At 37.3% G+C, this 72089-nt stretch overlaps 3 protein-coding genes across 3 annotated transcripts; 1 reads left to right on the forward strand and 2 right to left on the reverse strand.

The window, feature by feature from the left end:
- Positions 1-11418: 11418 nt before the first annotated feature.
- On the reverse strand, positions 11419-29761 carry LOC129281301 (uncharacterized). The gene is made up of 10 exons (XM_054917240.2): positions 29708-29761; positions 29017-29278; positions 27276-27390; positions 26614-26781; positions 25217-25315; positions 24059-24257; positions 22752-22963; positions 21967-22133; positions 14345-14434; positions 11419-13887 (listed from the first exon to the last, which is right to left on the reverse strand). The coding sequence occupies exons 2-10, from the start codon at positions 29047-29049 to the stop codon at positions 13717-13719; spliced, it is 1254 nt and encodes a 417-aa protein (XP_054773215.2). The 5' UTR covers positions 29050-29278; positions 29708-29761; the 3' UTR covers positions 11419-13716.
- Positions 29511-40773, forward strand: LOC129282002 (uncharacterized). The gene is made up of 8 exons (XM_064112986.1): positions 29511-29688; positions 32008-32165; positions 32778-33047; positions 34201-34591; positions 35842-36156; positions 36748-37010; positions 38534-38709; positions 39664-40773. The coding sequence occupies exons 1-8, from the start codon at positions 29565-29567 to the stop codon at positions 40679-40681; spliced, it is 2715 nt and encodes a 904-aa protein (XP_063969056.1). The 5' UTR covers positions 29511-29564; the 3' UTR covers positions 40682-40773.
- A 17775-nt stretch (positions 40774-58548) lies between these two features.
- On the reverse strand, positions 58549-62079 carry LOC129281373 (rhodopsin, GQ-coupled-like). The gene has a single exon (XM_054917316.2). The coding sequence runs from the start codon at positions 61341-61343 to the stop codon at positions 60252-60254; it is 1092 nt and encodes a 363-aa protein (XP_054773291.2). The 5' UTR covers positions 61344-62079; the 3' UTR covers positions 58549-60251.
- Between the last annotated feature and the right edge of the window lie 10010 nt (positions 62080-72089).

Here is a 72089-nt window from a genome sequence, read left to right on the forward strand (position 1 = left end):
AGTAATCAGAATATATATTTCTTAATTTCATGTGTTTTTCTCCTTTTTTTCTCTGTTGCGATTTCTGCGCCCCCTGAAATTGCCGCCGTCAGCTAGAGATTGCATTAATTACAAACTATATAGAATAAATTCTGCAAAATCTGCACTCCTAACTCTCCGTAAAAATAAATTTCAGAACAATATGCGATTTTTAGAGAAATCAAGTAAGTGAAGCAAAGTGACAGACCTCTACAAAATGGTCTTTATAGAGCTATACAGACGAGATTGGATGCATTGAATCAACCTATAAATAAATGGACAGGGGGGGGTATTTAAATTAATTATTTCTTTTTGGTGTGTTTTGTTTTGTTATTTCATTCACGTCCTTGCCCTGTTTGAGTTTTTCGTGCCCCTGACAGTGCCGCCTGGGACAATAGTTTTTCCTCCGATTTTTTTATTTTTTGCCTTGGGTCACGCACCCCTGCCCCCCCCCCCCCCCCATTGTAGCAAAACACGAATTGTCTAACATCACCATGGCTCAACCCACTTTGTCTACTACCAGATGGTCTATAATTCTCAGATCGTCTAAAACCATCATGGCTAACCCCACTTGGTATTAGTCTGCTGTGCAAACCCTTCACTCGAGTAAAGGGTCTGAATTGCAGCCTATTCTTGCCTTGTGTACTGAAGGCCCTCGAAACAGCAAGTTTTGTACGTGCTAGTCTTTGCGTGGAGACACACTTGTTGATCAAAGTTTCAATCAGGGTCTGTGCCTGCAGACTAACTTGGTATAGTCTCAATTGGTCAAAGTATATCATTAATTACTCTAACAATCACTCGCTGTCATTCATGACATTCGGGGAATATACAGATATACTCTATATTTTACTTGTTTTTTTTATTATTATTTTACTCTACCATACGTATTAAGGATCGTAAACCAAGTGGATATCAAACGATATGTGTATAGCCTAACTGGAAATTAGACAAAATGGGTTTAATGCAATTGAACGAATAGAAGAAGATGCATCGATGTGATAAGAGACTAAATGGAAATTTTAAGAAGACCAAGTGACAATTTACCACGTTACCTCGCCCTGATCGCCCATGGGGTGGGGAGAACGCGACAAAAAAAGCGTTATACTTCATATTTATTTATATATACCCTTAGGGTAACGTAAAGGCCAAGGGCAGTCGATCGAGCGTGACTGATACCGTTATTGTCACGAGTGGCTATACAACCATGATGGAAAGATGATATCTTTAACTTAATGCCAGGTCAAAGGTCAATAAAATGTATAATGTTGACGATTTTAAATCACTGTTGTTTGATTGATTGATCAGGTTTTGATTAGTCTACAAATGTAGACCCACATCTGCAGTGTGTGTACCACAGCTGATTCAACGAGTCTGCTTAGCAGACTAGGTCTACTATGGCTGCAGATGTGAAATTTTGGGTGGGTGGGACTTATTGAGACCGTGGGAACAAGATTTCCAAAGAAGAAGCAGACTCTGAAATGGCTCGCTTCGCTCGCCCTTTCAGGCTGGTTTGCTTCAGCGCGCTGAGATCCCACCATACGAGCCATTCAGAGTCTGCATAGCAGACTAGGTGTTGATTGATGCTGGAGACAGGGTGTGAAATGGACTGGCTCTTTGTAAAGCCTAATCGGATTTATGATAGATTTATAGATCACCTCAGTTCTGCATTGTAATTATTGTTAATTCATTCTTCATTGATGACATGTATTATGTTTTGTAGAATTGAAAATAAACTTTAAACTTGAACTTGATAAAGTAAATCCTGATCGGCTGGGAATAATGACCAGCTCTAAGTCAGATTCACATTCAAACCTTGTGGATTGAAATATGAATCTAGAACATTTGGATTTAAATCATTTAGGTTTAAAAGCTAATCTTTAAGATTTAAAATAAACCCGATGTTTGACTGGTCACTATTGACAGCAGATCTGGATTTATTTAAATCCTTGACATTTAGAGTGAAATAAGGACATATAGAGGAATTGAGGTGAATTTACATTTCCACTCCCTCAGGATTTTCGTGAGAAAGCGAACAAAGTAAAAACTATATGGTGTTGTGCAGGGGCCGCGGAACCGGGGGAAGGGGGGGGGGGGGCACCCCCCTTTTTTTCAAATCCGTATACAAAAACGTAAAACTGATTATGATTTTTTGCATGGTCAGTCCCCAATTTTGGCTCAGCCCCCCCCCCCCCCCCACTTTCAAAACAATTCCGCGGCCCATGTTCGCCCCCGTTCTTTCAAAAACACACAGGTCAATGTGCAGACGACACCCTTATGCAGGTGTTACGAAAACGCCATAAGGTGTTGAGTTAGCACCGTGAATTCAACACTTGTGTAAATTCCACTAAATACATTGACTTGTGTAGTTTTGACATCACTGTTTTCGTAGTGTAAGGCCTATGATACCACTGGAACGTTACTAGTCAAGGGATTCTGTGGAAGTAACACATCAGTCGACTTAAGATTGAGCCATAAAATTAAAGATCAAGTCCACCCCAACAAAAAGTTGAATTGAATAAAAAGAGAAAAATCAAACAAGCATAGCACTGAATATTTCATCAAAATTGGGTGTAATTATTTTTCACAAAACAGTTTATGTATATGCACAACTCAGTGATATGCAAATGAGAGAGTCGATGATGTCCCAAACTCACTATTTCTTTTTTTTTTATTGTTGGAATTATACGATATTTCAGTTTTTACAGATTTGACGACTCTCTTGTTTAAACCACAAAATGTTAAAACAATAATAATTACACATGTTCACGGAGGAATAACACTTCGTTTCATATATATGACAATGAGGATAAATTTATAATATTTCATATTCCATGTAATGAAATAAAAAAGAAATAGTGATTTGCATACAGACCAGGATGTAAATATAAATATTTTGTGAAATTAAACGAAACTTTAAGGTCATAACTTTCTTATTTTTATCCGATTTTGATGAAATTTTCAGTTATGCTTGTTAGATTTTTCTCTTTTTATTCAAACCAACTTTTCGTTGGGGTGGACTTGTCCTTTGATGAATTGTACGGTTCGGTGTAAAAATTGCAGAGGTAATCATGGCAGAGGTAAAATGGCAGAGGTAAAAGTGGCAGGTGTACAAATGGCAGAGGTAAAACTGACAGAGGGGAAAATGGCAGAGGTAAAAAGGCCAAAGGTAAAATTGGCAAAGGTAAATAAGACAGAGGAAAAAGTGGCAAAGGTGCAAAATAATGGCCGGTCTTAAATTCCCATGCAATAAAAATGTCAGAGTAAATCCCCGGCATGTATAAAGATTAAATAATAAAGGTAAACAGTAAAGCATTTAAATTGCAATGTTGGACTAATTGGAAAGGGTAATATATTTTAATTCCAAGATAGAACGTCTAGCTACATGAAATTGATAACCCTTTGGTTGCCAGGGTTGTATCTTATTTTTTCCTCGATTAACGGTTTTCTCATGTCAAAATCGTACACATTTGAAGCAATGACTTTGGATCCCAAGTATTGTAGGCCTATTTAATTAATTAAAGGGGAAGTTTACCCTAAAGTTTATTGTAAAAATAGCATAAAAATAATTTTAAAAATATTGATGAAGGTTTGAGGAAATCAATCAAAGATTTTGTCATCGGTGACGTCATAATTATGCGAGCAGCTTTCCCATATATCGCGTATAATAAAAAAAAAATGAAATGTCATTTAAAAAAAAAAATAATAGTTCTCATACCGTCAGTATCACATCATTTCATATCCACCCCTGAAAGAACATTTTTTATAACCATCATGAAATATTAAAAAATTGGAAAGTTCACATCTTATAGTGCATAAAATATTGGACAGCTGCTCGCATGTGACGTCACAGATCAAAAACCTTAAATTTTAGTAATTTTCTTTACCTTTGTTGGATTTTCCTCGAATTTTCACAAATATATTTTTCTGTTATTTTTCACAACAAAATTTTCGTCTGGGTGAACCTCCCCATTAGAACAGGTTGATAGAATGGTATATCTAAGAAAGAAACACCCATATATTTGAATCCCTGATTCGCTACACATTTCCAAATTAATGTGGTAACCATTACCATAGAAACTAGCTTGGGAACCTGAAATCCACTTGGACTAGCTGCAATGAGCTTGCTAAAAAAAAGAACCCAGTAATTGCTGTAATTGCATCATTTACATAAAACGATATGTGTCATATAATCAAGTCCATAATGATGTGAAATTAAAGAAAATTAGTTTTATTTCATAATTTTTCTTATTTTTCTGTTATCCATGATCATGCATTTTACCTCTGCCATTTTTATCTCTGTCATTTTTACCTCTGACATCATTACCTCTGCCATTATTACCTCTGCCATTTTTACCTCTGCCATCATTACCTCTGCCATTTTTACCTCTGCCATTTTCACCTCTGCCATCATTACTTCTGCCATTTTTACCTCTGCCATCATTACCTCTGCCACCATTACCTCTGCCATCTTTACCTCTGCCATCATTACCTCTGCCATTTTTACCTCTGCCATCATTACCTCTGCCATTTTTACCTCTGCCATCATTACCTCTGCCATCATTACCTCTGCCATCATTACCTCTGCCATCATTACCTCTGCCATCATTACCTCTGCCATCATAACCTCTGCCATCATTCCCTCTGCCATTTTTACCTCTGCCATTTTTACCTCTGCCATCTTTACCTCTGCCATCTTTACCTCTGCCATCATTACCTCGGCCATCATTACCTCTGCCATTTTTACCTCTGCCATCATTACCTCTGCCATTTTTACCTCTGCCATCATTACCTCTGCCATCATTACCTCTGCCATCATTACCTCTGCCATCATTACCTCTGCCATCATAACCTCTGCCATCATTCCCTCTGCCATTTTTACCTCTGCCATTTTTACCTCTGCCATCTTTACCTCTGCCATCTTTACCTCTGCCATCATTACCTCTGCCATCATTACCTCGGCCATCATTACCTCTGCCATTTTTACCTCTGCCATCATTACCTCTGCCATTTTTACCTATACCATCATTACCTCTGCCATTTTTACCTCTGCCATCATTACTTCTGCCATCATTACCTCTGCCACCATTACCTCTGCCATCATTACCTCTGCCATTTTTACCTCTGCCATCATTACCTCTGCCATTTTTACCTATACCATCATTACCTCTGCCATTTTTACCTCTGCCATCTTTACCTCTGCCATCATTACCTCTGCCATTTTTACCTCTGCCATCAATTACCTCTGCCGTTTTTACCTCTGCCACCATTACCTCTGCCATCATTACCTCTGCCATCATTACCTCTGCCATCATAACCTCTGCCATTTTTACCTCTGCCATTTTTACCTCTGCCGTTTTAACCTCTGCCATCTTTACCTCTGCCATCATTACCTCTGCCATCATTACCTCTGCCATCATAACCTCTGCCATTTTTACCTCTGCCCTTTTTACCTCTGCCATTTTTACCTCTGCCATTTTACCTCTGCCATCATTACCTCTGCCATCATTACCTCTGCCATCATAACCTCTGCCATTTTTACCTCTGCCATTTTTACCTCTGCCATTTTTACCTCTGCCATCTTTACCCCTGCCGTCATTACCTCTGCCATCATTACCTCGGCCATCATTACCTCTGCCATTTTTACCTATGCCATCATTACCTCTGCCATCATTACCTCTGCCATCATAACCTCTGCCATTTTTACCTCTGCCATTTTTACCTCTGCCACCATTACCTCTGCCATCATTACCTCTGCCATCATTACCTCGGCCATCATTACCTCTGCCATTTTTACCTCTGCCATCATTACCTCTGCCATTTTTACCTATACCATCATTACCTCTGCCATTTTTACCTCTGCCATCATTACCTCTGCCATTTTTACCTCTGCCATTTTTACCTCTGCCATCATTACCTCTGCCATTTTTACCTCTGCCATCATTACCTCTGCCATCATTACCTCTGCCATTTTTACCTATACCATCATTACTTCTGCCATCATTACCTCTGCCACCATTACCTCTGCCATCATTACCTCTGCCATCATTACCTCTGCCATTTTTACCTCTGCCATCATTACCTCTGCCATTTTTACCTCTGCCATCATTACCTCTGCCATCTTTACCTCTGCCATCATTACCTCTGCCACCATTACCTCTGCCATTTTTACCTCTGCCATCAATTACCTCTGCCGTTTTTACCTCTGCCATCTTTACCTCTGCCATCATTACCTCTGCCATCATTACCTCTGCCATCATAACCTCTGCCATTTTTACCTCTGCCATTTTTACCTCTGCCGTTTTTACCTCTGCCATCTTTACCTCTGCCATCATTACCTCTGCCATCATTACTTCTGCCATCATAACCTCTGCCATTTTTACCTCTGCCCTTTTTACCTCTGCCATTTTTACCTCTGCCATTTTACCTCTGCCATCATTACCTCTGCCATCATTACCTCTGCCATCATAACCTCTGCCATTTTTACCTCTGCCATTTTTACCTCTGCCATTTTTACCTCTGCCATCTTTACCCCTGCCGTCATTACCTCTGCCATCATTACCTCGGCCATCATTACCTCTGCCATTTTTACCTATGCCATCATTACCTCTGCCATCATTACCTCTGCCATCATAACCTCTGCCATTTTTACCTCTGCCATTTTTACCTCTGCCATCTTTACCCCTGCCATCATTACCTCGGCCTTCATTACCTCGCCATCTTTACCTCTGCCATTTTTACCTGGCACCAAATTTACTACAGGTCCATCATATTCCGCAACATGGTCAGATGGTGTCAATTTTGAAAATCCATTTTTTTAGTGCCATGATTGTGGGCTGCATTAAAAACCAAAGCTGCAACTATTATGATTAAAAAAAAAAAGAAAGCCAATATCAAAATAAACTCCTACGTGCAGTATTAATTAAGAGCCTCCGTTGTCAAATTAATATAAAGAGTATTGGCCAAAAACACGAAAATATTTTTTTTCTCAAATTTTCCCATTTATTTGCACATAAAATCTATTAAAGAAAACACTTTTTTATATAAAGAATCATAACGTACAAAGTATAAAAAACAACGAAATAAATACAACTAAACAGTTTGATTGAATATTAGTGAGACAGCAAGAAAGGAACAAGCCTTGTGGTTAGTGGAAGCAATAGAACAATAATTATACAATTACTTCTTAACAATAACAACGATATGAATAAAATCAATAAACTACAACGAAGGGGTGCCCATAGTGTCTAAATAAAGTATATACAAACAAACTTGATGAATAAAAATAGTTACGTCATCATTTTTACAGTATAACTCTTGTTATTTCAATATAATTTACTAAACAAACCTTTTCATGGATGAATATAATTTTGAAATCTTAGCATAATTTTCTACTATTAAGATTTCGATTTAGATTCACTATTTATTGTCCATCATGAAGTATTTGCCACATGATAAGATATGGTAAAATCAACAAAATAGGCATATTATACAAGAACGGATGTGAAACAGATCTGATAAAGTATTCATTCCTATTATTTATCTGTCAGACAGTTTTATTTACAGAAAAGCACTTCGGTAGCGGCCCTGTCCACATAACATGCAATTATAATTAAGTCATTAAAGATTTTGAAGCATTGTAGATTTGGATTATTCTGCAAGCGTTGTGGAATCTTTTAACGAGGACGGAAGGGGAAGAAAAGGAATTCTAACAGTTTTGGAGATTATCGCCATAATTATATGGGCATATTTATAAAATCGTTTTGAAATGATCGTTGAATGAATTCAAATCGCTGAAAAATACAGAAATTTAGTTCTTAAATGCAAATGGACATTCGCATCCCATCACCTAAACCCATAAAGATATAAAAAGGAGGGAGAGAGAGAGGGGGGATTATAACCATAATTATGAGCATGCTAAAACACCTTGAAATATATAAGCAGCACTTGAGTGTTTCACCCACATATAGATATTATTAAAATATAAAAATGGTGTCAGTTTAAAGTATCCATATTTACATTATTGCATGATTTATGATTAAGAATTCAATCTTTTTACAAAAAGCTTCACATTATCACAGCTTCAAAGGCAGACTTAAGCTCGATTTTTGTTTACACTCCCGGTGCCTTTTCACTTTGGGTAAATTAAGAAGTGATAATAACAAGTCACTGAAAATCCGGAGATGATACCTCATGATAAAAAGCCAAAGAAAATCCAAACGAGATTTCTCTTTTTCTTTTCTCTCTTTTTCTAAAGATAAAAGAGCTTTGCTGTATGGCTTGGTTGGGTGGGGTCGGCCAAAGAGACGCCATGCATGAATACACGCATTCCATAGTATTAATGGCGCCTTTGTGCGTCTCCCCTTGACTCCCATTCATATACTTCTATCTCCCTTGCTGAGATTCGATGAGGTTTCCAGCGAATGGGAGTTTTCAAAGAGGTGTTATTCGCCGAGGATTATAGCGTTAACAATAGAATAATAGTCGCTGTTCATCCCTTTTCTTACTGCGAATAATGTACTTGACCTTAATGGTCTGGTGTATGAGATTTAGGCTTCAACGACGTAATTCCCTTTTTATGCTTTTGGAAGGATTGTATATGATAGACCTATACTCCCTCATGAATCCATCGAGTTCAGTTTATTACTTCTCAGTTTAGAAAGGACAAGATGAAACATGAATCCTATAGGTATATGCAAAATAGACATGGGTGTTTTTTTTAAGAGCCAGTTAAAATCACAGTTAGGAATAGGGTAGGAGAAAATAACAAACTAAGTACTAAGAGGTACAATAGAAAGTAACTTTATATATGCCAGTACCACAAATACGCATAAAATCTGAACTAAAATGAAGATACAAATAGGCTTAACTTAAAAATGATATATCCGCGGTAGACATGGTAGACATTAATTTTCTGCAGTAACCATCGAACAATATATTGGGAAAACGCAGTCACTCAATGTGGGTCAAACTTTGCGGACTGTCTACATGAATATCTAACCTACTTCTTCGCGAGCAAAGTTCAATTTGGTCGCATTGAAATAATAAGTAACCTACTTCAATATTTGTAAAATATTAACCCTAAACTTGGTTTCACTTAGGTTTACAAAAATACAAAGAAATTTGGTGTTACCCTAATAGATATACTCATTAAAGTTAGAATGGATGTGTTGTTATAAATGTTGCATATTATTATTATTATCATTATTGTTATTATTATTACTATTATCAGGGGCCGCGGAAAGGTTTTCAAAGTGGGGGGGGGGGGGTGGGGGCTGAGCCAAATGTAGGGGGACCATGCAAAAAAATACAATCATATTGTCATTTTTTTTCGTTTTTGTACACGGTTTTGGACAAATGTGGGCGCTTCCGCGGCCCCTGTTTATTGTTATAAATACTATTATATCATCATCATCATCATTATTATTAGTAGAAGTAGTATTATTAATAAGAGGACAATTTATTTGGATGAGTTAGAGAATAAAAACAAAATTAAAACATTTGTTCAACAAGTAATGTGCTCAGTGTCAATACTATCCACTTACTTTCTTTTCCCATCTCTTAAGTTGTACTTAAAAGTTGTTTCTTATGCACATAGAGAAATGCTCAGCGACAGTAGACCAATACGTTAGGCGCTAGTAAAGAACTGAACATTGCTTTCATTATTATATCCAATGGATGTGAATAATATATCGTTACATTCCTATGTCCATTGAGCGACATATAGTTTATAAATGTTGCTTTTTTTAAAGATACTTGGAATTCAAATCCCTTCTGGGACCAAATCTTCTTCAAGCGCGTTATTTTTTTTTATATAATCTTCTCATCGAGCAGACTGATCTGTGCTCTGTGCGGACATGGCTTGCTGCCTCAGTCACACCAACAAACTTTACTCTAAACCGATAGATAATTTGCCATTCCACATAACGTAATAACTCTGATCGATATTAGCTCGGTATGGCTGTTGTGACTGCAGGCAATACTGTTGTTAAGTTCGTTCTAATCTCTTCAGAGGTCGTGAGACTGGCTATTCATCTCATCTTGGTTTCATCCGCTTTGATACTTCCATCAATCTCCAGAGAAAAAGCCTTATTAAAAAAAAAAAGATTTTATCCTGTAAATATCCCATTTTTTTTTTATTCTACTTTTGATAAATTGATTGATTGATATTTATTGATGAATAGACCTAATTCATTCATCCTGCAATTTATTCATGGCAGTGATTCAAATGAGGATTGGTAGCAGGTAGCATGACGAGTCAACAATTTGAGGGGCCCAGTCATTGCATATGGGGCAAATTATACATATAAAAATAATTAAAAAAAATCCTGCGATAACAACCAAATTTGTTTACCTTTTTAATACAAAAATCTGATTTAGTGATGGATTTAATATTCAGAAAATCTTTACTATTTTCTCCTTCTTTTTTTGGGGGGGGGGGGTGGAGAGTCCCAAGCCCCCCTTCCCATCTGTACGCCAGTGTTGGTACCATTTTTCATTATTTCCGACCCATCCATGAACCCAAATAAAGGCGATTCTAAGAAATAGGCCACCAGCTTGTAGCCCAAGTGAATCATACTTGGGCGCCACTGCCTACCATTATTCATTATTGCTGCCAACTGTAAATTTTAAGTGATTGGCGCCATCTATAGCTATAACTTTGTACAAGAAATACATGTATCATCCATTAATGTTTTTACAGATCAGTAGAATAATCCAACAAAATGTAGCATTAGGGTGATCTTTGTCACTAAATTTTAGGTTTCTAGGTATAAGGTAAGTAAAAGGTAAGCTAAAATAGCCAAGGAAAAATTGCAGGGGTATAAGTGGCAGAGGTAAATTGGATGGGTAAATAAGCAGGGATAAAAGTGACAAGGTAGGAATGGCAGAGGTAAAAACAGCAGGGGTAGAAATGACAGAGATAAATATAGCAGGAGTGAAGTTAAAATGAAAGTGTTAGAAATGCCTAGTTTAGTTCACTTCATAGGTTGCACACTGTTTATTATTCACCCTTTCAATTCTTCTCAGTTTCTATCTCCCAACCTCCCCTCCCCTCTCATTCTCACAACACATATACATTAAATCAATTTCTAAGGTAAAAATAATTTCAGAAAATCATATAGGATTTGTACAGCGCAAGTATCCACCTTGTTAAGTGTTCAAGGTATTCATATATTTTCAATACTTTTTTTCTTTTCTGTTGTTTCTCACACTCTCTGGAAGTAGGTTTTCTCTTCAATGCAACAATAATACAAAACTATATGAATACTAAGGTGAAAGTGACAGAACTGCAATAAATTTGGGTCTGAATCAAAACAATTTAGCACCCATTGATTAATTGCAATATCAAAATCAGTGTGTACAGGATTATACCTCTTCATAAACACAACAAACAACTGGTGGTATGGTCATTAAAAAGCACATGATCACGTTTAATCATATCAATACTGTATCAAGTGCACTTGATTGTAAAATCAATAAAACATAATTGTTAACATTGCACAAACAATGATACCCTTGAATTGCATAAAAGTGTTTAACACATTCTACTCTTAGTAGATGATAAAATAATCAGGTACATGTAGTCACATAAACATCATTGGCACATTGGAATACAAAATAGAGTTTAGGGTCACTGTCTTATCTACCTCGTGATCAACTTCCAAGTTTGTTAAATTGTACTGTTATAATAGCTCATAAAACACACACAGTATTAAACATATAAAAATAATGAAAAATACCATATAGTTTTTCTTTTTATATTTGTTCAGGTAAAATTCTGTATCATCTCCCTTTCTGTATTATTTACTTCATAATGCAAGTTTGTTATACCTCATGATCTTTCTTTACCTCATTATTTTTTCTTGTTTTCCTTGGACCTTGAGTACTTTGGTGGAAGAGTTTATATATACCATGTATCAATAAATTGAAAAGAGAACACAGAATTACAATTTTTACATTGAAAATTAAGTACTTTTGTCCACTACAACTAAAAATACAACAGATTTCTTAATGTATTAACAGTACACCGGTAACTCTTTTTCCAGTCATTCACATGAAATTCTTGTTAATTGTAATAATATTGTGACTCATCTTACATTAAGGCTTGTTTTGCTTTCTCATTATATTTTCATTTTAGATCACCATGTCATAGTCCTTCACTTCTATGTCGCAAATCAATTACATTATTTGATAACATTTAATGTTACACTGAGATTGATTTTTACACATACATACAGACTTTAACTTATCGCCAGTGAGATATTCACACAAAAAAAAACATTTGGCACACAAATATAATGTCCTCCTTTCCCTTATAAAAATAATTATATTCTGATTAAAATCAATCTATTATCAAGGAGCGAACTATTCATGACCTTGCATCTAAGTGAAGAGCTGAAAATAAAACTCTTCCAACAGAATAATACTGATGTTATGGAATTAGAAAAAAAAAAATCACATGGAGATGTGCCATAATTTACCATTAAAAATGTGAAAATGATAAAAGACGAGTTTGGAATGGTCAAAGTTCATATTACTTCCTAAAACAAAATCATTGGGGATCTGTGTTACAACCCCCCCCCCCCCCCCATAGAAGAGGTTTACAGATCACTATGTACTGATTCCTGATAAAGACTTTGGATGGTGGAATACAAGAGAAAACTGTTGCAAAATAAAAATTAGAGAGATTGAGAATAGAATAGAGGAAAGAGATAGATGAAATAGGAGAATATTCTTATTTGGGATTAGGTGAAGTCCCTCAATGGACTTTAGACAAGACAAGATTTGGAACTGTGATGACTTGTCTTGGGAGTAGAGGAGATGAAGTGAAGAGTATTGGCAGCAAAAAGTAGGTGAGATGAGATAAGACCTCTATTAATCATTTTAATGTCTCATCAGCTTCTTTTAAATTCCACAATCCAAAACACACACTCCTTTTCAGGATTAACCACATGGTGATCCCGAAGACTCTTCTACATTAGCTGTACCACCATGCAAACCTTCAAAGATCATCCACCGTCCAAATTCGCTATCATCTACTTTTATCTGAGTTTATGTCAAGTTGCTATCTTTCCCAGATTTTGCTAGCATCTGATAGTAGACAATAAGAATTAAGATGACATGGGTTGTGGTTGAGGAGAAAGATGAGAAGAAGAAGAGGAGTAGGAGACAAAGGAGAAGAAGAGGAAGATTTAAAAGAGAGAGACAGGGAGACAGAATCCCTCTTAATCTGCTATGATTTACTTCTGCTTACAAGTGTTTATGATGGGTTGATATTTTAGCCAGACCTTGCTAGCATCTTATAGTAGACGATTAGACCAAAGATGACATGGGTCATGGGGGAGGAGGAGAAGAAGAAGAAGAAAGAGGAGCAGGAGACATAGAAGGAGAGGGAGAAGTAGGAAGAGAAGAGGAAGAAGAACGAAAAGAGGAGAAAGGAGAGAGAGACATAGGAAGACAGAATCCCTCTTAATCTGCTATGATTTACTTCTGCTTACAAGTGTTTATGATGGGTTGATATTTTAGCCAGACCTTGCTAGCATCTTATAGTAGACGATTAGACCAAAGATGACATGTGTTGAGGAGAAGAAAGAAGAGAAGGAGACAAAGAAGAAAGAAGAGGACCAAGAAGGAAGAGAAGAGGAAGAAGAAGAGGAATAAGTAGAGATGGAGACAGAATAACTTTTGAGCTGCAATGATTTACTTTTGCTTGTGTTTATACATCTTTGATGGGTTGATATCTTTGCCAGACCTTGCGAGCATCTGATAGTAGACGATGAGACCAAAGATGACATGGGTCGTGACCACCATGCAGTATTCAAAGTGGTTTGGATAGTCCATTCCACAGATGGTGTACCATCGCTCGTTATCCTGTAGGGTGAGAATGGAGAAAGGAGATGGGGAAGGGAAGGATGAAGAGGAGGGGAGCAGGAGGAGCAGGAGGGGAGGAGGAGCAGCAGGAGGGGAGCAGGAGAGAAGGAAGAAGAAAAAGGTGAAGGTGGAGGGGAAGGAGAAGAAGAATAAGAATTTATTTGATAATTACTTTGAATCTGTACAAATATCCAACTCAAGTGAAAGACACATCTAATATTATTATTATTTTTTTACTGAGTGTAATAATATATTACTTGAATCAAGTGAAATAAACATCTAAAATTATTTTTTTCACTGAGTGAAATAATATATGAACTTGTATCAATTCATGAAGTTATAAACATTCTACTGGTTGCAGATGAATCAAGTACTAACAAACCAAAGGTATTCCTTCTTTTCTACTCATGAACTTGCATGAGATGTCTTATAGTTCACAGTAAGAAAATGTGATTACCTTAGGAGGCTGTTCACCTGGAAGGCAGTGCCAGTCAAAGTAGTTCTCATCATAGTTTGAAGTACATAGGTATTTCTGCTTGTAAGCAAGCTGTCGGAAGAACAAAAACATATATCCTAGGATTATTACATTTTTATCTTAATAGAAGAGTCTTAGAGGGATGCCACATAGAAATGAATTTAAAAGTCCATAGGGACTCCGACATGAAAAAGAGGTTTCAATGGCCGAAGATAAGTTGAAAAAGTCTGAAATCAGACTTTCGTCAGAAAAGTCATATCCTTGCTAAGAGAACAATGATTCTGGTAGACTGTTGCATGGAGTTTATTTGCAATCATTGCACATTGCTCTTTTTTGTAGAACCAACAACAATTTCTCTCCATTCCTACAGTGCCGGCCGCGGGAAACGTCACAGTGCCCCCTAGGGCGAACGCGGTAGCCCGTAGCGGACATTTGAGGGGGGCGGACGAGGGAAGACGCCCGCGTCTGCTCCCCAACCAAAAAATTACTTTTTTTCTTTCCAGGGCTCTTTTTGGAGAAACTTAAAAATTTTCCAGGGCTACTTTTTCATTTTCCAGGGCTCTTTTTCCACTTTCCAGGGCTACAATTTCTGGAGCTATTTCGCGGCTTTTTTGCGTTTGTGTGTGTGTGTATATACACGGTAGCTAGCATATACCAGGGAAGTATAACACTTCTCTGGTTTGACCTTCGCATTGTTTCTTCGAAGTGATTGTTTATGATTTTAGTGTTGTGATGATAGATTGATTTTGATGCTTGAACGATATCTGAGTTGATTCATGGACCTAATACAGACCTATTCAGATTAAATCATGGAGGTAGAACCTCCATGAATTAATCCAAGTTTGAATGTTTGATACTGTTGACGTGAGCTTTGCGTGTTTACTATTTAGTGTTATAGCCCATTTGCTAAATTAATCTAGAAAGATCTGTATTCGTGTCTAAAGACAATGTAAATGAAAAAGAAAGTTCTGAATTTGTACAATTCTGAGGTAATTTATTTTATCATACAATATAGGTACCTGCAAATGTTATGAAGTTGAACAAATATCCTTCGTACATATTTGACTGAAAGTTATTTAAATGACACTTTTTAAAAAAGACTTAAAATTATTCATACAAAATAATGATATAAGTCATAAAGGTCATTGAATTGTTAAGCGTTCGTATCAGTTACACAGATTCATGACAAAAAGGCCTACCAGAACCAAAACTGGCAATTTCCATCATCCATCATGAATGCCTAGCCTTGCACGGCCTCTAATTGAAATGAACTTATCCACGTCTTTGCAAATTTTACCTGACCTAATTTCTCCACACAGTGAGAGAGGCCATGTGGCAGCCAAACCAAAACAGAATGAAAAGGGCGGCAATCTCGTACCCCCCCCCCCACCACCACAAGAATATCAGATTTCCAAACATGTGCTTCTCAAGATTGTGCAATACATGACGGAGACAAAGAAAGTTATGTAAACAAATTGCCGAGGGTTGATGTCCCTGAATTAAGGGGCTAGTCTACGTTTTCAGTCACTTAAGAAAATGGCGAACTGGCCAAAGGTGAAATACATCATTGAAAAAAAAATGAATGTTTGGATTAAAATAACGAAGATTAAATGAAATATGACTGAAAAATATCCATAGTTGAATCTCTACTTTTATTACTGACAGAACAATAACGTCATTTTTTTTATTAACTTCTTGCCAATATTCCAATAAGGCAAGACTCCCATTTAAGACTAGCAAGCAAACGTTATCAATGGGATTTTTGAATGAAAGAAAAAAAAATCAAAGCGTGATTTTTTTTAAAGGGATAGACGAGACTCTTGTTTTGAACAGAGATATAAAAATATTTAAAAACAAACAAGAGGTGATAAACACTTCATTAAAATTATAATGAAGTTCGTAGTGAATTACAACTTGTAAAAGGAGAAATTAACAAGAATAATAGGGAAATAAAGTTTGGAAGAAAAGAAGGAATGAGGAGAGACAAGCTTTGGGGGGAAGGATCAAGATGGGTGGCTGCAGCTCGACATGGGGCTAGAGAGTGTACATATAAATGGGAGGGGGGGGAGCAATCATCTATCAAGTCGCCCAAAATCTTACACCTTCAAACTTCTCACACAATCCACACACAAATCCCAGTTCATGATACAATCACCGCTCAACACATGCGCACGTGGTCTCTACTGGCATTTTACAGTCACACACACAGAAATACACACTACACACAATGCACACGATGCATCCCCATACCACATGCAGTCACACTGAGCCTAAAGCACACAAGCAGAGAAACGTTCTGCTCGAAGTGTATGACTCCTCGGCTCCTTAGATCAGTGCTTGGAGTCGGCGCTGGGGCCGATTTTCGTCCATGAATGAGATAGCATGGCAAAGACTCGAGTCCCTTTATCTCAGAACCGCCGCCGCTTGGTACTCGAGTCTCCAGAGATCAGGGTACGGTCGACTCCCCGACTCTGGCATTGAGAATCGGGTAGACTCGATTACCCGGCGCTGGCTCCCAAGCCTAGTTGACGGGGGCGATTATGAGTTTTGCAGTCGCCCTCGTGTGAATGTTTTTAGCCCTTTTCCGGGGCTCTTTTTGGACTTTCCGGGGCGAATTCGCCCGCCGCCCCCGTGTAATTTTTTGGTTGCTGCTCCCCTAGGACATGAGTGCCCTAGGGGAGCGCCCGCGTCTATCCTAGGGTGTTTCCCTAGGATGTTCGGCCGTGCATTCTTGGTCGAAAGAGGAGGTCTGATTTGACACATTCGTTCAAGACTGCATGTGATTTTTATCTCATATCAAGCATAAGTTTTCGATCATTTATCGTGGATAAAATCTGTTATGAAAATTACAAAGTTTTGGGTTGATAACTGGGATTTTAGGCTTTTTCACCGAATGACTTATTGTGTTCGATTACACACTGGCACCAGCGTAGGGTCCTTTCCTATGAATATTCTTCCCGTGGTGTCCGTTATTTCATTCACTGACATGGTTAGTCGTGATCGTAAATGAGTTTCTGACAAAGGAGCAGGTATTTCTCGATGTTGACCATACATTCTGGAGGTCGTCCTACAACTATTTACTTCTTTCCCTGCATGGTCATCCTTTTTTATATACCCTGACATGCCTTTCAGGCGCGGATCTACGAGATGCAGATAAAAGGGAGAAGAAGTAAGCAAAAATGAAAGAAAATGCGAAAAGGAAGGGATGGATTGAAGACGAGAATGAAAGAGATAAGAGAACTAGAAAAAGTGAGAGAAGGGGAAAGGGGAGAAAGAGAAAATAGAGGGGGGGGGGCGAAGAGGAGAAAGAGGGAGAGGGGGTAAAGAAAAGAAATAAGGAAAATGTGAAATGGAGAAGAAAACAGAGGGGATGAAAAAAGGGAAGGTGAGACAGAAAGAAAATAGGGAAAAGGAGAAAAGGAAATAGATTGAAAATCAAAGGGGAGAAGAAGAGACAAAGGAAGAAAAGGAAGAAGGACAGAATGAGAAAGAGAGAAGGATAAGGAGGGGAAAATTAAATAAAGTGAAGAAGGGAGACATAATAAAATGGAGTAAAAAAGCGGAGGAGGGAAGAGAAGGAAGGGTGCAGAAAAAGGTAAGAAGTACAGGGGACAAAAGAAGTGGGACTTAAGAAAAAGTAGAGGAAAAGAGAGAAAGCGGGAAGAAAAATTTGGGAAATTGTCCAGTTTTTCATGTCGGAAAATACTTTAGTAACTCGCATCTGCCCATTTTTACGCTGATGACAAGTATTGAACATTCTTGCGCTCAATCTTGTAATTATTTTCTCTCACCATGCTCACAATTTCCTGCTCTCGTTGCATCAATTAAAAACTTGTCCCGAATTAACATCCGCTTATTCAAGAAAGAAGAAAGAAAAATGAAAGAAAAAGGCAAAAAGGAAGGGATGGAAGGAAAATGAGAAGGAAAATAGAAAAAGTGAGAGAAGGAGAAGGGAGCGAAGAAAAGAAGGGGAAAGGGGAGAAAGAGAAAATAGAGGGGGCTTATTGTTTCATGGTAATATGGATACCCTATAGTTCTGCAGTACTTAATTATGAAACTTGTTTTACTCAGTAATGCTCACGCGTGATGATTAAAAGGATTTTCGACTATATAGAGGTGAACCGGGACGGGGCTTTCATTCTTTAACTTGGCTTGACTAACTCCTTTGTTCCCCGAAAATAATTGTTAGGTTTGATAGTTAGCGTTTGCGTGAGCACCCACCAAAACTCTTAACAAAAGAAAAGAATGGTTTGTATAGCTCCATTCTTGCTTTGTCGGCAAGTGATAATTAACTCGTTAAGTACCCATTCCACACACTACGTCATAGTAGCTTTAGAAAACATACTTTTACTTGGGTATGTGTTTAAACATTGAAGCTAAATGTGCTAAAAAATTAAATAGTTACATTATGTAAATAGCTTTTGTTGCTTTGCTCTGAAGCGCATTGAGCATCCAATCAAGATGGAAAGTGCGCTTTACAAATATCATGTATTATTATTTTTAGCTGCCATATAACACTGAATTCTGTATTATACCAAGTTGTGACTTGGTTTTATCATTTCCAATTCATATAACAAAATATATTTCGAAGGAAAATCTTGCTTGTTTATAACTTTAATTGATGTCCGACTAATCTATCAATATAAAACTGCAGTTCGTAAATATGATAGTTTAATATTTACTTCGACGTCAATTATTCGTGTTATTATCATCATGTAGGTGTATCAGGGATATTAATATTCGTTTTAATCCCATCTATAATTTTGTATAAAATTGCGCGAAATATATGCGTTGTTCTCATCATGAAGCTGGAACCCCTCTTCATGCTTCTCCTTTATTATTTCCACCACTTTCATCTCTTCCCAATTCGAATATCTACCAATGTAACTTAAAAACCGCAATAGAGAGCAGGTAATGTGATCAGATGTTTTAGCAAAAAGATAAATCTGTTCCATCTGTTACATTGAGGTAAGTTTATACTTTTATAGGGTGAGGGTTTTAGAGACCCTATTTGAACCAAAATGAAAAGAATATCCTCATTTATTGTTGCTAACGCATCAACAAATTAATCCCCCCCCCATTTCTATGAACATCCTGTCATAAATTGGGAAGCGGGTGTGATCAAAGGAGATCAAAGGTGTGGGTGGGGAGCAAGACTTACCAGACTGTTGACAATAACAAAAGAACCAAATAACAAATCGATGAGCACAACCAGTTTTGCTGGTGTTCGCTTTTTGCACGTCTACTTTGTATGATCTTGGTCATACTAGTATTCGTTTTCAACGTAACTTTCATTCCCTTTATTAGGGTTTTATCAACCATGTCAACGAATTGACGATCCCAATATTGACCGCACGTTTGTTTTAACATAATGATAATTCGCAAATACCCTTGATATTCATAATTCTGTTTTATGTTAAGTTTGTCATTAATGTTTGTTAACATTCACTCTGTTAATAACTTGTCAATTTTGATTTACCAAAAAAATCAAGTCTGCTTATTAAATTAAATTTATTTTATTTAATTCTTTTTTTGTTGTTGATATGCCTTTCTTTCTTCTTTCCTAATTCCACCCTGTGCACCCCGTTAAATCTCAATGAAGAATGTTTCAAATGTTTTCTACTTCTTACACTGTTCATAAGGAGATGGGATTATGTGTATAGTTCACGCTGAAGGGAGAGGAATGGGTACGTATGGAAAAAAAACTTATCCCAAAAGATAGAGAATTGATCTCCATGACATTAAATCACAATTGTGTCCTATTTTTTTTAAACAAGTTTGTATGATACATGTATGTCTCCCACGTAAGGCGTAAGGAAAAAAGTTTACCTAATGCATCAAATGCGATTAATTGATTAGATTCATTGCGGTAAATGAATAATAATAAATTCGATGTTCCAGCCAGGGTGACCAGATTTCACAAAATTAAATACGGGACAATCGACAAAGCACTATGTACCATCGGATCGACCGAGCCAGGCCAAAAAATCAACAAAAAGGCTACACAATGTTAGACTTGTTAACGTAATATATTAAGAAAGGGGAAGGGAGGGTGAGCGGAAGAAAGAAAAGAGAAAAAAATGAGGAAACAAGAAATGAATTGAGAGGAAAGAAAAAATAAGGAAAAATTAAAAGGAAAAAAAGTTTGAATAAAAGGATGAAAGAAAGAATAAAAGACAGATAACGGTTTCCGTCATTACTTGAAATGAATAAAGAAAGAAAGAATTAAAATAAAGGAAGGGAAGATGAATAAATGTGTGAAAGAAAAAAACATAAGGAGAGAATAGAGAAAAGTAAGAAAAATGGAGGAAAAGAGAAAGAAAGAAAAAGAATTCCTTCATTATTTGAAAGAAACAGACAGAAGAAAACAGGAAGGAAGCAAAGAAGGAAGAAAGGGAAAGAAGGAATAAGGGAAAAGAATTAAAAAGGGAAAACGTAACTTAAAAAATGAAAGAAAAGAAAACAAATAACATCTAAAATAAAAAAAATTATTCTACAATAGATTCCGATCACGCTAGTTTAAAAACATAATGGTCTATCACAAGATAACCAAAGTACATGCACCTGTAAACATAATGCATGGTACGTATCCTAGGGTTCCCTAGGATAAGTGCGGGCACGGCCAATATTATAGAGCACGCAGGAAACTGCGGGCGCGGCTAAACGCCCTAGTCTGCTCCCCTTGAATACCCTCGGTTAGGCGCGAAAGCCCCCTAGGGTGTTTGCGTGCTCGGGCGTGACGTTTCCTGCGGCCGGCACTGTACTTCACTTTAGGAACTGCTCAAACCATGATACTTTTGAAAGCATTTCAACTTTTCATATGAATTAGAAAATATAGACCAATCATTTCAGGAAGGCCCAGGTATTAGGGGCCGAACAGCGCAGATACATACTTTATGGAACTGACAAATTTCATATGATTTGCAATTGACATTAAATTTAATCTATAGGCCTACATACATCTGGGATCCGTTTCATAAAGAGTTACAACTGTTGTAACTTTGCCATTATGGCAACTACCATGGCAACAGAACTCAGCAGCCAATAAAAATCAAAGTCACTATGGTAGTTGCCATAATGGCAAAGTTACAAAAGTTGCAACTCTTATGAAACGAGCCCCTGGTTTCAAGGAGATGACCGGAGATCAATAACAAATCTGATATAAATTACAAAACTTATAATTGGTTTTAAGACCTAAATTAAATTACAAATACAGATGTTAAATGGTATGTGACATGTGCTTTACAAAACTGATTACTATTATAATACTTATCATAATAATAATATCAATATAATAGGCATTTATATAGCGCCATCTATCTAGAAATATTCTATTCCAAGGCGCGTTATTATTATTATTATTATTACCCCGGCTTAGCTCGAGCTGCCTTTCAGCGCTCATGCATTCAAGGAATTAATCCTTCCGGGTATCCATTCACCTCACCTGGGTTGAGTGCAGCACAATGTGGATACATTTCTTGCTGAAGGAAATTACGCCATGGCTGGAATTCGAACCCACGACCCTCTGTTTCAAAGTCACTGTTTCACTGGGCCACAACGCTCCACACAATCATAATTATTATCATTACCAACCACAGACTTACCTGTCCTAAAGCAGTGTACATTGTAACCTGGTCTTTGCAGTTACCGGTCTCTTCATGGATTCCAGTAGACTGGTAGGTTTCAGGGTTCATGAAGTATACCATGAACAGATAGAGAAGATAATGGGCAAATACTACAATACCAACACTGTCAAAGAATGGTGTTCCACCTGGAACAAATACAAGGGGAAAAGAGAAAGATAGTGGAAGGTGAGAAAGAGATTAGAAAGATAGATAGGGGAAAGAGAGCAGGAGAATTAGAGAGAGAAAAATAAATAGAACATAGAGAGAGGGAAAGAGAAAGACATACAAAAATTAGTGACTTCTTGACATCAAGCATCATACAGTATATAAGAAGTTATGAGAAGAGAGACAGGAACACCTGTAAATGGGGCCTTTTCCTCAAATTATCGTCTGTTAAACTTTTCTTAGATTACTTATACCCCACCCCCCAAAAAAATATGTTTCTTTATCACACTTACACGATTACACCCGATCCCAGCTCAAGATTAGACAACATCTACTGGTTTCTAATAGTCTGGAATTTAAAATCTCTGAGAAAACAGAGAACCTACTAAAAGATATGAAATAACTGGCATTATTATACATTAATGAACAGTGAACATGGCACTCTGCAGAGTGGAAATGTGGACTATATATGTTGCACTATTATAGCACCGTCGTCATTATCGTGATCATGATCACCATTATCATCATCATCATTATCAACATTGTCATCATCATCTCCATCATCATCATCATCCTCCTCCTCATCATCGTCATCTTACCATGTTTTCCGAATGGTCTGGCATCATCCGCTGGCTTCCTATCCCCCACCCATACCATCAGCAGGTAGATTGCAAACAGTACACCCAGACAGAATCCTGTAGGAACGCCATACACGTCATGAGGAATGTGATAGATGATGATGAATTGGATGGTTGCTACGGGAAACGCAAACACCCCTGCCACAGTCGCACTGATGATCTCCATCGACATTCTGGAGCAAAATAATAGAAAAATAGAATGACGTTAAAAAATGATGAGAAAAGTAAGACCAAAGATTACATGGAAAGATATGGTGAAGAAGAAAAGTGTGGAGCGTTGTGGCCCAGTGGATTAGTCTTCTGACTTTGAAACAGAGGGTCGTGGGTTCGAATCCCAGCCATGGCATAATTTCCTTCAGCAAGAAATTTATCCACATTGTGCTGCACTCAACCCAGGTGAGGTGAATGGGTACCCGGCAGGATTAATTCCTTGAAGGCATGAGTGCAGAAAGGCAGCTCGAGCTAAAGCCGGGGTAATAATAATAACATCGCGCGTAAGAATATAATATTTCTAGATAGATGGCGCTACATATATGCCTATTATTATTACTATTAAAGTGGTAAGGTTGGTCTGAATGATGATCAAGACAGAAAGTGGGAGGGAGTGGCACCATGACGTGAGAGTAATAACCCTTCATAAGGACGAGGATGCTGACTGAAATACATGATAATGAAGGGAATATAGACCAAACTATGTTATGTAAAGATCTGTATCACAACTGCATTTGAAACTGACATCTTCCGATTATCAGTTTCAAATTTTTTCTTCTTGTCCTGTAATCCCTTGAAGGATTTATCAATTTGATTTATGTCAATTAATGTACAATCTAGACAGAAACTATACATGACTTGCTTTGAGAAGTTGTTTGCTACAGTACAGCTTTCGCCACAAAGACAATATTTTCCAATGATCCTTATTTTGGGAATGATTTAGAACCCAACTTAAAACTAACACCTCACTTCAAAGATTCAAAATGCTACAAGGAAATTCTTGTTTTATTCATACTTATCTAAAATATATAATTCAGTCATCTTATCAAAATACCAAAAGCTTCTGGTAAATGTTTAATTCCTAAGTAATTTTTGTACAGCAAGCAATACAAGTTGTTGGTAAGCTAGCAGGCTGCTGGAATTGCCAATCAGAATTAAAGTATATATTGCCTGGCCTGCAAAAATAAACCCTGAATTACTTCTTCACAATATCACTGGATAAAAAATATTATTGAAATGAGAACGTACAATATCAGTTCTAATGAACCATGACTCACGAATTGCTCTCATATTTTCCGGCTTTGCTCCCCAGCCAACGCGGAGTGGCGAAGAAGAGGAAATTATGGCTGCACATGAACGTTGCCCAGAAGAAGAAGCTGGTGATTGGTACCCAGTAGTAACGATCATAGATGTTTGGATCGGTGTCATGCCACGTCCACCATAGATGCTTAATGCCCATTATATCATACGGAATGTCTGTAACAATAAGTTTACATTTATATAACACACACAGTAGACGACTTAAAGATAAATGAAAGTAGTTGCAGTAAACACTGATTTCACAAGAAAGTGTAAAACCAAGCTTAATTGTCACTATAGAAGCGCTCGTGGGACAGTGTATTATTATTGCTTTGAATGTCTGCCCGACGCTTGACCCGAATCCCGTGCTTATTTGCTAATTTCTCAGCAATGACACAATTTCTTCCAGAATCCTTTGGCACATATTTTTTATTTATACAAACAGACAATTTGGTGGTCATTTCATTGGATTATGTACGAACTCATTTTGAAATCGTTACCACAACTGGCATTTATCTTTAACTCAACATCACAAGAATTTGCTTCGACTTTTGTTAGCAAATAAATACTGAGTTGCCGAAAGGTTTTGCATCCTAGTGTAACTCTACTTCATTCATGACTATTCATTGCAACAGATCTGGGACCGACCTTTAACATCACCATTCGAAAGACATGATCCGGGCTTGAACAAACCACTGCATCTATTCATAACTTTGATTAAAGGCACGATGTTCATTGCTTATAAAGTTTGGCCATTCCTGCCTGACCCAAAAGGATAACATTTATGATTGATTTAGTAGCTGAATGAGTGATTTATAAATTTTGAATTTTGGACATTAGTTTTGCAAAGAGCTGGTTTAAACCAAGATGAAATATGTGCAAGATTACATGTATTGGACTATAAAACCATGAAAAGAACCATTTATTGAAACCATGATTTTATGATTCCACGTTTTCAAGAGCACATATAGTGAATGTGATGAAATTAGATGGTGTTTCCCGTCAATTTATATTTCACTTTTTGAAGCTTTTTGAAGCACTAAATAGTAAAATCAATGTTATCCAATGCCTTTAATTGATGTAATGTAGTTATGTAATGATGAAAACATTTATGCAGTGATATCCATTATACTCACCAAGAAGAACTGTCACCAGTGCATGAGCGAATGGCTCCGCCCAGAATGGTAGACGTAATCGAGAAACAGCAACGAAGGAGGGATACATGAACATATAATCTGTGAAGAAAAAAAATTCAAAAAATTTCACTCTTAAAACTTTACTATGAAAGAAGTAACTGCCTTAATATGGTAATATAATGAAATGCAGCTATTCAAACAATTGTTAATCAGATACCAGAAGGGCAAAACATGAAAAATATTAGCTAAAGTGCATTACATCATCATTCATGATGTAATAAAATATAAATAGATAGACATCTCAGTTACACTTTTGTGTATCACATCACCTGATATACAAATAAGATTTATTTTCTACATTGATATGATACACCTTTTTTTATTGATATTATAAATTCTTTTGATCTTTCAGATAGTTGATGGAAATTCCCCCCATTATAATAAGTCTTTGATAAATAGCTACCAACCCTCAAGACCCTTACGATCCTCATCATCTAATCTCTTACAAATTCCAGTTTGTAAAAAATCATAAGGGGAACAAGCCTTCACTCATGCAGGGCCAGCCCCATGGAATTCTCTTCCACAGAGTTTTGAAAACCCAGACTTCAGTGACAAAAGAGCTTTTTGACAGACATCGACTTATTGTTTGAACGTGTGTTATATGTCATTTGTTTTTGTTCTGCTCTGAAGCGCCTTGAGCATATCAAGATGGAAAGTGTGCTATACTAGTCTTATATTATTATTATCATTCCAAAAGAAATACCAGTGTGTATAGATCAGTGTGTACCTCACATATAGGCAAATACTGCATACACCATGTTCAGATTATCACCTGCTTACTGGGATATTGCCCAAGGATCTGTGTGTGGCTGTTTGATTGTTCCAGTCATTTAAAATTTATGTTAACCTTTTGTAGCTTCTTTGTGGTTGAGCCTGTCACTTAAACATGCCTGTGATGTGTAATAAACTGGGAAGTTTGTTTAAATCCAATCTTATTTCCATTGGTCTTTCTTTTTCCATTTTGTGACTTTGAATTCAGAATCTAACTGATGCGAGGGCTATATAGACTCTCTATGATTGAACCAATCTGCTCAGTAAAGATTATTAAAGCTAGCCTGTGTAAAAATACTATTCATTTTGACAGAGTGAAATTAGCCCAGTGCTCTTGTAAAAGGTTGATCAGTGTCTTTTGGAACCCAGTTTATATCAAATTCAATACAGCTTTATAATGCAGGTCAAGACCAAGCAGATCCCCTCACGATTTTCCAGGTTTCCAATGTTTGTAAAGAATAATTTTCTCTATTTTTGAAAAATTAAGAAAAATTTAATCACAACCTCAAATTTTGATCTGAAAGAGGAAACATGTTATATTTCCTATTTGGCCTACTAGCACTTACACACGCATAGAATATATGTTGGTAGTCTCTTTGCCAGCAGCATCACAGTAGCTTGGGCATGCCAGAAGTTGTCAATATCAGGTAGAATGTAACTGACAGATTCAACCACGAATGCATGGATGAGAATGGCAAGCAGGTACCACGCAAATCGACCACCACGCTTTAACGCTAGGAGGGGAGAAAACATTGAAAATAACGGATGAGGATATAAAAGGGGTACTCATGTAAAATTGTTGAACAATTAATGACAAAAACAGGTATAAAGTGGTTAAGAGGATAAGTGAAATTCAAACTGTCAAGCAAGATTGCAATGAAGTATTGGACATTTGTGGACTTTGTCACTTTGATAGTATCAGAGTTGTAGGACCCCCAATTAAAAACAAAATCGTTTTTTCATGAGTGTGTATCTTAATTCCTCCACCATGATCACCATCAATGAGCTTTCCTACATTTATTTCACGAACTTTGCAAAATAAAATTTCACTTGCTTTCAAAGATATATAAAAAAAGTTAGACAATACAATTCAATGTAATACAATTTCCGTGATCAGTGACATCATATGCTCACATGATTTGGGAAAATAAAAAAGCAAATAGGTGCTATTTTTTCTATTTTTTTTTAGGAGTGGGGGCACATACAATATTCAAACATATATACCAACCATGTCTAATAAGCAAGAAGGCCAGTATGTGGTAAAGAACCTCAGCAATCAAGAAACTTCTGTGATTGGTCCATATATCACGAGGATCACGGAAGGCAATCAACCAGTCCAAGAACTAATGAGGTGGATTGAGTGGGATAAACATAACATTCATTGTCAATGACAGTTAGATGTTTGATTTTGTTAGATACCAGGCAGTATTGCTCATATTCGCTAGTAATTCAAGGAAGTCTTGCTTGCAATGTATGATAATTCCTATTGAGACACTTCCCATTTGTATATGAATTGCACTTAAATGTGATAATAATCTACAACTCATAAAGGACATACAATTATTGTAAATTTGCCATTATTGACTGTAAGTTACCATCATTGATAGCTAAAACTGGGCTCAACAGACAGCACCCAATCGAAATCAAGAATTCCACAGTAGTTACTATAATTAATGGCAAAGTTATTAATATTAAAGGCCCCTGCCCTGGTGTCAGAATAAGCACTTTTTAATTTGAAATTGTCATGGTTACCCAGCAATCATGACAATAACATTGCCAAATAGGCAAAATGGACCGCGTCAATTCTTTGGACGTCACTGTCATGACTGTATATCACCAGGAGCTTGACATACAGGATCAGTAGATCCTGCATCCAGGACTGAACCTTAGGCCTATGTATGTAACCTTATGTAAGTCAGAAGAAAAGATAATTCAAACAGAAGGCTACTTTTTCCACATGATTAGCAATCAACATAGATTTCTTTAACTTATTCTTATTTAGCCATAACCATGTTACATGAGATCTACTTTATATGAGTGGTTTTACTTTTAGCTTCTACTATTAAGTACCACTCATTCTAATCCTCTTTTTTTGTCAATAATAATTAATTGCCATATCATTTAATACGACTGGGACTACAAATAGATCTATATACATTGTAGCTCAGTCGGTTAGAGCGCATGTTTCGGATAAGATCGTAGATCTCAACGTGAGGGGTTCGAGTCCCGCTCATGCCGAAACGCGTCTAACAAAAAAGTCTGATGCTGCCTATAGCGTTGTGTGTTAGCATGCCTCACCACTGTATTCAGTGCAGGTGTGAATACAGTTGGAAAAACACTCCGTCCATCGGAAAGGACGCAAATGTTGGTCCCGTGTATAGGAGAGGTACAACTTATGCACGTTAAAACCAATACACTATTCGTCAAAGAGTAGGGTGTTCACCCAGTGTATTGCACCTGCTGGTCCCGGCAAAATCCAGGTCAAGTACCCGATGCGTTTATGCCCAGGACTGCCAGGAGGGCCCTGCATCGTATACATCCAGATCCAGACATATAAATTGAACATACCCGGTGGCCCTACAACTTACAAGTCAAGAGAAAGGTTATTAGAGAGGATTATCTCGGTTAACTTCAAGGATCTGGCAAACAGTTCACATTCATTTTTTTAATTTTAGGAGGAAAATATGTCATCTGGTCGGCTAGTGTAAGATTGATTGACTGACTGGGTCTGAGATTGTTATGTTATTGTAGTGTTTGTAAGCCGAGCTAGGCTAGTGTCTGGACCCCTCTAACTGTTAAACTTCAAAGACAAAGTTGTTGATCATACTATAACTATGGCATGAGTGACTACTCAATTAGCCTAGTCTGACTCTACTCTAGTTTTACTCTAGTCTTATTTCTTAATCTCATTCTCAGTCAGGGCTCAGCCTCAGGCTAGCTCTAAATCTAATCCCGGCTCTAATACTTACTTGGCGAATGTCACTGACGTCTGCTACTGCCATCTTCAAAGTCTTGACTTGGTGTTGGGTTGAAAAAACCGCTAAATACCTATTCTACTCCAGACTTTTTTACTGGGCCTTAACAGTGCAGATTTAACTTTTGGCAAGACTTCACAGTCACACACGTCACGCACAGGTAGCGTAGCTTACCGGTACCGCGTTGCAGCTTGCTGCTAGCTTGATCGAGAGTTGTAGTTGTAGATAGATAGCAGCTGATAGCGAGGTCAGCGTACTTCGTGTAGTTCGAATCCAGAAGTTGATGAATTAATAATGTGTATAAAACACATTAGACATATCAAAGAGAAAATAAAGTCACAATTAAGTACATAGCATTTCCTTTTTGATATTCTTTGTATGCGTAAACAATTTTCTAGGTATTATAAATTGTAATATTTACCGTCTTATATCGCTATATTTATTCTTATAAGTCTGAAACGAAACTATGTGTACGATACGGTAGCTAATTTATTAACCCACGATCCCAAGCCCAAGCCAAGGCCAAGGTCGTTTTGCAAAAAATGGGGGAAGACGAAGTAATATTTGACTCCTATGAGGAATTCAAACAATATCTCGATGAGTATGAGAAGGAGACGATGAGTCATTTTATCACAGTAAAGAAAGAAAAGAAATTCTCGGAATCGGGTAAGTTTTGACGGAATACGTTTGCCGCTCCTGCTGGCTGGAAGTTCACCGATCGTAGGATGGAGATGGCGCCGGGAGTAGCGGCGTCGAGTAACGATAAAATTGGGTCCAGGGTGTGCTCACTGAGCTGAGATACCGATTAGCCTTGAGGACTTGGTGATGATATCTTTTAACATTTTGACATATACTTATTCGTCACGAAGCCTTGAAACCACAGTGATACATGCCTAAGCGAGACCTATACACCTGGATGGATTTCCCTGGCCTAGGAAATCCATCTTAGAAATCACGTAAATTTGTTTGATTTTAATTTTTTTTATTAATATAGGCCTATTTATCTGTACACCAGGTGCAATAAAAACAGTTAGTATAAATATGAAACATGAGAGGTTTCTTATCAGACCGATCTCGTGTAGATCCCTCAATCCATTTGTGAACAACACACATACAATGGGCAGTAGAGGCGCACGGCCAATTTGGGAGACTCTCTCCAATGTAGACAGGAATAACCGTCGTTTCTGGGGATTTATTCAACAATTTCTGACATTTTACTGTAATCCCCATTTACCGACGGTAGGGTGTACGTGTGGGCTCGCATGTGTTCTCATTCCCTCCCTTTTGTCAATTCACAGTCCAAAGTTTGATGTAATTTTACACATCGAATTTACAATCTAAGGATGTATAAACAACAAACTTTTAATTGATGATATTCCAACATTTAAATACTTTAAACGATATAGATGAAAAAGGCATGAAAAATATACTTTACCGATGTTTAATTGGGTTGAACACGATAAAAATGGTCAAAATGGCAGCCAAACTATAAAATATTTACAAACGAACGTCAACAATCACGAATGTGATATCGATATTGCTTTCGATATTATACGATCTGCTCCATATGCGAACGAAACCGAAGATAAACGATACTAGTTATACTAGTACGAGTACTAGTTATAATCGCGATATATCGATTCGAGACATTAAGTTAATAACGACAATGACGTCATTCAAGATGGCAACTTGCAAGAAAAACCGTCAGGTCAGGTGAAAATGTCTTAGATGACAGATTTCTCAATCATCCAGAGGATTTTTTTCAATAACTCCGGCCCAAGGTATGCAATTACTTAAGTTATATATATTTCCCTGATAATGGAAACCATGAAACTTTCAATTTTGCTTAAAAAACAGTTTTAAATCGCGATCTATAAAACGCTAGTTCACTATACGTTGGCTGTAGGTACGGGGCCCCATCCCCTTCAGTCTATGTATGGTGAGTGGAGCCAACGTAGTTCAGCGGAACAACCAAAATACAGAGACTGAAGCTTTTGGTCTATCTCCAATGGCAATAGGGGAGACAATCTCCCACATTGGAGACTTGCTTTGCAAAAGGACAAAAGAAACAACACCAACAAAAACATGATTTTTTCCACCCAAAATTTTGTCTCACTGAGGTCAGAAGCCCATTTGTTTTGTGTGTGATTGACAACAAAAATTCCTTATCAAAACAAAAGTAGATGGTGAATTTTTAAAGTAGACGGTGAAAAGGGGTAATTTTTCATGAGGAATCTGCTTATCACATTTCTTTTTGCCGCCAAGGTAATCCTTTTGCCGCCAAGGTAATCCTTTTGCAGCAAATGTAAACAAAGGAAATTGATCTCCAAAACTGGAGACTGTCTCTGAAATTGGATACCAAAATTCTTTACAAAAGTCTCTGATATTGGAGATAATCTCCCACATTGGAGACAGTCTCCAATATTGGCCGTGCGCCTCTACTGATAGGCTTGACTCTTGAACCGCTTCGTTATGATGGGTAATGACATAGCTTCGATAAGCAATGTTACAAAATGCCGTTTTGAAGAACAATTTATGGATAAAAATTATTATTTAAGAAATAATAAAATTTGAAACTTGATTATAAATAATTATTATTACAATATTTAAACAAATATTCATTAAAAAAACCCAAAAATATGAGAAGGCAGGAAAAAAACTTGCCGATGTTTACGTGGCCATCTCGTGCTCTTTGTTAGTACTAGACACTAGTAGCTAAGCTACGAGACGCATACATGTGTCTGACCAAGACGCATCGTGCCTCTCGTGGCAAGTCTCTTGGCAAGTTATAATTACTATCAGATCATGTTACGGGGATGTGTGGTCCGTTGGAGGCATTAAAGAGGATATGCCATAAATTACCACTGCTTGTTGTGGTGTAAGTCTTTGTGAAACGCTCCCCAGTGAGTCTTCACAGTGAGACACTCTCATGCCACACAATTTTTTTTTGAAACACTCCCCTTGTCTCATTTCATTTTATTTCAGATTACAAGGGAAAGTGTCTTCACTGGAGGGACAGCCCAGATTTAGACTGCTGCATTCCATATGTCAATGTTGGTCAGCTGCTGCTAGGGTGCCACCAAGGTAGAGATAAGAATATTGGAAAGAAGGAGCAGTACAAGAAACGTGTTGCAGAGAAATTGGTGAGCATCGGGTCAATTTACATTGTAACTTGGCCTTTGCTTTTGCTTTTGAACCCAGCTGGAAGGAGGTCTCATGATATTTCCTCTCAATTGAACAGATATTTGTGATTTTCCTGAAGTATTTCAGCTCGAGATTCCAGCTAGACTTATCACAATAGCAACCTCATCAACAAAAAAAGATACAGGAGATATGGAAATAGTCTCACCTTGATCTCAGTGTGAGAGTAATTCAGGAAAATAAATGTTATCTTTGCAGAAAATTAGGTGAGATAAAAAAAAATACATGTAGCAAATTTGTTCTAACCTTTTGTGGGTTGTAGATTATGCTGTACCATTGAGTTTAATCGCTAACATCTTCTTAAATGATTCCTCAAATTTAGGACCAGGGAATGCAAGATACTATTACTTTGACATATCAAAAATAATGACAGCAATTACATGATATCTAGTGGTTATAAAACTTGATTCCTCTCTTTTTAATAAAAATGGTTAGAACACTAATATGGGTAGAAAAAATATCCCATGAAAGGTGACACTAGACTGTCCTTAATATTGCTTGCTAATTGATTGATTGACAATGACACCTTTTTCATTCATTCCTTGTGGCTTTAGAAAAACAAAAATGAAGCTGATAAGAAAATCCAAAGTCGATTCCGGACACACGCTACCAAGAAACTTGACTGCCCTGCTGTTATTAATCTGAAGAAAATAGCCATGTTTCCGGGATTCAAAGAAGACCTTCATTGCTCTCCCTGGACGAAGCGGAAGACTGTTTCAGAATTTCAGCAGATTGCAAGAAGAGATCAAGCCATTGATGTCCAGTTCAAGTATGTGGCAAAGTTTCCTGGGTCCAATGCACACAAGTATCATGTACAGGGACAGGTAAGGAACTATAAATTTGTTTTAAAAAAAAAATTAAAAAAAAATATTGGAGACTGTTTTATAGAAGACTTATGACTGTGGTAAATATGCCATTATGATGTTACTACTACATGTATGGTAGCAGGGCTCGGCAGGCAATCAAAATCAAAATTTCTATGGTTGTTACCATAATGGGAAAGTGATCATAGTAGTAACAGACCCTTGATCTTGTGAATGCAGTCAGTGTTCAATTCAACTCAATCTACATTCTTTGCTTACATATTGTCAGAATGCTCAATTTTCTCCCGGGAAAGGGGGGGGGGGGAGCGTGGGCAATCATATTATATTTTGATGGGGGTTTGCCTCACGAAACCCTAAAATGGGGGTCTAAGAAATCAACTATACTGGGTCTACGGAACGGGATCACAGTACTCTGCTGTAGGTACGGTGTACAGCTAGCACTGTGTATGTACATGGGCGCTAGCCATGCATGGAGCTAGCAGCATGGTATGGAGGGATTTGTGAAGCCGTGTGTGCAGCTGGCTTTTGGCAGGGCTTGGAAACTGAGATGTTTCATAATGGGTCTTGTGAGCGGGGCGGGGTGGCTTCTGAACGGAACTTTTGTCATTCAGAGTATTGAAAAGGGGGGGTCATCAAAGCTGCATGTCCCTGTACGGTACCACGGATGTACATGTATGTGAGTGCCCCCCTCTATCTCATATTAAATGCATGTCACAGGAGTAAGTCTTCAGAAATTGCATTTTTGTTCTTCATAATGCAGCCCAGAGAAAATGAAAGCGAGGTTCTCATTTTTGCATTCCAGCATAGGCAAATAATTATACTATCCTGTTTACGTCATGAAATTCGGTTTCAGTTTTTTTGCACTTTAATTAATGTTTCCTCTATTAATACATGTATGTAGGCATTATCATTTACAAAAGGAAAGATGATCTGTCAGACATAGAAAATTCATTAGAAAATTCTGTTAAATTTTAAATTGAAATTTAATTATCAGCATCATCATTTACTCCGGTGTTTCTCTCTTCTCCAAGATACATTACGCCACTGAGCGAATAACCTAATGATGTATTTCTCTGTTTCACTGGCTAATGTAGATTTATTAGAAAAAAAAATATTCACCAACTCCATTTCCTTTTCTTTTTATTACTTATAGTTTGCTGGCATGCGAGAACCCATAGACCCCTTGGTGAGAAAGAAGGTTGTTGAACTTGTTGGAAACGGTATCACCAAGGTTGCTGATATCCAAAAGGCCATAAGGGCATTTGTAGTCGAAGAACTCTTCCCCAATGAGTCTGCACCCTCCATGATCCGTCGAAGGTACTACCCTTCCGCAAGGGATATCAAGAACTTGACGTATGTTGCAAAAAAGAAAGTGAACAGGAACAAGAGGAAAGGAAAGGCTGAAGAAGAGGCTGAAGAAGAAGTGGAACAACCAGAAGAAGAAGCGGATAAAGTTCAAAGTCCTTCCATCAAGAACCTGAAAGACTACTCTGAGAGCAAGGTTGTACCAGTTAGCAGTGATGGAACGCATCTGACTCAAGAAGGTATGGCAAAATTGCATTTTTGCTGGCAGGAGCAGGTCTAGATGGATTAGACACAATACTTTGGATTTGCCCCACCATTGGGCCCAAACAGTATGGTCCATAAAATGGTGTTGTATCTGACCTGGCTGCATCCAACACTGTTTAGTGGAACCATCTTGTGGAAATATAACACAAGTTTGACAGTTATTAGATTTCCAATATATGATACTTAAAGTCATCTATGTTTGCACTTTCATGGATTTGACTATTCACTTCATTTGAGAACAATCTAGACAGTGCTTGATTAACTATCACCCAATGTTTGAGACATGATTTTGCTGTGTATAAACTGCATGAATTAAACAAAGTGTTTAATTCCATCATGCAAAAAAAAAATGGGAATTAACAATTAAAGTTTCAATTATTCTAATGCCAGTTATTATCAGTCTTAGCTTAGATGTTTATATTTGAAGTCTTCTTTCTACTTCATATCCAATCCAAAGGTAATTCGATATAGTGCCTTTTCCTTTCGGTATCAAAGCGCTGCGCACACACTTCTCCATGTTTGGGCCACTAAAACAATGATTCAACACTTGAGAATGGTTAGCTTAGTCCATGCAATTCATTGTTCTCTTCAGCAAAATAAATTATATTTAGTGGCGTTCTTGAATTGCTCAACAGAGGAGGCTGTCTTCGCAGCAGCAGGAGGTGATTCCACAGCTTGAAGCTAAAACTTTGATTTATTATTATGCATTTATTGATGGAAAACTTTTGTTGACTTCAGGTCTGTTTTAGGTCAGTTTACCTTTTGAGTACAACACTAAATACATTTGTAAGATATTGATAGACCACATTAACAATTTGATTTTAATAGTTGCTTTTTTGCAATCACTTCTTGGTTTTCATGAGATTTAAATGGAATACTGAAAATTACTCATTGAAAATCCCAGACATATCGTTAATAGCCGTGGAGCGTTGTGGCCCATTGGATTAGTCTTCGGACTTTGAAACAGAGGGTCGTGGGTTCGAATCCCAGCCATGGCGTAATTTCCTTCAGCAAGAAACTGATCCACAATGTGCTGCACTCAACCCAGGTGAGGTAAATGGGTACCGGTAGGAAGTAATTCCTTAAAAAGCTGTGTGCGCTATGAACGCCTAGCTTAGCCGGGTAATGTAGGAGCGCCTTGAGCACCTAACAAGGTGGATATGTGCGCAATATAAATACCCTATATAATTATTAATATCTGCTCAATGTCATTCCTATCTTGCAGACCTGAGCAACAAGAGTGTCCTCTTTTGTCACCAGACCAAAGAACAACAGCGATTACTGCAGATCTATGGCTCCATGATTGTCATGGACATCGTCTACCGATCGGCCACCTTCCCTGCAGATGTCGTCTTCCTCTTCGTACGGACCAATGTGGACTACCAGCTGGTGGCAGGGTTTGTTGGTGAGGCGGGGACAGCGGAAGCGGTAGAGGAAGGATTCTTAGTGATGAAGGATTGGAATCCTAATTGGAAACCAGAGTTCTTTGTCATGGACCATAAGGTGGAGATGATGGAGATGATTAAGAGAGTCTTTCCAGGTGGGTCATATTTTCATTTCAACTAGGTTTACATTTAAGCCATTGACCCATCTACTTTTTCATTTGGGTTGGATTCACTTTTAACCCACAAAGGACTGGGCTGAACATGAAAAATGTTGAGCGGGAGCTTAATCAGCCCCCCCCCCCCCGGCTTTTTATGGTTTTTAGTAATAATTAGTGCCCATAGAACTCTGTAGAGTGATTTTGAGTGCTTAGGGGGCTGGGGCTAATTGACCCTTTTTGTGATAACTCAGGTTGAAACAATTTTTTTTTCACAGAGACTTGTGGTCAACATTCAAATGTTTTTAGTAATGATCAGGTTGTACCTGTTATAGAGTTGGTATTTTGTGATGCCCTTTAGGGGTATTAAAGGTATTTGGTTTGCACATCATGTACGTTTACAGGAAATATTGTTTCCAGACCATTTATGCCTATGTTAAATATTAGATCAAAGAATTGTGGGTCTATTGATGAATGATGGATATAACATAGCGAAAAAAATAAGAAATTACATTGGAAAATAATAGGGAAATCCAGGAGATATTCAGATGTGCATATGTGGTATTGTGATCATCGCATTCTCTGTTGCAGGGTCTGACGTGTTTGTATCTGACTTCCATCGTGAGAAGTTATGGAAGGAGTGGTTTCACCAGCAGGAACCAGACATGGACCAGTCCCTGATTGATAAGACCCTGGACCTGATCAAGAAGACGGCCCGTGCTCCTACCAGGGACCAGTATGAAGTGGCACTCAAAGCCTTACAGGGGTGCGAGGGATGGATCTCGTCCGTCAAGCTTCAGAGTTGGTTTGCTACCAGCTGGGAAGCAGAGGACATAACACATTATTATATTGATGTCCTTTGGTGTACCTGGGCCCTGTCGTACAAAGGGCTACGATTGATCAGATCAATCTCATGTACATGGGAACCATCAATGTCATAATTTTTTCTTCAGGAATTTTGCTCAATGTCCTCTGAAAACAAAGAGAAGCATACTGAATTGTCCAGAAAAAACAGTGAATATACATCATTTCTAGAATATATTTGGAACAAACATGTATTTTAGATGTTGATGTTGCTGGCTTTCCATAGTTGCGATTAATCGGATCAATTGCAACACTTTTTAAGAGGGGGCCATGGTTGGTGTTTCATAAAGCTTTTCATAGAGTTATGCACGACTTTACACACAACTTATCGTCTTAGCTGCTAAGTCAGCTACATAGGGATATCTTTTAGTACAAGAAAGGCTCACCAGTCATTTGTAACTTAAAGTCCACCCCAACAAAAAGTTGATTTGAATACAAAGAGAAAAATCAAACAAGCATAACACTGAAAATTTCATCAAAATCGGATGTAAAATAAGAAAGTTATGACATTTTAAAGTTTCACTTAATTTCACAAAACAGTTATATGCACATCCTGGCTGGTATGCAAATGAGGAGACTATGACGTCATCCACTCACTATTTCTTTTGTATTTTATTATATGAAATATTCTAATTTTCTCCTCATTGTCAAGTCATACAACGATTAATTCCTCCCTGAAAATGTGGAATTAGCATTGTTTAATACTATATGGTTCAGTCAAGTTGGTCCTTATTGTCCAATCTATAAAAAATAAAATATTGTGTATTTCAAACAATAAAATACAAAAGAATTAGTGAGTGATGGACATCATCGACTGACTCACCTAGTTGTGTATATCACTGTTTTTTGAAAAATAAACGAAATTTTAAAATGTCATAGCTTTCTTATTTTACATCCGATTTTGATGGAATTTTCAGCACTATGCTAGTTTGATTTTTCTCTATTTATTCAAGTCAGCTTTTTCCTGGGGTGGACTTGACCTTTAAAAAACGGCTTATGAAACACTCACCTGTGCTGTTATTAATATAATGATGATAATAATAAGTGTATATTTACCCAGTGTAGCCACTTCAGTTCCAAAAACTGTTCTCCCAGCAGGCCCCGCTATTATTATTAACCCGACTTTAGCTCGGCTACCTTGGCACTCAAGCATTCCAGAAATTTGTTCCTACCGGTTACCCATTCACCTCACCAGGGCTGAGAGAAGCACAATGTGGGTAAATTTCTTGCTGAAGGAAAACACGCCATGGGTAGGAATCAAACCCACGTCCCTCAGATTGAAAGACGAGATTCATAACCACTAGACCACGACTTCCCCAAATGAGCCATTTGAAGTCAGTGGCTGTTGATGGCTGTTTAATATGAATTCCTATTCCCTTACTCCTGCCTCAACAGTTCAAACTAGGATCCCCCCCAAAAAAAGTCTGTAAAAACATACTTTCTTTCAATAATTCTCCCCCTTCTCTCTCTCTCTGTTTCTGTCTCTCTCTCTCAAATAATTCTATCCTGACAGTTATGGGTGATGGCCTTCCAGCCAGACAAACTCTGCATTCTTCTCTCTGCTATGAATGGTCCAGACAAGCTCAATGACATCCTCAAGGTCAATTACTTCCAGGGCTTTGCCATTGAATCACTCTTAGATGTCATTCAGTGCTACAAAGAAGATGTGGTACCAACATTTCTCCAGAGGTTTGTGGGCAGATATACTTGAATAACTTTTCATGAACAGGGGGGTGTTTCATAAAGATTTAAGTATGACTTAAGTCGCACTTAAATGCCGATGCGTACATGATATGCAACGCACGATCTTATTGATAGATACGTCATACGCATTAGTGTGCATCCTCATGACACGATCTGACCAATGCGGTCAAACCTTTCATACCGTACGCAACTCGGTATTTAAGTGCGACTCTAAGTCATACTTAAATCTTTGTGAAACAACCCCCTGGTCTTACAAGCTGAAAGTATTATATTTGAATAAATTTAAAAAAAAAGATTAAACAAGCAAACTCCTGACAATCTCATTAAAATTTTCAGTCTTTAAAATATTTTTTAGTTGAAAGTATGTCTCCATCTTCCTATTTAACATTTCATGATATGAAATCTTGATTATTTCATTTTTTATGCCATACATTTGTATAGAAATATCTCTCTTGTTAAAAAATGACAATTTTACACAAAAATAAGTAAGCAATTTCATTTCACATTCGTTGAGTAGAAAATTTGAATAGTCGTAATTTCAAATTATAAATTACTGTAACGAGTCTGCCTAATCATCACTATAGGGAAAAAATAGATTGTCCTTTAATTTTATGAACATTTTGATGAAGGAGGTTGAGTTGATAACTTCATCATTATTTAAGTACCAGACATAAAATTTAAAAAAAAGGATATGATTGAAAATTTATTTATTTGTTCTTCGATTGTTTCTGATGTGAAAAATGAATGAAAAATCACAGGGTCTGGGCCAGTTTTTGAAAGGAAAGAGACAACAAGTGTCTTATTTGGCATCATTTTCCTTTCAAAATTTGTTTCTGATTGATCCAATTTATAAGGGGAATTAACCAGCTATAGTTTTCAATTTTCAGTGTAACATATGCATTTCTGAACGTGCATATTGCATTTTTTATTCAAATGCAGGTATCTTCGGAGCAACATCCGATGCTCCAGCAGCTATGGGAAACTCAACACAGCTCTACCTGCTTACCTCAGAGACCGTCCATTGGACCTGGTCACCCACATCATAGCAAGATCTCCTGTACCTTCACTACTAACAGACAATGTTGTGCAACTTGAGAATGGCACATTCACTGTCCTCAACGAGAAGGGCCGGCATCATTCTGTTGGCTTGGGTAACGAGATCATCTTTCCAAGCTGCACCTGCTCTGATTGGTTGCAGCACTGGTTGCCTTGCAGGCACTTCCTGGCTGTCTTTCACCATCTTGGAGACGAGAGCTCCTGGCAGCAGCTGTCTCCGCTCTACAGTAGCAATCCTATCTTTTCTCTGGATGAAGAGTGTATTCTGCAACAGATGGCGTCACCGGAGACAACGCCCCATGCCACCAAGGCAGTGGAAGTCAACACCCGGTCAGCACCAAAACAAAGAGCTGCCAAACGTCGCCTTGCAAAGCTTCATGAAAGTGATAAGACACTGAAAGCAGTGGTTAGTGGTGTTCTAACAAACGACTCTGTTCAAATGGTAGATGTCTCCAAGGAAGAAAATCAGGTTGCCCGTGAGTTGTTAACTCAGATGGGAGCAACTCCATCTGTGAAAAAAATTGCCGCAAGCGATGGGGCAGCAATGGCTATAGAAATGGATGCATCCAGTCCACCGCTTGCACCACAAAACCCTGAAGAATCAAGTGCCAGTCATCAAGAGTCATCAGGGGATAATGTAGAAATGTGTGACCCTCGTGAATCCCAAGAGCTTAGTGAATCAGATCGTGTTGAAGGGTCTGCTTGCACGAGTCCTAGGATACCTTGCAATAGCAGTGAAAGGGAAGATGATGCTACTAGTTTACAAACATTGCAGGATGGTTGCAGTAGGTACCTTGAGCAGTTGTTACAGGTAACTCCTACTCTCATGGAAAGGAAAGTCCTACAGAGAGTCTTGAATCATTTAGAATCAGCATTGAATGAAGCAACCAATAGTTTATGATACTGTGACAACAGTGTCATGTTTCACATATGAATTACGACTGCCATCACGCGTAACGACGATAGTAACAGTGCTTCGCAGCCAATCAAAAATCAAGGTTTCCAATGTAGATGCCATGATTTCAAATTAATCTTAATCGTTAGTCTTTATGAAATAGGCCCCTATTGAGTGATATTAGATGTGCCCCCGGCCCGCCTCTGGTAAGACCTTTATTACCAAGGGGGGGGGGTAATAATGTATTCACAAATAAAGTGAAAAATGAGGTGTTGAACTGTAGGATTTTATTATTTTCTGACAATTATTATATAAGCTTTTATTTCTTGCAAATGAAAACAAAGGCTACATACACTGCATCATTTTCTTGCTTTAATTTTGATATATTGTGAATGAGTCAAGAGGGGCTTGTCTTGGAACATATTGCCAGTGATTTTAACAAAAATTTGTTAAAAGCTGAAATCCTCGAGTCTTCTTGGCTGAGATAAAATTTGTAAAGGACAATCAACTGCAATAAACTTCCACAAAATGTGCTGGTTGTTCTATTATTAAAGCTGTGTTTTCGATCCAGATTTCAATCCAGAATAGATTAATAAGTAGAAGTATGGTTCACAAATTTTATTTTCAGAGGAAAACTTTACACGGAAATGGTTGTTGCACAGCAACAATACTCAAATGAATGTGTGTCTGTAAACTTACTTTAAGAAAAATGTTGAGAAATGCACCTTCAAAAAGGTTCAACCTAATGGGAGGTCCTTTTAAAGGTGCAACCTTGTACCTTCTGGTGTTGGAGCACCTTTATTGGTGCTTCTTGCACCTTTCAAACCAGAAATAAGCAAAATTGTACATATGAAGGTGCATCTAGTGTGTCATTGCTATAAAGATGCTAAGTTGAACCTTTGTTCTTAAAATGGATTAGAATCAGTATATCCACTTCTCAGATTGACTTGTGAAAACCACCTATGCCTGGCTGTGTTCCAAACTTTTTGGCCATAATAATAACATGCACATAAAAAAAGGAAAATCAACATTTATACACAGGCTTAGACAGTCTCAATATGATGCCAGAGGGGTATGATATAAAAGATACAATTGATTTTATAATTTAGTGGAACTTTAAGTCTCTGAGAAGCCATGTACAAGAAGTTACAATCGATTGTAAATATCAAGCGTATCTTTTTATATTACCCCCAGATATTGTTCCTTTTCCTTCTGTTATCCCTACTGTTGAATATGAGTAATCTTCAATGAACTTAACTGCTGCAAACGATTCATTGATTTGGAATTATGACATTCCAAGTTCTAAAAAATAGAGAATTTTATGAATCTTCTCTTCAAGTAAGATTAGGTATTTATTCTGTTATGGTCTGCTTTTTTGAAAAGTATATCAGTTTAAAGCAGCGTAGGAAATACATGAATGTGACAGGTGATTTTGCTCTCATGACAGCCAAAATCACCCCTAAAATTCCCCCAAAATGCATGCTTTGGGGTGAACATTCTTTCTAGAGTAGCTCCAAGATCTGTCAAAAACAATATTCAAGATTACTTAGAAAATCAATATTCTAACTACGTCAGAATAATGATATTTGCACTTGCTGCATAATTACTTGTTGCCCCAAACAAGTAGCCCTTAAAATGACAAAAAACGGCCCCAAAAATTCTTCAGTTGCCCCAATGTGGAAAAAAAAGATAGCCCCTAAAAATGAGAAGTATTTCCTATCCTGGTTTGGAGGCATTTTGAATTGATGTAAAATGGGATGAAGAGAAATGGAGCATCACAATAGAGGAGAATGAATCCCTCGGGGAAAATCAATTTCAATGGAAAGAGAGGATAGCGAGAAGTAATTCAGCAAAATATTTCAATAAATTGGTGGTTACAAAATGTGCAAGTTATAAAGTTTTGCATAATCTTAATTCACTTTCTATGGTGATCCTCAAATGGGCAATATTCCTTCAGAGAGATGGGTTTAGTAGTTTATAGACAACTCTCCAAATGTTTTAGATACAAATTTCCGATTGATCTTACTCACATTATCACTCAAGGTTCAGCTTGTTTCATTCATAGATCAAGATTTAACATGGGGAAAATGTACATATTATATTTTAACAGGATTTGTTAAGTTCACAAAAAGGCAAGGGATTTATTAGAGGGAGAAAATATGAAAAATTTGTATACGGAACATATTGAGCGTTCTACTGAATCTGCCATTGTGAAGCAATATTGCCAATTTGAACTTTGGAGATTGCTTTAAGACTTTTTAAAATTTCGAAGCTTTCTCATTTGTAACTGATTTTGATGGAATAATAAAAAAAATCTCTCTTGTCATTAATGTGGATACTCGGCGTGTCAGTCTCCTTGAAACTTATTGCATGTCTACAATTGGCCTAAAAAGTACACAATGTATTTATGTCAAGTCTTCACAGATGATGTACCTTGTTTCCATGGTAACTGAACATACAGGGTAAGACGCAGGGCGCACTTATGTTAATCCAATGCAGTGGAGGCAATTGCCTTGGATCCCACTTCTCAGCTGCCTTGCTGCCTTTTAAATTCCTGTATCAGTATTACTGACTTGTAAGGTTATATTTTAGGAAACTTCTTTACCGTTCGAAGGCCTGCTGGGTGGATGGATGCCTTTTTTGGGGCTTCCATTAATGGAGATGTCTTACAAAAAAATAATCATGTTGAAACTACTTTGACTAAAGGAAGCGAATTAAAGAAATTGATTTCCTGTAAAAAAAGCAAAATCAAACTACCTTGTTGAATGATTACTGTGTGGGCTGGGTAGATATTAATGCCTTTTATGGCTACCTTTGAAAATGTTTCCATTGTTGTAGATGTCTTACAAGAAATAATCCTGTTGAAACTACTTTAACGAAAAAGGAAGCAAATTAAAAAACATGATTTCCTGTAAAAGATCAAAATCAAACTACCTTGCTGAATGCTACTGTGTGGGCTTGGTGGATATTTATACCTTTTATGGCTACCTTTGAAAATGTTCCCATTATTGAAGATGTCTTACAAGAAATAATCCTGTTGAAACTACTTTGACTAAAGGAAACGAATTAAAAATATTGATTTCCTGTAAAAAAGCAAAATTAAACTACCTTGCTGAATGCTTACTGTGTGGGCTTGGTGGATATTCATACCTCTTATGGCTACCTTTGAAAATGTTCCCATTATTGTTGTTCTACAAGAAATACTTATGTCGCACTATCACATCAGGAAGCGACTAACAGTAAATGTAATTTCCTGTAAAAGAGCAAACATGATTTACTTAAAAACAATGCATAAGCATGGTGGTTATTGGTTAACCAACTATATATCATAATAATAATAATAATAATATAGGATTTGTATAGCGCATGTATCCACCTTGCTAGGTGCTCAAGGCGCTCATAGCAGCATCAGTGTTTTCTGTGTTATTTTGCCTTGGAGAAGAAATCAATTTGTAAGATATGAAAACATAAAAAACAAAAAACTTGCTTCCATTTGCCATTATAAGGCAAGTCCACCCCAGAAAAAGTTGATTTGAATAAATAGAGAAAAATAAAACAAGAATAATGCTGAAAACTTCATCAAAATCGGATGGAAAATAAGAAAGTTATGACATTTTAAAGTGTCGCTTATTTTTCACGAAACAGTTCTATGCTCAACTCAGTGATATGCAAATGAGAGAGTCGATGATGTCACTCACTATTTCTTTTGTTGTTTATTGTTTGAATTATACAATATTTAATTCTTACAGATTTGACAATTATGACCATCTTGTTTGAACCACAAACTGTTAAAACAATCGAATTCCACATGAGCAGGGAGGAATAAAACTTTTTCTGCATGACAATGAGGAGAAAATTCAAATATTTCATGTAATGAAATACAAAATAAATAGTGAGTGGGTGATGTCATCGTCCCCTCATTTGCATACTGACTCGGATGTGCATATAACTGTTTTGTGAAATTTAGAAAAACTTTAAAATGTCATAACTTTCTTATTTCAGATCCGATTTTGATGAAATTTTCAGTGTTATGCTCGTTGGATTTTTTTCTTTATATTCAAATCATCTTTTTGTTGGGGTGGACTTGTCCTTTGACCAAATATTTGAGCAGAATTACTAATCTGAATAGAGTGATGTTAGATAGTTGCATACTATTATTGCCAAAATCCATTTTCTTGTTAATTTTTTTTTTTGAAAGGTGATCTCTCAGACATTAGCCTTTTATCTCACCCACTCGCCTGCCCTCTGATAACAATAATTGATTTTTTGATTAAGGGGGAGGTATCCGTCAGAGCTAGCTGATTAAATCAGTTTCCATGGATCATAATTTTCCTTCACTCCACCGTACCCACGTATGTCATTGGTATACTGTGGTGCTCAAAAGTGAGTGAACCCCACCAGAAAATGAACATATTTAAAGTGTTCAAGTTCTGCCATGTTTTAGATATTTGATAATAATAATAATAATCCGCTTGATACATCGGAATGATGTCTCTAAGCAGTTTACAGATATATCATTACCCTGGTCATCGGATCCTGACATGCCTGTATATAATGTGTGCACTTTCACCACTCCCTGGGTAGCATTCCAACATGAGTTCGAAGACTCCATTGCTAGGCATACTAGGCTTTCGCATCCTACCGGGTGGAGAGTGGCAAAGTGTGGATTAACGCCTTGCCAAAGGAAGCTAGGCCGTGGTGGGATTGGAACACACGGCCCTCTGATTGCAAGGCGAGAGTCAGAACGGCAACACCACAGCGCTTCCACGATTGTGAAGTCAGGTGATGAAATACTACATCCAATAAAGTTTATTTTTATTTCTCTGGGCTTGCCGAACATAATAGTGTTATTGTCTTCATTCAACTCTCGGCATGAAGGAGTGCATTTTGTGGTGGGGTATACACTAACTTTTGAGCACAGCTGTATGTATCATTTAGAATATTGTAAATTATTTGGAATTAACTGCTTCAATATCTGAAGTTATTATAACTTGTTTCCTTGCACTTGTGCTTAAAAAGGGAAATTTAGATGAACACACCGTTACAGTATCCTGACATCATTTGAAGGTTGGAGAGATCCAATATCGCTTCTTGTATGATGACATTACAAGCCGGTGATATATTTTTTAGTATTATTTTTAGAATGGATTGAAAAACCTATCAACTTATCAGATGATGATGTGTCAAGTTGCAATATCATGACCTAATTTGATATTTTGTGGTGGTAATCACGAGCGAGTCCAGCTTTTTTAAGTAGAGTAATTACCTTGCTTTTGATGTCTTCTCAGATGAATAGTCATGAATACCATGCATGCAATGACTTTATTCATATCTATGTTAACCCTGAAAGGATTGGGAACACCATTAAGACATGGACCTTCAATGTTTTGTGCTTTTATTCTTAAAAGGGTGATTATTTTCTTTCTATTTTCTTTTTAAATTGGTCTCCTTTATTTATGTTGACTGTTTAAATGTTTTGTAACAAGTTTAACTGACAAAATAAATCAGAGAATACAATTACATAAAGACATTCTAACAAAGAAGTACACAAGGAAAAAATTGACTTTTGCAATTATCAGGCCCCCACCCCACCCCCAGTGCTCAATACCACCATAATAGCCCAGCCCTTTTAGGGTTAAGGCTGGGTTAATTTGTAAAACCCACTTTCGGTGTTGAAAAACGAGATCCGAAAATGATATAATTACTTGGGAGAATTGGAATACCAATCCAACAAAAGTCAATAAGGCCTTCTTCTTTGGTTTGAATACATGGACAGTATCAGACTATGCGGGGGAGGCCTACTGATAATACTTGATGGAAACTAGGATATCAATGATAATGGCCATTTCAAGTTAATCTCACACTGATATATCTCGGCTTGTATTCATAGATTGTATAGAAAGAAAACCTGCACTGCAAACAATACAAAATTATGTAGGTGTGTTTTCAATATCTTTGTTTCAGAAAAAGGGATGACTTCTATTTCAATGGGTCTTAACTCTTCCGTTTTTGCATCAAGTGAAAACTTCAGAAATAGCCTTGAAGATATTTTTTCGTTATTCAAACACCTTGTACTGGTTTATTGGAGCGTCTCTCTCTCACTCTGAAGGGGAATGGGTGTGTGCCTTCTTTGCCCATGCGATATCAGCCATTGATAATAGGCACATGCGCCACCAATGCCATAATCTACCAAAATGTGTAGTCAATTATCAGACATTGATGTTATCATTAATTAAATAATGCCACTTTATGTAGTATGCATGATTATGTAGTCCTGCTCAAATTCATTCATTAAAGAAACAAAACCCTGATATATTTGGTCAGGTTCTTCTGGATGGTTCTGAACTTCTGATCAAATATGCATTATTCCTATTTGAAAAACATATTTATTTTGAATTTTCAAAATACCGTGTACTGTTATTAGTACCAACTAAAATAACTGGGAATGTAATCATAAGTAGATTTTATCTTTTTATTGGAGGAATATGCCATGACTCTAAATAAGCCTTGCATCTTCTACTTTTGTACATTTACTTCTTTTAGAACATGAGTTAACATAAATAACTCAGAATAGAAAAGGAGGTAAGCACAAAATGAGGTTTCACTCTAATGAAGTTCAGAGACAGAAAATGTATTGTCAAATGCCCTGCATGGCAATGAACAACCAAGAAGTCTTTGTCGAAAATCGATAAATCAAATGAACATTTTCGTCCTGGTCTCTGGACAAATGACATATTTACAATTTTTCATCAAGCTCTGAAACTTCAATCGCAGCTTATGTTCCGGTTCACCAATTTATGACAAAGACCTCCAAGCTGTTCATTGTCATTTGATAGGTATTTTCAAAATATTTTCTCTGTTCTTGAAAGCTTCCTACGACGCAGTCCGAAAACTCATATTTCTATGTCGTCCTCAGCTAAGGCGTTCCTTGAAAACACAGGGCTCTAATTATGTTCAGACCTGCCAGCTCTCCTGATTTTATCAGGATTGTCCTGATTTTCAACTTCCAAAATGGAACTAAATCAGAACGCCCTGATTTCTGAGACAGCCTAAAAAAGAGGGAAAAGTCGCCATAGATCCATTCATGGCCCAAGCCCTCAATACATCTTTAATAGTTCCGTCCTTTTGGGGTAAACTAACTTCTTGACCCCGCCGGGGGCTTAGTCGGTCCATGGACTCCCGGTCGTCGGTTATCCAGATTTTACATTTATAAATGTTGGCAGGTGTGTATGTTCCTCTTGGAGGTCGCACATGAGATCTTGATTTGGCGGAAACGGATGCAGCATTCTTCATATTTCATGATTATTATCAATTTAAGATGACTGTGTCTTGTCAGGGAAATTCCCTTGGATAGCCTACGGAAAATTAATTATGAATACGGGATATGATTGCTGTGTGTGGGTTTGTCGAGATCAAGCCGTTCAATAAAATAAAAAGTGACCAAATTATAGTTTTAGGTTTAAAGTGTTGCTTTGTGTTCATAGGGTGTGCATTGAGCTCATAACGGAAAAGCCATGATCTAATATATTAATGTTTAATTTTCGCTCACGTCACTAATCGGCATCCTTCATAAGACCAAACTTAACAATAAAACCGTCTAGGATTTTAATAGAAAGATATACACATTGACCTGATTGGAGTACTAGTATGATAAAGCTCTAAGGTCTTTCATTTAAGTACATGTACATGATACATCATCACGCTCTCGTCCTCTGATGATGCTCGTTAATTAATGTTCGGTATTAACCAATGAATATAATTATGTCCTGATCCATCGGGCTATCATGTAGTAATCGAATCCCACTATCTCTCTCTCTCTCTCTCTCGATCCTTCCCTCTCTCCGCATCTTTCCCTTCTCTTTTGTTCTCTTCTCTTTTCTTATTTTTTCCTCTTCTCTTCTCTTCCCTTCTCTTATTTCTTATCTTCTCTTCCCTTCTCCTTTTTCTTCTCGTCTCTTCTTTCTCTTCTCTTCCCTTCTCCCGTTTCTTCTCTTCTTGTCTCTTCTCTTCTTTTCTCTTCCCTTCTCCTATTTCTTCACTTCTTGTCTCTTCTTTTCTCTTCTTTCTCCTCCCTTCTCCTATTTCTTCTCGTCTCTTCTCTTCTTTTCTCTTGTTTTTCCTCCCTTCTCCTATTTCTTCTCTTCCCTTATCTTATTTCTTATCTTCTCTTCTCTTCCCTTCTGTTATTTCTTTTTCTCTCTCTCTTCCCTTTCCTTCTCTTATTTCTTCTCTTCCCGCCCGTTCTCCTCTTATTTCTTCTCTTCCCTTTCCTTTCATTCCCTTCTCTTTTATTCTCTCCCTTTTTTCTCCTTCTGTCTGCTCATTTCCTATCGTGTATTCCCTCTTCCTCTATTTCTCTTTATATTTCAGTAGCATATATACATGATGTACGTAGGGGAGGGGCATTTGGTGTCATTGAGCGTGATTGAGCATATGGAGAGGGGGGGGGGGGTAGGAGATCGGGAGCAAAATAATGCGTTTAATATCTGACAAGTAGGATCGAAGTCATGGGGACGCTCGTCTGCATTATGTAAATAAACATTTTTAAAGATTTCAAGTCACCGTCAAGGAAAGCTTTAATTAGAGGGTATTATTTTGTCAGACCAAACGTGATTAAAATGCACAAGCTGTTTAATATGCGAAATACAAAAGACTTTAAAAATCTGTCAAGATTTTGTAAATTCATTATGTCAAAATTTTAATATCTTAAGTGTAGTTGCTGTCTTGGTTACTTTCTTGTATTAGGGCATGATTTCAGATTTTGTTGGATTGCACCTGCACATGCTCAGTGGGGTACCGGTCTCCAGATACTCTCTGGCATGTCGGGAGTGGGTGGGTTAATTTGTGCCCGTTTCTATTTCTATTTCTATTACTGCTCTTGTATTGTACATATGTTTATTATCATCATGTTTGATTCTTTTTTTTCCTTTCTTTTTATTAATCTATTTTTTTTGTTACCTTGGTATTTTTTTCTTATGCCTATTATTGCCATTGTTGTAAGTTGTTATATTTCTTCTATGCCCCCAGGAGGGGCAGTCAAAGAAATAAAATCACTGTCATTGTCATTGTCATTGTCATTGTCAATAATAGGCCATTGTATCTTATTAAAGACAAATATTCACTTCTAACACATTAATTGTGCATGATTAATAAAAATATGAATTAAACTTTGTTGAATAATTTTTAATATCAGGAAGATATTAAGGCCTATTTTAATGCAGGCTTGTGTGTGATTGTGTATTCATGAAGGGAATTAACTGACTAAGTTTGAATAATTGATAGAAACATTAACTGTTACTTACATTGAAATGAAATCAAACTGTACTATATGTAATATATAGGCCAGTTCTCACATCGGAATGTGAGAGATCCTCGAAGACCTCTCTTTTCAGTACGATATCGTGTTTCGGCCAAAAATTGAACATAAAGGATTATAGGCCCACTTTGAAATACCATTTAGTATGATCAGGGGCCCGTTGCAGAAAGAGTTGCGTTTAAACGCAAGCAAAAAAATCAATCGCAAGTCCCAAATGCGCGCTGTTGATTGGTTGAAAATCAAGTTGCGCGTGATTTTTAGAGTTGCGATTGATTGCAACTCTTTCTGCAACGGGCTCCAGATGATTGCTTGCATTCATCTTAAAGGGCACTTAAATCTTCTCATTAAAATATATTTGTGCGTGGGTGAAAAAGTGAAAAATTAAAAGGAATGGAATAGGGAATTTTTTTTAAATTAACAATGTGATAATTAAATATACAATACAAATATCAAATTAGCTACAGGGGAAACTGTACTCAAGGACTCTAGCATCTCTTGCCATACACCCACAAGTTTACTTGTACCAAACGCTCTTGAGGTGTGATTATGATGAGGACAACTCAAAAGATGACGCTAAGAATGGTTTCCTGTGTCATCTTTTGAGTTGTCCTCATCTCATTATAATATATATGTATATATATATATATATATATTAATAGTTTAGTAAATGCCGTAGAAATAAAATCGTCATCTTTTGAGTTGTCCTCATCTCATTATAATATATATATATATATATATATATATATATATTAATAGTTTAGTAAATGCCGTAGAAATAAAATCGTAGATTTTAAAGGGAGCATAGCTCTCAAAATTGAAAGGTAAATTCAAACTCTTCGTCAGTGCCCATGATGTGACCACAAAAAAAAAGAGAATTCAAAATCCGTTTCTGAAACAGTCGTGAAAAACATTTCTGTTCATTTCTACGGCATTTACTAAACTATTTGTGATTATTTTATTCCATATGCCGAAGCAGACTATTTCTATTTTACTCAGGTACATTTTACTGCTAAACTTCGACTGTTGGCGGTGAGGCCCTTTTCAGATTTTCCTGTTTTGGAGCCGGAGATTCGCCATTGTCATCTTGCAGTCATGGTAACGCGTCTTTTACAGTGCGCTTCCTTAACCACTAGACCTGCAGAGACGGGTAAGTGCATGGAAAGGGCGATCCCCATCCAATTGACCTTCAGATAAACAGATTTACTCTATTCTTCCGTTCCAATCCTTGATTATCATAAACATTTCAGGGTTCTTTTTCTTGCTAAGTGTTTTTCCTGCTCAAAGCAGTATGGTATTCTTATAGATCCTCAAGGCGAAATCCTTGGAAAATAACATTATTTTGTTTGCATTAGACCAAAATGTAGGAGTATACCCTATAGGCTGAGATAACATTATGACCAAATCTGAAATTCCCAGATTCAGTGATTGCAAAATCTAAAGGTCGCGTCTTTTTATATATTGTTTGTCTGGGGCCCGTAACACAAAGCTTAGCGATCATCGTAGAACATTTTACGATTGGTTGCATTGAGTACAATGTGCAATTAATCGTGAAAATCAAGCGTACGATTAATCGCTAACCTTTGTGATACGGGACCCAGGTTGTGTTAAATCTTAATACATCAGTCACACTCATTGGTATGACTATGAGGGATTGCAGACGAGCGCAGAATTTGTCATTAATTTGAATGCTGAATATTGTAACGACGCTAGAATTATCTTCCGTTCACATGGCTGAGGAGGCTTCGCGAATTCTATGTTTATACATTTCGCACCGACAAGAAGAGGTGTGGCTTCTTTTTGGTACCCCATCAATCACTCGTGCATAGCAAAAATTGGTAAACAGAGCAGAAAATAGAGCATTTTTCAGAGCAGAAAATCGAGCTTTTTTCTGCGGAAATGGTTGAAAGGTCACCGTAAAGCTCCACCCCAAGCTGTTCGGTCCGTCATTCTCGAATATCGTCACTAGAAAACACCTTGATAATCATCATTTGAATTGCGCATTTCAAATTACGCCATTTTGCATTCACGGGCTCATTCTAATGATCATTCGAATGACGCAAAATGCGAGCGTGTCATTAACCTTGGCCTACAGTCATGCTTCTGTTACAAAATTACATGCAGTTTTGACTGGACTTATCACTGGTGGATAGTCGAGTGATCATTCGAATGACGCAAAATGCGAGCGTGTCATTAACCTAGGCCTACAGTCATGCTTCTGTTACAAAATTACATGCAGTTTTGACTGGACTTATCACTGGTGGATAGTCGAGTGATTCCTCAAGACTTTCCACGATCACATTAAGATGATTATGGAAATATATGCTACTCTATATCAGTGAAAAGTATATGCGTTCCGACTTATGTTTGTGTGATATAAGCTCGCTACTTGAAAGTATTTCGATAATTGATATTCGTTTGAACGAAATATGTGACGGGGGAGGAATAGAGATGTCGGGGGAAGAGAAGGGAGAAGAGACTGGAGGGTGTTCAGAGAAAGAGAGATGGAGTTCAGCTGGACGTATATATTATGTAGGGGTGTGTGTGGGTGAGGGTGCGTGTGTATGGTTGAATGTGTGTGTGAGAGGTTGCGTGTGGGTGTCTGGATTTGATTTTGTTTTGTTGGGTTTTTATCCTTACTTAGCTGAGTTATAAAACAGAGGTGCAATCTTTGCAAGGAACGGCGATGTTTTCACATCTACTAAAGATATCTTATTTATCTATCTGCTGTCATGATGATCGACATTCCGTACGCTTTTACTACGGGAGAAACTCTCTCCAACGCACCAATTCCTTTGAAACGGCAAGTCAAATCACAATGGAGAGCTGACAGGCTTTTGTCGAAAGTTGGTGGACCGGGACAGTAATTGTTCGTCTGGTGCAATTCTTCGGATGATCTGCCGTCCCAGTCCACCAACTATCGACAAAAGTCTGTCAGCTCTCCAATGTGATTTTATTTGCGTTTTCAAAGGAATCGATGCGTTGTAGAGAGTGTCTCCGTAGTAAATGCATGTGAAAACTCCCTAATTTAACGTACACGTAGATCTCTCATTGCGTTAGATACCAGAGCCCCGTCTTACAAATAGTTACGATTGATCCGATGGAAATCCATTAATGTCATAATTTTTTCTTTAGGAAATGTGTTCAATGTCCTTTGATAACAAAAGAAAAGCATATATACTGAATTGTCAAGAAAACAGCGGATGTGTGAATGCACATCATTTCTAGAATGTTTTTATACAAACATGTATTTTTAGATGTTTACGTTGCTGGCTTTTCATAGTTGCGATTGATCGGATCAATTGCAACTGTTTGTAAGACGGGGCCCAGAATAGCAGATTGATACGTCTTTATAGAGGGGTGTACACGCGTGTGCGTATAAAGGCGACCGCACACCTTACGATTGGTCTGCGACCCGATTTCAGAATAAAATGTAGTAGAATTTGATGCTAATATTGAAACATGGAATATCTTTCTGTGTAATGTTCTAAATCATCGTACGAATACCTATGTTCAAATCTGTGACTATGCTATCATCCTTCTTAGAATAAAAGCGAATTTAATATCTATATAGTCGTAATGACGTCATAGCAGTCGTACGATTGGCTACGATTTGAAACTAATTTGGCCTTTACTCCAAAATAAAGGCTTGCAATCTTTCAAAATGGTCATATTAGTATTCTTTCAATTAATCTTAACCTCAATTAAAATGATATGTTCCATTCACATTTTCAGAAAATGAGCAAAATGCAATTTGTTCCAAAATCAGATCGCAAAAAGTCGTAAGGTGTGCGGTGGCCTTTAGGGTGCGTGTGTGTATGTAAAGAGGTGCGAGCGGGTGTGTGTGTGTGTGTAGATAAAGTAGTGTGTGTGGGTGTGTGTGTGTGTTCTGTGTATGACGATAAGAGGTTGTGTGTCGGTGCTTGAGGTTTTTGTTCTGATCAATCTGAGTAATAAAACAGGCTAATTTTTCTAAATGACGTCGGTGTATTTTCATATCTACTGAAGATAAATCTAATTAACGGTCATTTATATAATTGACTCTTCAACATTTCTCTCATTATGTTTGACAACTACTGATAGACGCACTACTGAGAATTCCATGAGGTGCATTTTTCGGGTGCACGCGTGTGTGTGTATTGCGCGTGAGAGAGAAATAGAGAGAGAAAGAGAGGGGGTGGAGGGTGCATTTTTGGGTGCACGCGTGTGTGTGTATTGCGCGTGAGAGAGAAAAAGAGAGAGAAAGAGAGGGGGTGGAGGGTGACATTACCACTACCATCCTCATCATCATATCACTACTACCATCATCAGTAGAAGCTGAAACGGATATAATCGTCACTCTTCATCCTCCTCATCATCACCATCACCATCATCATCATCACATCATTATCGTAATACCATCATCATTATCACTCTTCTAGTAAACACAGAAACATTATTCAGTGTGATTTACTTTTGTTTAATATAATTCAATAATGATATATCACTGGAAAAAAAAGTTAAAAGCTATTTAGTGAAAAATCATGATTACTCTTGAAACAAGTTTCAAATTTTATTACACAAAATAAAAATTACATGTATTTGATATACATTATGGACAGAATGAAATTCACATAAGATAATATGCCCAACAGGAATTGCAAATGCGGTGTCATCAAACAACAAAATAATGGCAGGAATTGCGTTTGGACAGTATATGAACATTCTTGGTCATGGTTTTAAAACTAACAAGATCCACGTCACAACGTTTAAAACAATAAAACTCAGCATTTTGCTCGATATTAGTATAATTACCCACACTTAAATCCCTTTCAACCAGTCCAATCACCCTAGGCTATGTCTGACGTGTTCTAGAACTGTTTCAAACATCCCCTGTGCGCATAATCCTTACTAATGCCCTTGTTGATATGTATTATTATATATCATTAACTGGTTATATCCTCATTTATAATTATATTTTGATTATAATCCCTTCCTTGAGGGGCCTTATAATAATTCCTATTGAAAACATTTCTTGAATGACCATCAGAGGCTCTTAAGTGTTTACGCGTGTTAAATCTCCATGGGACGCTGCTCCCTTCTCATGTTTCAAATTCAAAACTACAGATGCCTGTGTAGTCCAGAGGCGTCGATCCTTGGGGGGGGGGGGGGCGATCGCCCCACCAATGAAAATATTGGGGGGCTAACATTTCGAGTTGCCCCCCCCCCCCAATAATTCCGCATGTGCAAAGAATAAAATAAGATTGTAATGTTACACAGAAATCAGCAAGCGAGATTGAGATACACAACTCGTTCTTTATCTAAAATCGTGCTCAAAATGTCCGCTTTTCAGATTGGGCGCTCGCATAATTTCTGTAGCAAAAACCCATACTTTTCATGATTAAACAGGTGAATAGAATGGCCCGTTTTCAGTTCTAGACCTAAAAAAAAACTCCCACTTCGATTTGCATTAATCTTTTGTTGGATATATATCTTGTTCTTTATTAAAAACGTCCATTAAACTCATTTTTTTCAGATCGAAATATCAAAATTTTCAGCTCGCGCTTCGCGCTCGCATCTATTGTTTTTTAGATACCCATCTTCATCATTAGTACCAAAAATGCTTAGAATATCACGCTTTCAGGTCAGAATATAAAGAAATTTCAGCTCGCGGTTCGCGCTCGCATAAATTAGTTGGTGAGATATGTGTCTCTATCTCATGAGTCATATGTATATATATATATATATATATATATATATAGGCATATGTGTGTGTGAGTTGGTTTGTTTTGTGTGATCGAGTGCCTTTGGAAAGTTGATTCATGATTTTGCCCCCCCAATCTGAAAAATGGATCGACGCCCCTGCTGTGTACATCAGAGTTTTTAAAGTGATCGACGCAATAGATATGATAGAGCACTCGAACTGAATATGTCAGTCGCTATAATAAGGGTGTTGTTCATAAGACAACACGTGTCGAGCCATGCTTGAACAAACCTTAATTCTCCAGCCTCTTTTTGAAAGCTTAAATGATAACCCATCAATCTTAGAAAAGACAGTCAATATTAAGCCTTCATAATGGCACCCACTAATCCAAAAGTCTGATATAACTGGTTTTAAGTAATTGCACATGTCAATGTAAACGAGGACATCTTGGGATGATCCCGGTAATCTATCGAATAACTTGATGCGTATTCGATTTGCAGTGAACTTATTATGAATTTGTCAGTGATCTGTAAGTAACATCGTTCACTACACGATATGATCCGATTTTCAAACAAACTGCAATAGCATATGATAGTTATGAACACTCCGACCTCTAAAATCTCAACGATCAAAGTTTTAAATATTGGTATGCATAAAGAATTCGAAATTCCAGTATATTTCGAGCCTCAATGTAGGAATAAAAGCATATTTAGTTCCAAATCGTAATGACATTGTCATCGGTTGCGATTGGAAGATTTGACCTGCACTCCGACCAGGAGGCTTACAGCATAGCAAACTCCTGGTTTTATTATTCCTGCATCATGGTTAATAGAATTCTTTAAAAAAATCTTGGAACTTACACATTTAATGCAAAATGCGATTTGTTCTTCAAAAAAGGCTTTACGAAATAGCAAGATATTTTATATTGCCTAAAATAGCTTATCATTAGTGGCCGATCCAGAGGAGGGGGGGGGCACATCCGGCCCGCCCCCCCCCCCCTTCCTTGAGTCGCACAAACAATTGAAGTTGAAAATGTCATACATAGACCAATGACGACCCTTTTTGCTTGTCAAATTTTTCCTGGATTTGGTAGTAAAGGCCCTTTTTGGCGTGTCAAAATTTTCCTGTAAAAAATGCCCCCCCCATGGAATATCCTGGATCCGCTCCTGCTTATCATGTCAACTTCTAAAAATATGCATGTTGCCTTAGCGACATAAGGTATCTTGTCCAGTCGACTTCTAAAAACTTATATGTTGGCATGGCTACATTAATTATCTCACCAAGTCGGCTGAAATGAGCTATGTAGTTATGGCGACATCATGTCTTTTTGACAAGATACCTGCAATGTTTGCATGTGTTATGAAATACATGTATATCAAAATTTACTTTGATAGCGAAAGGAAGAGAGCAATAGTATATAGGGTTCACATTCCCATTTCCCCGTTCTCCAGTTATATCAAAATATCTTCAATATCTGGAGCAGTATGGATCCAGATCATTGTGGTAATACAAATTGAGTCGATCACTATTTGCAATAATACCACTAAATCCTATCGCGGCAGTCACATGACGAAACCGACTCCAAACCGATCAAAGTTATTACGTTATTTCCAATGACAAACTATCGGTCGGTTTGGAATCGGTATCGTTGGTATGACTGTAGCAAATGACCGACAGCTGATGGACAGTTCGTGAATGCGTATAAGATATCGAGATATAAAAAACAGTGTCAGTGATCAAATTATGACATCCAGGTTAACCCGACAGACGAGGTGTACGTGACAATGAGGCACATAAGAAGGCATAGATACGTTATATCAAAATCAAATGTCAAACTTCTCTTCTATTTACATCAACTAAAGTAAACGAATTTTCCTTTGAAACGTAGTTACAAATTTAGAAGAGGATATATTCCGATGTATAGACCTTACTTTTGTAATGTAATATAAACCTTCTTAAATGACCTTGGCCTTTCGTTAAAAAACACATTTTTTCTACTTTGTGAGTAAAAGGTAGGAGAAATTTCTTATTGTTTAGATAGCCTATACAATGATTATAAGTCCAAGTCCTCGGAGAGAAGAAGAAAAAAGAAAGAATAAATAAGCACTTAAGATAGCTTGAGCTTTTCTTTTATGCTGGTGCTCTATATGCTCTGGCCTATAAATCGGGCCTTGGCTATAAAAAAAAATTAATGGTTCCGTAACCCTGTAACAAAGAAAGTAATAATAATAATGATAAAGAAAGTTATAGTCTTTATTAATATCTTCATAAGATTCACATTGCATCTTTTACTCTTACAATATTGCCGATATTGCACAAACAAAAAGCTATCATCTCATACAACGAAAAGATTGTTGGAAAGACTATAGCCTCGACTAAATTCACCACAGAATTGCTTACCACTTATCATCATTTGCAAGGTTAAGGATTAATATCGCCGTTTATACCCGTCTATAATTTTACTATATTCAAAAGTCAGTAAAGATAAATTATGTCTCTTAGAATCATGCCTTGAAATATGTAGTTTAATACAAGAATAGAAAAATACACAGAAGATATGCACCCGTACAGGTTCGCAGTAAGAAATAGTTAGAATTCAGAAAAGGAAAATAAATAGGCCTGCACTGTTAAACACAGATATACGTTGTGTTTTACCTTTCCCAAAATTACTATCCACTGTTCTAGACATAACATCATGTTCACCATTTTGCTATATATACCGGGGGCCCGTGACACAACGCTCAGTTATCGATTGCAAAGCTGATATACAGGGTTAAACAAAATTGCTGATGACTTCAATTCGTTTAGGTTTTATTTATGATTTATTTTTGTGTATTTGGAAAATCTCTTTTTTATGTTTTTTTTATATTTGACACTCGAAGAAAAATGAGTATGTTGAGTTTATTGTCTCTTAATACATGTTATTATCATCAATGTGATTTATAATAATGTATTAAAAGATGTCTGAAATTGTGTTTATTGTAACTCTTTTTAAGAAAAGAAATATAGTGATAAATTGATTTGTTGTCAAACAAGTGGAATGCCTCTGGCCGTCTCACCTGCATCACGCGATTCAATATAGCAGCAGTGCTGATTTTGAAAACTACTATAACTCGCACAAGATGTTCAGTGATACTTGGTTACTCTTATTTCCACGTTTTATGAACTAGACCAATACACTTATAGAGATATGATGGCAATTCAACAAATACCCCCAACGTGGCCAAAGTTCTTTGACCTTACATGACCTTTGACCTTGATCATGTGACCTGAAACTCGCACAGGATGTTCAGTGATACTTGATTACTATTATGTTCAAGTTTTATGAACTAGACCAACACACTTTCAAATTTATGGCTGTAATTCAACAAATACCCCAATTTGGCCAAAGTTCATTGACCCTAAATGACCTTTGACCTTGATCATGTGACCTGAAACTTGCACAGGATGTTCAGTAATACTTGATTACTATTATGTCCAAGTTTCATGAATCAGATCCATAAACTTTCAAAGTTATGATCGTAATTCAACAGATACCCCCAATTCGGCCAAAGTTCATTGACCCTAAATGACCTTTGACCTTGGTCATGTGATGTGAAACTCATGCAGGATGTTCAGTGATACTTGATTAACCTTATGTATAAGTTTCATGAACTAGGTCCATATATTTTCTAAGTTATGATGACATTTCAAAAACTTAACCTTAGGTTAAGATTTTGATGTTGATTCCCCCAACATGGTCTAAGTTCATTGACCCTAAATGACCTTTGACCTTGGTCATGTGACATGAAACTCAGGCAGGATGTTCAGTAATACTTGATTAACCTTATGGCCAAGTTTCATGAACTAGGTCCATATACTTTCTAAGTTATGCTGTCATTTCAAAAACTTAACCTCAGGTTAAGATTTGGTGTTGACGCCGCCGCCGCCGTCGCCGCCGCCGCCGCCGCCGTCGGAAAAGCGGCGCCTATAGTCTCACTCTGCTATGCAGGTGAGACAATAAAAACTACTTAATACAAAAACAAATTTGTCTGATTGATTGCACGTATATAATGTTAACTACAATTAATCGTAAAGCTTAGTCCTGCGGTCAATAGGTGACCTTACCGTCCGTCATGTTTGTTCATCTTTGGCGTCTTTCTCTACATACACCAAGTTACTTTGTTCTTATTTGGGTGTTTTTCTTCTTTCATTGGAAAGTGAAAGGCAGACTTGGTGTGATTTTTTTTTCTCGAAATTACTGAAGCGACGACGGTCCAATACCCTGCAAAATCTCTTTCCTACCATTCAAATCAATAAAGCAGTTCTTGCCGATAAATGTGATAGGATTCTATATCTAACTGTCCAGGTCACCAGCTGTCCAGGTCACCTGTTTCTGAAGCAGGAGGTGTAGACATGTAAAGAAACAAAGATTTATGCAAGTACTATGTTCATTGTAGATGTTTTTCATTCAGCTAATGCTGTTATAAACATTAATGTTTCCGATGATGTTACCGTGTCTATGTTCACACATTTTGATTTACCATAATCGCCAAACCATATGGGGAGTATTTCCTAAGACAGCATATTGGAATGAACCTTTAATTTGACTGGTTCAACTCGTGTCTGCCGGGACATTTTAGAGATGATAGAGATTTGAGAAAAGCTTTTCTAAATCTGGAGTTCATCACTGCGTAAATCAGTGGATTGTACATGACAGCTGACTTTGCAAAGAGAGAGGGGATCGTCGCGGACAACTGTGATATAGAATTCTCATCATCAATGAGAATCCAAAGAGATACAATACAATAAGGAAGCCACGAAATTAAAAACACTGCTATTGTAATGAGTATGGTTGAGGCAGTTCTCCGTTGGTGGAATCTAGGTTTAAACTTTGGTTTCAAGCGTAGAAGCTTCACTGGTTTGTGGAGTAGTTTTGTGTTCTTCATTTGCTCAAGCCAGACACGTTTCTCATCGCTGTTTGTCTCTGTGGCCACGTGCGTGAAAGTTGTCCTCATTGAATCTGAATGTTGGCTCACTCTCTGGTAAATCTTGAAGTAACTCCAGGATATGAGACCAAGAGGTAAGAAGAACAGGAAGAAGAACATATAGCATATGTATGATATAAAGAGTGGTGTCTTGGTGTGGAAATCAATGTCACAGCCAGTATGGAAACCCGCGAGGACGAAACGGTTCCAACCGTAAAGCGGTGGCGTCGCGAAGATCATCGTATATAGGTGGATGATCCCGATCGCGTAGACGCTTGAGCGGAGGGTGAGCCTCTGGTTCTGGACATTACCCCTGACTACTATGATGTAGCGGAACACTGATATGGCTGCGAGGCTGTTTAAAGATATGCAGCCGCAGTAGTAGTTGACGAATCCGTAGAAGGCACAGGTGTGAGATCCGAATATCCAGCGACCGTAGAAGTTGCTGATCATGGAGAGGGGTGTTCCGGTGGTTGCGACGAGGAGATCGCTGGCTGAGAGGTTAACGATGAGGAGATTGGTGGGACTGTGGAGTTTCTTGACGCGAAGAAATGTGTAAATAACCGTGACGTTGCCCATGGTTCCGAGAACAACCACCACGAGCAAGTATCCACCTATTAAAGGGAAGGCATTATCCATTCCCTCACCCTGGTCATGGGGCATTTGATCATGGGTGTAATTATCCGTCAGTAGCATCCTGATCATGGTCGCGTCAATGGTGCAAGGGGTAAGGTAGCGATTGGCTCCTGTGTCCTGATTTCCTTGCCATGCATACAGAACAACAACTTTGCTGCTAAGTGGTTAAAGATATTCCCTTCAAGCAATGATCTTGTTCTGCACTTTCTACCGCATGTTTGATGAACTTTCTGTTCTACCTAATATCAGCATTGGAGTCATTACATTCAAATAGTTTCCATTGCAACGTTGTCTGGATAATAATGAAATACCATGTAGATTGTAAAAGTACAACGAGGATTGTTTGACGATTCCTGGCATGAATTTTGTCATCCATAAGTAAGATTCATTTCTCGAAATTAATTGTCATGTTCAAAGTCTAGAATAGCATTTTGGAGCTAGACAGGATATTTTGTGTTTGAGATTCTGACAAGTGTTTTGACCAGCTAGGCATCCTGCTAGGAACGGCGAAACCGACGGATCAAATTCGTCATTGAAATTAATCGAGTTCGCATAACGCAGTCAAATAAAATAGGACAGGACGATGGCGGTCTCCAATTAGTGTCTGATAATCATAATAGTGACATCACCGGATGTCATCCAATCGGAATATCACGTGTTAATGAGCAGCGGGCATCATCCACTCGATGAGGTAAATAGTTAAACTATTGACCATGATAGGCACCTCGGCAATGACTTGGCTGTCTCCGATGCAGTTGGTAGATTCAATGAAGTCGTGTTTCCAGACGATATAAAGCGTTGTTATGGGTTCTGTGGGAAAGAGGAAATAGAGAGGAGAAGTTAATAATTTACTTGTTTGGGTCAGGAGGAGTTTACAATAATCCTGTGTTAGAAATAATAGTTTTTTTTTATTTGATTATAAATTAGAATGTATAGTACAATCTATAGATGAGAGAAGTTGTATTTTATGAGTAATTGGCTTTCAATGAGAGTTCCCTCTGATGGGCTCTATGCGGATCAAGACGGTTTGAGAGACAGACAGACACAGAGACAGAAAAACAGAGAAAGAGAGGGGAAGAGGGATATAGTACATAGGGAATCGACATTATGGTATACGCTTACAAGGTGATGTCAACTTCGAATTATAAATATGCTACCATGAACGTATCAATGACAATGGACTTAATAGGTCTGTATTCTCTGCTCTTGTTCTTGACAAGATCAACCCTTGGGGTAAAGACAAGAAATGAATAGAAGTTGAATTGGAAATATCATTTTCAATTTATCCTATTTGATTTACCAGTGCAAGAACTAAACATTGCTTCGCCTTTTCCTCATATCCGCACATAGTAATTTTGTGCAAGGAAAGGGAGCCTGTATTAATTACTAACACGCGCTAACTTTAAATTGACACACTCAACAACATTCCACAATTAACGCATATTTCTTTTGCCCTCAATTTGGCATTTGGCCTCCCTACTAAGTAAAAAAAAAATCCGTATGCCGTCGCTGCCACTATACTGCCAATAAGCGGTGATTCAGTCACATCAACGTACAGCCTCCACGTCGGTAAAAGCTGATACGTTATTTTGAAAGGAACGGAACGGTCGGTTTCAATGGTATGACTGTAGCCTATTAAAGTAGCAGCTGGTTTATACTAACCGGTTAAATTATGTTGCCTTATAGCGCGGGTTGTAGAGTAATATCAAGTGTCTCATTACACATCAGCGAAGAGTTATACAAGTGTGTTAGAGTCCCACACTCCGAATTTAACAATCCCCCCTCCCTTTCTATCTCTCTCTTTCTTTCTCTGGCCTTTCAAGCTCGGCTCTGATCTATTTATTCATTGATCTATTTATTTATATATTTATTTTTTATTGTAAAATTGTGATGCACTGTGTTCCATCTTACCCATTACCCCGGGACGAGGACAAATAAAACTTCTAAGCTTCATCTGAAGCTAGCATTATGATCTGAAGCTAGCCATGCGATTTCACTTTATTTATCATTTTTATTTTTAGAGATAATGTTTAATTTCTCTCTATGATTATGTGAAATAATTTATGAAGAAAATAATCATCCTTTGGTTAATAGGATATGACAAACTAAATCATCACTTCCTCTTCAATATCGATGAAAACTGTTTATGCGTTTCATCAACATTTTCGTCTCACAAGTTGCCAGATCTGACAAGTTTTCTGGATTTTGATTGGCTAAGTAGAACAGGTCCTATGGTAAATGTCGGATAAAAGTAGAACGTCTGACAAGTCTCCAAATCACCTTGGAAATGATTTATCCCAGTGATGGATCCAGAGGGGGGGGGGGGCATATCCAGTCTCCCCCTATGAAAGTCATAAAATATTTTATTGCAAAATGTCGGGACATTTTTTCCTCTTCTTTTGTTTGTCAATTTTTTTTTTCGTGACATGAATCTCTTTTATTCGGGAGTGAAGACCGATATTTGCCCCCCCCCCCTTTAAGAAATTCCTGAATCCGCCCTTGATTTGTCCCATCGCTTTCTTGAACGGTAATACTTTGTTTGCAACAAAATGATCTGAATGTCATCCATATTACTACGTCTGGACATGAAAATAATGAGGTCATTTCCGTAATCTGCAAACACTTCGTCATTCACATAATGCATGTGGGAAGATAAATCGTTTTCGATGAAAATCCCCCCCCAAAAAAAAAAAAAAAAAAAAAACGTGTGACCATGAGAACTCCGCCGAGAACATTGAGTATATCACATTAAGGCACCCTTCGTCAATTCAATAAGTATCCTGGTATCTTATAGCTCTCTTGGTAGCCTTCCTTTTGCCCTTCATTAATGAATTGTCAACCGAAATAGCACGTAATCCTGAGAATTGGTTTGTCATTTAATCCCGACCTTTCGTTGGAGAACGCGAACGCTTATTTACGACGGTAGTTGATTTTGGAAGAGACCTTTGGGCCCGTCGTCATGGTCGTAAAACTCTGTCCTGCAATGCAAATTGGGTGACATGAGATTTTTTTTCGTTTCGCATCTGCAACGGAAACATTCAATATGCGTTTCGTGTGCAAAATTCTGGTTGCTAATATGGTAACAGCGATATATCCGATTTAGGACGACTTTCCAGAGCCACATTTGGTTCCTCCCACAGCTCGAGAGGCCGCCCGGGGGGCCCACTTCCATTGACGAGTGGACACCAGGCGCGACCATGCGTAAAAGGGGACAGAGTGGGCAAGTACATTACGTATATAGGCCTTTGTAACGTTATAAAAGGGTGTCAAAAACAATGTTTAAAATACTGAAAAAAGTGATACATTTCCAATACTTGCAGGGTTTCACAAGCCAAATGAGATGCATTTTCATAATCTGGAAAAGCCTTGCTTCCCTTGTTTAGGGTGCTTTTCGAAACCGCATGGTCGTGCCTGGTATCCACTCATCAATGGAAGTGGTCCCCCCGGGGAATTTGAATCTAATTCCCCATTTCTGGGGAAAGTAAAACATAATGCCCATTACATTGTGTGCTAAAGTGCTAGTTTGTGTAGAAGGGGTAAACAAAAGAAAAAACCCCGCAATTTCGGCTGATATTCAGACGTATACATGCTGTGTAGATATCAACGCATGCGAAATGGTTTCAGCTGGAGAGGTCATCTGACCCATGGAATCAATTGCCAGTGATCCACCAATAATCCACATCAAATACAATATCGATTCGATGGACTGTAATGATCTATATCTAAGCCTTAATTCAGTAAGTTTTTCCTCACTCAATATGTACTCGATTTGTTTGAAAAACCACTTTCTTATCCATGTCATAATCTATTGTGGGCCCTGCATTTCGAATATCTCTAGCCAGCTGTCATAGCTAGTAGAGGTTCGCCGCCGGCTCAGGGGGCATATACGATGATGACCAGACGTACACAATCATGCATGAAAACGGGTGTCGCGTGAAAGAATTTTGCACACGAAAAGCAGATCTATAGGGCCTGTATCACAAAGCTTAGCAATGAATGTGGAACAGTTTTGTATGATTGATTCCATTGATTATAATGTACAATTACTCGTGAAAATCGAATGTACGATTAATCGTTAATTTTTGTGTTAGGGGACCCTAATCTTACCGTCCCTGAGGTTTGCGAAAGGTGGCTAATATGCCAGCGCGGCCGCGGCGGATAGTTTCATGAAACGCTTGTCTATTTCGAGGATGTACACACCCACATATAGTGTATGATTTTGATTCTTTGGCGCCAATCTCAAAGCATTCAAGGTGTATTTCATGAAGAATCATATCAAGGATTTATTTTTTAGCAGGTGTTTCCGCATTTATTGATAATTTTAACACCATGAATCACAGTAATCATGATGCATATTAAAACAAACGAATATAAATCATAGAATTACAACTTGTGACATTGGCATGATAATAATAGATAGTAGACATATAATAATCAATAACAAATAATCGAAATGCAGTGGCCTGATATCATGAGCAAACTGCTTGAGAGAATAGAAGTCAGGGGAAAGGAGCTACATGAAAACTATAATAGAAAAAAATCACTGATCTACATGTATATTATAAAAGTTATGTCACATATTTATTTGAAATTTTAAGAAAGAGAGAGTTTTACAAATACTTTGATACAAGATACCTCTTTAACAAAGTTTTAAAGGAAAAAAATAAGAGATGCAGCTTGTTTGATATTATTTATTAGGTAAAATTAGCGTTGCAAACTTTAGGACCGTGATGACGTATTGTTTTGTTGAAATGTTCTTTTGAATACCATTCTTACTAAAGTTATGAGTGAAAACTTAAAACAGCTTTCTTATTATCTGATAGAAATAAGCTAAACAAAATGATGATAATAGTACGAATGCAAACAGCATGAGATTCGTACACTATACGCCATTTTGATAAAAAGCTCCACCACATTTACTCCGGCGACAATTGTTCCGCCGTAAATTTCACACACTATTGGAATGACCACCCTCAATCCTGGATTTAACACGATACTCTTTCCCAAACCTAACATAAACATAACTTCTCAAATGTTCATGTTTTATCTTCGGTTATTTTTTCTTCTAATTTCTTTCTAGGGAAGGGATGGGGACGAGATTGTTCCTGTGGAAGCTGTTGCTAGGCAGCAGCTAAGATTGATACGTCATGCCCGCACATCGACATGAAAACCACCTTGATATTCGATATTATTTGCGCCTATAGCAATGGTGTTACTCATAATTGTTTGAAAGATTAGTTTCTTGTACTACCTTCTGGATCTATTAGAAAACAATTTAATAAAATTATTACCCAACTGGTGACACGACATTTGCTCCGATATTAATATATCTAAAGCCATAGGGTTAGAGTTGGGATTGTAATAGGGTTTTTGGTTCAGAATGATGTAAAGATAAAGATTATGGTTTATTTAGATTTGGAGGGTAGATTTTATGTTTGGCTTAACGCGCCGATTTTCCATCGGAGTAATTTCCGCTGGAGCAAATGGTCTTGTGGTCTTGTGGTTAGAATATTGGACTCATGCCTTAAGGCTGTCCGTGAGGTTGAATATCCATTTCCTCGGACAAGGGCCCGATAGTAATCTTGTCCTCTAGAAGCATGATCGAGAGGTTTAAAATACTTCTTGATCATGCAAAATTAATTGCAGCGAACTGCAAATTATTTCATGCAGCTTCACATTAAAGAAGTACAGAAGAATACACGTACACTGCAGCCTTTGATGCGGCCAGTTTTATGGGGAAATTGAAAACTGATTTGTGTGAAAATAGATAACTGGGAATATTTTCTATTTTCTTTGATCACTTTAACATTGATATGAAACTCATGAACACATGTCGAAATGTATATAAATTTTTTCCTGATATTGTATCCTGCAATTGGGTAAAATGTTGTACAAAAAGCATTCAGAACTTGACAACTTTGAGATCAACATTTTACAAACGTCCACAATACAAACATACAAAATCCTGCTCCATCAGCTATATACTACTCTATTCGCTGACTCAAGCCAACCTTCTCTTACCTACTCAAGCCTTCTACTCAAGCCTGCCTACTACTCAGCTTTCCACTCCTTCTGGTTTACATGCAGTCCTTTTAAGGACTCATTTTGAAAAGAATACTCTACTTTCAAACCTCCACTTTCTCGCCTTTCCAATTCACCTCCAATTCTATCCACTTTTCTTGATCTCAGTCCCTCCAGGACTTTACACATAGTGTACCGCAAACCTCTTCCGCGAAAGATATATAGTTTGTTGGAAAATATATATCTATATAGTTTTGTGATGTTATACTTATCAACGTTTCCGCAACATGAGGCCAGTCGAGTAATTTCAAATCATATTTCAAGAAATTTTCAACATTTTTTCTTTGCTTTCCCTGCAAACGTGAGCAATGTGTCTGCCCATTATCCGACCATGCAGAGGCAACGAAAAGTAATTACCATTATAAAAGCATATATTCTTTTGTTACTGGCCAGTAAATTTGTAGTCAGGCAGGAATCTTTTGTCTACAAAATCCCAAACGAAACATATGCCTATTATCCTTGTGGCATCAAACTTGGCCTTAACACCCGTGGCTATGCCGAGTTCCTTTGGAAGTTACTTCAACAATACAAAACAACAATAACAACCAAACATCAGATCACATATAACTGTTTTATATGAATTAAAAGCAGCTGAGAAAGTAAATATGAATAGTTAATGAAATCCCATCCATTAAAGTACAAGGCCTCGAAAGATGGTATAACTTATAACTGCCTAGAAATAAATTGATTATGGAAACGATGTAAGTGGACCACAGCGCAAAGCAGAACAATTTAATAATTCATGTGAAAATACTGGCATCTGGAATCAAGTGGGAATAATTTCGCTGGCCTCTGGAATCAAGTAGGAATAATATTTCGAAATATACATGCCTGGTAGTATTTACAGTCTCTACTCAAAATCTTAATTATTAATTTTTCATATTTGACCCGCCATACAATTCTTTGTAGAATGCATTTATCAAACCGGTAGCAGCTCCCGCAAAAAGGCTGTAAGTGGTGCAATATTACGACCTTATGCTCATTCGTTTCGTTTGTTTTCGTTTTATTGAGAAGGCAGGTGCATAATATTCATACTGGTCACTCGATGCTATCGCCTTTTTTATGAAGAGCAGTCAATATTTCATCATAATGACCTATCGTTCATCTCTTCGATGCAAATCGGGTCTATTTTGATAGGAAGGGACTTTAACGGCGCCGTATAATTTGTGCATTCTATAATACATGATACAGACTGTCTATATAGAGTGTAAAAATCTGCTGAGGATGAGTTTCTGAATATACTACTTCAAAATTACATGTGCTAAATAAGTGTTTAGAGCTAAAAAAAAAAACACAAACAAAAGAAAGCCCCAAATCCACGCTTCCTGATTGAACGTTGAAGATGGAAACAACTGTGACTCATCTTAGGAGCTGCCTTTAATCTATTCTTTGTTGTAAGTGTCATCATTTACAATGCTCATAGCATGATCATGTCTAATTAATAAATATATATATATATATATATATAGGCAAATTTTAAAGGACAAGTCCACCCCAACAAAAAAGTTGATTTGAATAAAAAGAGAAAAATCCAACAAGCATGACAAGCATAACACTGAAATTTCATCAAAATCGGATGTAAAATAAGAAAGTTATGACATTTTAGAGTTTTGCTTAATTTTATGCACATCTTTTTGGGTATGGAAATGAGGAGACTGATGACGTCATCCACTCACTATTTCTTTTGTATCTTATTGTATGAAATATGGAATATTCTATTTTTCTCCTCATTGCCAATTGAAACAACGATTAATTCCTCCCTGAACATGTGGAATGAGCATTGTTTAATACTTTATGATTCAGTCAAGTTGGTCATTATTGTCAAGTCTATAAAAAATGAAATATTGTATAATTCAAACAATAAAAAACAAAAAAAATAGTGAGTGAGAGACATCATCGACTGTCTCATTTGAGTTGTGCATATCACTGCTTTGTGAAAAATAAGCAAAATTTTAAAATGTCTTAACTTTCTTAGTTTACATCCGATTTTGATGAAATTTTCAGCGTTTTGCTAGTGTTATTTTTCTCTATTTATTCAAATCAACATTTTTCTGGGGTGGACTCGACCTTTAAGAAACAAAGCGGATATCTATTCAGCACTCATTGTAGGTATCAAAGTAGGCATTAAAAAAATAAATAAACAAAATGCACGTCACAAGATGATATTTAAAAGTTTTTTTTTTTTTTTTCAAAAAATGTCTTATTAGACCAATGATGTGCTGCAGCAGTGACAGCGTTTTTACAATAAGCCAGTTCATAGTTCCATTCTGCGCATGATCAGAAGAAGGTAATTTGTACTCAAGGGGCATAGTGCTTTAATATTCAGTGAGGTAATCACCAAATTTGATGTCTTTATTATTCATATTTTCTTTTGAATTGTGCTCTTCATGAAATCCACAAGAAAGCAATAATGCGTCCACTAGCGACTGGAATGGTTGGCCAAGTACACTGCAATAGCAACATGCTATAAACACATTCAAAGTAGAAATGCAACAAATTCCTTCATAAAGTGTTCATTGAAGTGCTATTGTTGTCGCTTGGTCATGCAATTTCTACATCCTGCTATGTAAGGCATGCTTAAATAATATCTTGCTTTGGAATCTGCTTATTATATCGAAAGTAAACAAAGGCCATTGAACAAACCTATACCCATGATGAAGTAACTATGAACTGCGGACATTTCACGAAGCGTGAAGTGTTACTATATAAGGTTACTTAAGTTCATTCAGACATGCTTTGGTGGTGCCGATCGATGAGAATACTACTTAATTCGACACAACCATGTTCCAAATACTGCAATTCAGCTCTGATCTGTCTAGAGTGTGATTATTGGTGTGATAACTCGCGAATCCAGGGGGGGGGGCACATATCCGGTACGTGCCCCCACTTTTGAAGGCCTTAAAGACATTTTTAATGAAAGATGCCGTACATACGCAAGGGACGGCCTTTTTGGCTTGTCAAATTTTCGTAACATAAATAACCATCATTAGGGAGTAAAGACCTTTAATTTTTTTGCTTATCAATCTTTTTTTAAAACAAAATGCCCCAACGGAAAATCCTGGATCCGCCCTTGGGTGTGATTTCTACATGAAATATTCAAAGCAATCGTTGTGCATGATCATATCGAAAAATGTGAAATAAAACTAAAGTAAACTAAACCACTGAGGATATCCCTCTACTCCATATCCCTCTATCCAGATTAAGCACGATTAACCAACCCTCGATCATCCCACAATAGATCAATTTACATGATTATCTATACAAGCTTAATCTGTAAGAAGATATCCAAAGCTTTCAGAAAGAGAGGCATTAGATAATTGGTGGAACCACGGGTGTCCGGGGGAACCACCCCTATGATTTTTTCAAGTTGTAAAATCACAAGAAAAGGGGGAGAAGAATGCGAAATGGGAGAGAGCAAAATAGAGGAAGAAGAAAAGGAGAGATAAAATCTATAGGTCTGAGTCGTTGGACCCTCTACCCCGATGGAAAAAAATATTACATCTTACGATCATCTCCCCCCACCCCCCGACACATGCACACAACACTCACACCCCCTCCCAGTGGCGGACCATGACCCTGAGGAGACAAAGCATTGGAGGGGCACAGCATTGTTCACAAACAATACAGTGCCCCTCCAATGCTTTGTCTCCTCAGGGTCACGGTCCGCCACTGCCCCCTCCGAGTCCCCCATCAACGTTTCCCATGTAATACTGCACTTCGGATTAAATAAAGTATGTATCTGCAAAGAGCAACACCTATTCAAAGTCTTATACCGAAAGCTTTTATGCAGATTAGTGTTCGGTGTGGCTTATAGAGCAGCATGTGTATTTGTTAGTATGCCACGTGATCCTATTCATCTTCGAGGAAGTTTTTTTTTTCTTTATATATTTATCAACATATATACAAGTTAAAATACAAACACAACACGCTTACAGAACTGCCTACATACATGTCATAAAAAAAAAACTTATGCACTAATGAATAATAAACTGACTATACCTAAAACCATATACATTTAAGAGTAAATTGTGTAGATAGTAGAAGCACACTAACTGATTAAGAACATGTCTGGTACAGAAATACCAAATAATCAGGTCTGAGGCCTCGTAGTTTCAAATGAAAAAGGACAATTTTTTAAAGTGAATACCCAATTTATTTCTTTTCTCTGCTATTTTGTATTCAAGTTTCTTTTTGTAGTTGATTAAAATCATAAAGGCGTCAAAATTTGGTTCTAGTTTTTGAAATCTGCAACGGTATATATAAAATTTCAGGTAAAGGACTAAACAATTTATACATTGCATGTGAACTGAATCATTAGAAACACAAAACATCTTCTCAAAAGTTGTCCAATTTAGGTGACCTCCTATTTTTGTACTGATTAAAGATAATAGGCTTTGCCAAAGCGGGGTAATTTTTGGACATTCACAAAACAAATGGACCAGTGTCTCTGGGAAAGCTGAACAATAAAAACAATTTTGAGATTCTATCTTTTTTATCTTGTGCAAAAAGGCATTGGTGCCGATGGCATTGTGAAATACCTTAAAATAAAATGAACGTACTTGTGTTTCAATTGTACAGCTAAAATTATTGGAATGAAGTACTGACCAATCCCTTTGTTCTAAATTGAGAGCTTCTTCCCATCTTCTTTCAGCCTTAGTTGGATCGACATTCTTTAACAGTCTCTTGTAAGAAAATCGGGGAATTTTCTTAACTCTTAATAGATCTGTTACAAGC

Source organism: Lytechinus pictus, chromosome 18, assembly GCF_037042905.1.
Source record: "Lytechinus pictus isolate F3 Inbred chromosome 18, Lp3.0, whole genome shotgun sequence".
Classification (NCBI taxonomy): Eukaryota; Metazoa; Echinodermata; class Echinoidea; order Temnopleuroida; family Toxopneustidae; genus Lytechinus; species Lytechinus pictus.

Excerpts from the sequence above, each read along its gene's own strand:
- LOC129281301 (XM_054917240.2), bottom strand. The coding sequence starts at position 29,049 with ATGGCAGTAGCAGACGTCAGTGACATTCGCCAA. Across the intron at positions 27,391-29,016 it reads ACGTCAGTGACATTCGCCAA|TTCTTGGACTGGTTGATTGC; the intron begins GTAAGTATTAGA and ends CCACCTCATTAG. Across the intron at positions 26,782-27,275 it reads CTTCTTGCTTATTAGACATG|CGTTAAAGCGTGGTGGTCGA; the intron begins GTTGGTATATAT and ends CTCCCCTCCTAG.
- LOC129281373 (XM_054917316.2), bottom strand. The coding sequence starts at position 61,343 with ATGATCAGGATGCTACTGACGGATAATTACACCCATGATCAAATGCCC.
- LOC129282002 (XM_064112986.1), top strand. The coding sequence starts at position 29,565 with ATGGGGGAAGACGAAGTAATATTTGACTCCTATGAGGAATTCAAACAA. Across the intron at positions 32,166-32,777 it reads AACGTGTTGCAGAGAAATTG|AAAAACAAAAATGAAGCTGA; the intron begins GTGAGCATCGGG and ends TTGTGGCTTTAG. Across the intron at positions 36,157-36,747 it reads GATTAAGAGAGTCTTTCCAG|GGTCTGACGTGTTTGTATCT; the intron begins GTGGGTCATATT and ends TCTCTGTTGCAG.